Here is a 61,892-nt window from a genome sequence, read left to right on the forward strand (position 1 = left end):
GGTATAATTCTATCTGAAAAGTGGAAGTCTTCTTCCCTGTCTTTATTCTCAATTCCCTGATCTCAATCTCCTTAGAAAATTGTCTCATGTCTAAACCGACTTCCTAGAGAGACTTTCCTTTTTAAGGATTTTAAGGATGACTAGCTGCTCTCTAATTTCATCAAATTTTATTGTATTATTTGTGTTATTGTAATATTATTGTATTATTTCTTAGACTTTAAGTCTTTACTGTGTTGACTTTATTACTTGGTTCTTACACTGTGTAATTTCAATAGGACTGATGATCAAGGTATATTATAATCCAGGCCTAACTCACCCTAGTCTGGTAGTTTAGGGTCATAATTGGAACAAAATGAAACACAGAGAAATTTAACACTTAACACAAACTTTATTTAACAATAGTATAGAAAGAACAGATATTTAAGCAAAAAAAAAAAAAAGCACTGGTTTAAATATATGCAGATAAACTGCTCTCTATCTCAATGGATTTGAAAGAGGGGAGGGTTGTTGGTTCAGAAAAAAGATTTGATTCATGACATCCATCAAATCTAAGGGACATCACTTCTCAAGGGCTGACATTTTTATGCCCAAGTGACTGGAAACTGAATCAATAGCTCTAATTCTAAACCCCTGGCCAATCAAGTATCAGGGATAGCTTCCAAGTTTTAGGGAAAAACAAATCTAGTTTATGTGGCAAGGACCATAGTAAATATTGCCTTTTCTTCACCACACCACTTGATAGTAAGGTCCTACTTATCTTCTAGAGGATTTTCAAACATTAAAATGTTAGGACAATTTTTGAACACATCTGAGCTTGGAAATTCTGGGTTCCTGATATAAGTAATAATAGAAGAGAAGTTTGATACATATAAAAGAGAAACAAAAACAGAAAGACATGATAGGGAGGGGAGCATGAAATATGGTAATATCATGAAGGTACATTACTAAATATAGAGAGGAAAAAATAGAAGTACAAAGTTTCACTCTCTGCCTTTAGAAGGACTAGCTCTTCTATGTGATGAATTATATTTGGGGCAATTCACCATGGATTTTTTCATGTAAAATTATGACAAGCAAGACAATACCAGGAATATCAGGAACACAATACAAATAAGGGTATCTTGGCACAATCACTGATCTTCATGGATTATCTGTGGTCAAATAGCTAAGAGGTCTCTATTGTATATAATATGTCCCAAGTTTTAGTCCATACTAAGGTCCATTCCATACAGCTACCTACTCAGTTTTGGGGATGATACAAAAATCTCTTTTAGATTTACAGCCCTCTACAGAATGGTTTCTCCTTTCTTCGATAAAGGTTCTCCCTCTTCTTCACCCAAGAACTCAGGATTATCACTATGTTGGCTAAAAGGATATCTTTTCTTTATGATAAATTCATATTCACCATAGTTATGCAGAAAAGTTTCACTTCCTCTATGATGGTTTTTTTTTAAGCTTTTTATTTTTCACTGAGAAGAACCAAATCTTTCATAGTTGATCATTGCACATTCTTGCTGCTATTGTATATGATATATTCCTGGTTCTGCTTGTTTTGCTCAGCATTAGTTTGTGTAAATCTTTTCATGTCTTTCTAAAATCAGCTTGTTCATCATTTTTTTATAGAACAATAATATTCCATTAACTTCATATATCACAACTTGTTTAGCCATTACCCAAATGATGGGCATCTACTCATTTTCCAATTCTTTGGTACCACAAAAAGAGCTACTACAGACATTTTTGCACATGTGGGTCCTTTCCCCTTCTTTATGATTTCCTTGGGATACAGATCTAGTATGGCATCGTTGGATCAAAGGGCATGCACAGTTTTTCAATTCTCACCCTACTTTCAGCAAAAAGCTTTTCCCACCAATTAATTGTGTGTGGAGGATTCTGGGAAGGTGACAGAGTAGGTCAGAAAGTTCCAAACTCTCTAGATTTCCCCCACAAACAAAATTGCAATTCAGGGCTAGCATAGAACAGTGAAAAACAAGTAAGAACAAGAGTCCTATGGGGACAGCCAAAGGGTTTAACCAGTGTGAAGCATAAACAATTCCACGCAAGATCAATAGAAATATCAAATGGGGGAGCTCTGCAGCTAACTGGGTTCTGAGGTAGCCTTAGCCCAAATCACCAGAACTTCTACCTCCCCAAGGACTTGGTGTCTGAGTCTAGAAATATTGAAGAAACCTCTGTTAATAAGGAGTGCCAGGCTTACATATGCTGCTGAGATTCAGTCCTGAGCCAGAGAAAAGGTAGAGCATCTCTTTTGCAGGAATGCTGCTGGCTATAGGCACTTGTAGGAAGGTAGAGCTTTTAGTTTGGGGTTCCAAGTCAGAAGAGAGAGCCTCACCTTTCCACCCCATCACCCCCAGGATTAGGAGGTGCTTCCATTAGTAGATCCCATTTTTAAAAAAATGCAAAGAGGAAAGAACCCAACCATAGAAACTTACTATGAGAATAAGAAAGATCTTCAGAGGACCATGAAGAAAAAAAAAAAAAAGCCTTTTCTACCCACAAAGAATAATGTTAAATGGCTACCTGTAATGTTCTTACCAAAATGTAATCTTCTCTTGTTGGGGTTTTCTTGGGGTCTCTGGAGGCAGCCTTCGTTTCAGTTCAAGTAATCAATCACAAGATTACAGCCAGATGTTAAAGTCCAAATCCTTTATTGTCTCTTTCCAAGTCTTGTCTCCTTTCCTGCAGCCCAGTTAGCTTTGTTATAGTCCAGATCCTTTATCTCCTTCCTGGGGCTGGGCAGCTTTCTGGAGAGCCTTTCAGTCTGGCCTTGGTTCCGAGAGCTTGAGCTCCCACCTGACTTCTCTGGCTTCTGAATCTCCTTGACTTCCAAAGGTTTGTGCTTCAGCCTACAGCCACAACAAAGGTGGAAGATGGAATGAATCTGTCTTCGCCTCCAAGAGCTTCTAGTGAGCTTGTCCTTCCTGACCCTGAGAGCTTCTTGCTTATATGCTGTACACTGAGTACAAACCAATCATTATATCACAAGGAAACCATTATTTGTTGTAGGATTAAATGAACGTTAAACTAGATTTAACCAGTCTCCTCAATTCCACTTAGTAATTCCACTTAGTACCTTGTTTCAAGTTCTGGCCCATAATATCTCCTTGTAGGATTAAATCAATCATACTGAACCATGCTAAATTAGATAACTATTGTCTCTATCAATTCTACTTAGTACCTTGTAAGAATCCTTTGTTTCAAGTTCAGAGTTCTGGCCCATAACAGCTACCTGCCCAGAAAGAATTTAGAGAATTCAAAATAGACTTCAAAAATCATATGAGAGAGATTGAAGAAAAACCTTTATAAGAGCATCCAAGAAAAACAAGATTATAAAAAAAAGTTAACCAACTAGAAAAGGAGATATAGAATCTTAAAGAAGAAAATAATTCTTTGAAATTTAGAATTGGGCAAAGGGAAACCAGTCAGGATGCAAGAGACTAAGAAATAAAACAAAATATAAAGAATGAAAAAAATAGAACAGAATGTGAAACAAGAAAAACAACAGCTTTGGAGAACAAGATAAGAAGAGGAAAATTAAGAATAATTGGACTACCTGAAAGCTGTGACTAAAAAAAGAATCATGATCCAATAATGCAAGAAATAATCAAAGAAAACTGTTCTGGAATGATAGAACATGAGGGGAAAGGAGAAATAGAAAAAATCCACCAATCACCAAAGAGATCCCACAAGGAAAACACGTGGGAATATTATTGCTAAATTTTGAAGCCCAAGATCAGAGAGAAAATTCTATAAGAAACAAATACAACAACAACAATAACAAACAATTCAAATATGCTGGAACTATAATTAGAATTATACAGGATTTATTAGCAGTTACAATGAAAGATCACAGGACCTGGAATAATATATATTGATAATCAAAGTAACTATATCTGAAGCCAAAAAATCATATCCAGAAAAACTAATCATAATATTAAGTGGGAAAAAATGGACATCCAACAAACTTACAAATTTCAGGACTTTTTCTCAAACAAATTTGAACTCAATAGAAAATTTAGCATGTAAGAGTCAACATCAAAGATTAATTTGAAGGGACTCAACAAGGACAAATCATTTATGTTTTTAACATAGAAATGCAAATCACATGTCTAAAATTGACATCAGTAATTGGGTAGCTCAAAAGGAAGATTGGAGCCAAGCTGAGTATGATCTAATTCTAAAAAGCAAAACTGTCTAGGAAAAAACAAAATTAGTAAATATGCTATATGAATGAGGTGTGAAGGAAGAACGACATTGAAGCATTAGTGGGGAAAGGAAGGCTGGAAGTTTAAAAAACCTAATCACATCAGGAATGGATTAAATAGGGAGCAATACATATTTACACCATGGAAATAACGGGGGAGGGAGTAGGATAAGATGTATATAGAGAAGGATGTGTAAATTTATGGCACTTCGACAAGCTCTGAAGGTTAATGAAAATGGGATAAAGAGGAAAGGAAAAGATAAAGGGAGAAGATAAGAGAGAGACCCAAGGTAGGGAGAAATTAAATAATAGCAAGGCAAGTTAAGGAGTCAAATTAAAATAGAAGAGTTAGCAGGAATAGGAAATAAGAGATATACACAAGATCAGTAGTAGAATTTATTAGAAAAAAAGTAAGACTAGATATTGATCTCAGACAAAATCAAATTTAAAGATTCAATCAAGAGGGAAATCTACATTATTTGTCAGTCATATTAATATGTTTTAGATTAATATCTACATGTGTGTAAATGCATAAATATATGTTTATGTATGCATGTAGGTTTATATAGATATATGTATTATGTGGGTATGAATATATATGTGTATGTGTGTGTGTATATATACACACATACTCACACATATATATCTATCCTTAATTGTGGCAGGTTTGAGGGAGATGAAAGGGATGAAAGGGGGAAAAAATAAAATAAAAAGTACACAGCAAACAACAAAAGAATAACCTAAAGGAAGCAAAGAAAAGATGGACAGACATTAATATATACTATTACATATGCTTTCTTGAAATGGAAATTTGTTACATATTTTGAATTGTCCCCGATGTTCTGCTGGATATGTGATAATGTCTTTTTTTTTTCTATTTTGTTTTTTCTTATTTTGTATTGTTTTAAATAAATATTTTTTAAATTTGAAAAAAAAAACAAAACCCTTTCCCACTACTGCCTTTGCCTCTGAGATTTTCTCCAATTTATCTCATTTGAACACAATTGTTTTCATGTTGTTTCTCTCATAGATTGTGAGTTTTTTGAAAGTAGGAACTACTTTCACCTTTCTTTGTATTCTCAGAACTTAGAATAGTACTGTCACATAACAGGTGCCAAATAAATGTTTGTTGATATGACTCAACTTGACTTCAATAATCAATGAGTGTCTCATTTCATTCCAGTATTCAACTTCCAACTTGGTTGGAAGACTTGACCTTTGATCTACCAACTAATTTTAAATATTCTGGTAGCTCAGTCTAGTATTGGAATGAAATGAGAAGGTCGTAGGCCTTCTAATACTTAACAAAAAAGAAGCTTACTTAGCTATATATAGCATGGTTCAAGAAGATACAAATCCCCTTGACTCCATGTGGATCTGAAAAGTGTTGATTTCTATACTAATGGGACATCTGTCACATCTGATATCTATCAACTCTTCTTGAGTTAGTCTTTTTATGCTCTAGGTCAGGACTTCTTAATCTTTTCCACTTGCAATCCCTTTTCACCTAAGATATTTTTGCATGACTCCAGGTATGTAGGTATATAAAATAGGCATACAAATCAAACACTTACTGATAATAAATCATCATTTTGTTGATGTCGTTTGTTGATGTCATTTGTACTTCAAGGGCTCTTTTGATCAACTTTCTTCTAATATATATGTAGTACTTTTTTTTTTGTAATAATAGCTTTTTATTTTCAAAATACATACAAAGATAGTTTCAAAATTGACCCTTGCAAAACTGTGTGTTCCAAATTTTTCCCCTGCCTTTCCTCTCATCCCCTCCCCTAGAAAGCAAGTAATCTAATACAGGTTAAACATGTGAAATTTTTTTAAACGTATGTCCACATTTATCATTTTGCACAAGAAAAATCAGATCAAAAAGGAAAAAAATAAGAAAGAAAAAAGAAGTAAGCAAATAATAAAAAAGGTGAAAATACTATATTGTGATTCACATTCAATTCCCATAGTCCTTTTTCTGGATGCAGATGATTCTCCCCATCACAAGTCTATTGGAATTGGCCTGAATCACTTCATTGTTAAAAAGACCATCATAGTTGATCATCACATAATTTTGTTGCTGTGTACAGTGTTCTCTTGGTTCTGCTCATTTCATTTAGCATTAGTTCATGTAAGTCTCTCTAGGCCTCTCTGAAATCATCCTGCTGATCATTTCTTATAGAACAATAATATTCCATAACATTCATATACCATAACTTATTCAGCCACTCTCCAACTGATGGGCATCCACTCGGTTTCCAGTTCCCTGCCACTACAAAAAGGACTACTACAAATGTTTTTTGCATATGTGGGTCCTTCTCCCTTTTTTATGATCTCTTGGGCTATAGGCCCTGGAGAAACAATATGTAGTACTTTTAATAACTCCAAATTTTTCTCTGAGATAAAGGCCCAGTTTTGTTTTGTTTTGTTTTATTCTTCTTTTTCTTCCAGAAATGCTATATGGCTTTGAATCATGGAATACTATAATCTCTAAAGAATTAAAATTGAGGATCACTCAAAGGGCAATCAGAAAAAGAGGACTGTTCGTGTGGCTAGAACTAGGGATAATTGGTTGATAGTTCATGTGCTTTATTCATAACTCTATGATGTCAAGGGTGGACTCCCTTTGGAGGACTTAAGAGAGAACATGGGTGAGACTTTCACAGTCATGAATTCATTAGAAGGAATATTCACATCAGAGAGATCACAGATCATTGGAGAAAGTACTGAAGTCTTATTACTTCAGTCACTTGGGAGTTAATAGTGTCACTATCACTCCCATTTTACAGATGAAGAAATTCACATTCAGAATGGTTGTTATAGAAACGTAGACTTTTATTTCTAGAAATGATCTTTTGTGATCATTTGGTCCAACCCTTTCATTTTATAAATGAAAAAACAGGTGAAGTTCACCCAGAAGATGAGATGACTTGCCTAACATCATGAAGCCAGTAAACAGAAACAGGAAGTCTTCCAATCACAAATTTTGTTCTTTTGGCTACCTCATAAAGAGACTTGCTGAAGATTACTCATTTGGTAGTTGAGATGGATTTTTAAATTCTCAAATCTCTTAATTCAAATTCAATATTCTTTCCCACCATATTGGAAAGAATATTGAATTTGAATTAAGAGATTTGAGAATTTAAAAATATTGACCACCATATTGACAAGGTGCAAATGATGAGGTTAGTGGTCAAGAACTGGGGTGTGGAATCCCCTCTGGTTAGTGCAGATCCAGTGCAAAAGAATTCACAAACCCACAAATCTGTGTGGCAAAAAGGAAATTTTATTGTTCACTAAAAAGGAAGCTTTCTTAGTGGGCAAAACTCCTCATTAGGAATTTGGCAATGAGAAGTCAGCTTTGCTAGGAAGACAGACTTCTTAATGGCAAGGTCCCGTCAGGAAGGCAACAAAGGTTAATACTGAGAAGAGAATATCTTCACAGTTGGCAAAAGTCCTGGCAGACAGCCTTGCCAAGAAGAGAACTTCCTTGGCAAAGCAAATTCCCATTTTGGACTTCTGCAAAGATTCGGGGTTCAGAGTTGTCTTTTATTAGCAGTCTGAGGCTGGCTTCAATTCAAAATTGAATGAGATTCCTTCAGTGTTGTCAGTGCCCAGGGCTTACATCTCTAATAGAAAAGAAATCCTTTATTTTGGGAGTTGAGCTCCTGGGAGTGGTCCCAGACTAATCTTCAACTCAATTGAGGGTAAGGCAATATCTCTGGCCAGATCTCCAACTGAATGAGACCACTCAACTGAGCCTGAGATCCTAATCACCCTTCTTTTACAGATTAAAGGGGACACAGTTTCAATATTGAACTAGGGGATCAGATTAGTGTGTCTGGTAAGGGAAAAAAAGGATGAAGAATGGGGACTTTGTGGGGGCAGCTTTTTGCCTTCATGGCTTAATTGAAAGTATTTTGAAATATTTCAAGTCTGGAGAATATAGTAGCTAAATGTCAGGGACAAGGTAGGGTTAAAATCCTGGCAACCTCAGTAACACACACAGCTTAATGGGGTTTATTCAGAGTTCCTAGGGGAAACAAATACCTTTCCTACCACAATTCTAGTTAACACTGGCCAGGACCCCTAAACCAAATTGAATTATTCTACCTTTTCTTCTTTTCTCTAAGTTTTCCTCCTTTTTCTCTATTCACTCTTTCACTTGAAAGAAATGGCATTTCCTTTTTCCCATTGTTGGGTTGTAAGGGTTTTGGGTGTGTTTTTTGATGGGAACACCTAGGCAAAGTCAGATGAGGGAAGGAGGAGGAGAAAAGACAAAGACCCACCTTTTCTTTAGCATTTCAATCAACAACCTCATTTTCTTCTAGCAGCCACAGTGAACATCTCATGAATAATGGATGATGTCCTGATGAATATGCACAGAGCCTATTATGCCTGGAGGGATTTGGTAAATAATTTATGAGCATAAAATGTTCCTCACCTTGTTACAGAACAGAAACTGTATATATATATATGTGTGTGTGTGTGTGTGTGTGTGTGTGTGTGTGTTTATATGTATATATAAACATATATATTTATGCAAATCTACCAAAAATGTATTTACTTTCAAACTGACAGGATAATATGTTGAGACAAAATGACAGTGGAAGATTCAGTTTTACATTGTTAGAAAAATTAAAATAAATGATATAAAATATATGCATGCAAGAATGATAGAGGCCTCAGTTTTCCAAAAGAGAGACATTTCTAGAACAGCATTTCTGGTCACATACATGTTTTCTAGCCCTTTGGTTTCTGACTTCTATTCTGGGATTATTCCCATAAAGCATGAAATCTGGCTCTTTGGGGATAGCATTAACCTCTTGCGGAGGGAAATGTTCTTTACTTTACTAAAATAATACAAGTATTTTTAATTGCTGCCCATGCATTTCCTATCAGCTATAGTATCTAACAAAAGAGCTGGAAGCATATGATACAACAATTCTAGAATTTATCAGTTCCAGAGAGTTTGAAGCTCAGTACTGGGATAAGAAAAATATACTCTAGACAAATGCAGCTGTAGAAAGATAGCCCAGGGAGACAATTCCAAACAATCAATCAACAAACATATTAGTAAATGCTAAGTAAATGCCTATATCCTAGGCCTTAAAATATACAAACAAAAATGAAAGATTCCTGATCTTCAAGGAGCCTATAATCTAGCCAATTATTTTCATTTCTGTTGTTCAAGTTATTCCTTTCTTCCTCCTTCCCTCCCTCTCAACCTCTCACCCTCTCACCCTCCCTTCCTCCCTTCCTCTCTTCCTCCCTTCCTCTCTTCCTCCCTTTCTCCCTTTCTCTCTCTCTTTCTTTCTCCCTTTCTCTCTCTCTCTTTCTTTCTTTCTCTCTCTTTCTCTCTCTCTCTTCTTTCTTTCTTTCTCTCTCTCTCTCTCTCTCTTTCTTTCTTTCTTCTTTCTTTCTCTCTCTTTCTTTCTTTCTTTCTTTTTCTTTCTTTCTTTCTTTCTTTCTTTCTTTCTTTCTTTCTTTCTTTTTCTTTCTTTCTTTCTTTCTTTCTTTCTTTCTTTCCCCCCTCTCATTTCTTCCTTCCTTCTTTTTTTTTTAATTCATGTCTTCTTATACACAATGACAAATGTGGAAATGTTTTACATGATTGCACAAGTATAAGACAATATCCGATTGCTTGTCATCTCTGGGAAGGATAAAATTTGGAACTCAAAACTTTCTTTAATGCTAAACAAATTATTTTAACATGTAATTGTAGGTAATAAAATATTTAAATTTATTTTTCTTAAAAAAAGGTCCCAAGAGACTATGAATTTAGACTTAAAGTACCAGACTTATTAAGTATACATGTAAACAACATGTAAAAGCAAGGGATACTCCTGGCCCTAGGGCTATTTTTATCCCTTTAAGGAATCCCCAAATTTGGTTCAGAGGCTAATGTTAGTGCTAGATGAGTCACTCCCTTGCTCAACAGGTCTGGCTTCCACAATGTGGTACCTCAATTGATACCCAATATTGGACTGGTCAAGAAGATTACTTGATTGTTGTTAATACCAGTTTCAGAAAGATGATCTATTACTGACTCTAGTTGCTGAGATCAAAATCTTTCGAAATCTTAAAGATGATGACATAGTGAGAACCCTGACTGGAGAGAAGGGATGGAAGGGATGCTGTACACATAGAAGTGACAAGATTTGGTCAAATTTGTCTCCAGGTGCTCATTCCCAACTGATAACATCATTCATTCAAGATCAAGAAACAATATATACAAATGAGACAAAAGAAACAGAGGGATTGGGCATTCAAAGAAATGTAGCAGCAAGTTAGGGAGATAAGACAACTCTCATACCTCTCTTTCACCAGGAGCTCATGATAATATTCCTTACTAAAAAAGACACTGGGGAAGAGTGCAGAAAAGAGGATTGAGGGAGGGCATATGAGTCCTTTGGTATATGAGTTTAGTTCCAACTCCTCAACTAACCTTGAAAGTTCTTTTAGCACCATATAACACTAGCTCTATGATCATTCATGGCCAGAAATCACTTCACAAATCCTCTACCCATTGGGATGGAACCATGCTCCAAATAATTCACCAGGAATATTAAATCAGAACAAGATCTAAGGACCAGCCCTCATTCTCATGATAGATACAAGGTAATTTTGGAGAAAGACAGAGTTGAGGAAAAAACATAAAAGCAAGAGCTAGATGACGAATGTATGAAAGATAATTTGGGTTTTTTTAAAGATCAATTTGGCTGAACCATAGAGCACAAGGAAAGTAATATGTAGTAAAATTGGAGACTACCAACCAAAGGTTGGGACTAGAATGTGAAGAGCTTCCAGTATCAAACAGTGTCTACATTTGATCCAAGAAGTAATTAGAAACCAGGAGCTTAACTGAATGAAGGAGTAATAAGGTCAAGCCCTTAGGAAAATCACATTGCCAGTTGGGCATAGATTCAAAGGCCAGAGACTTTAGCCAAGGACACCAATTAGGTCATTGTAATAGTGCAGACTAGTGGTAGTAAGAGGCCAAAATAGGGTGGAGGCTGAGTGAGTAGAAAGTAATCACACTAAGGTGGATAATTTGGGTGATTGGAGTGACAGTTGTACCCTCACCAGAATTTCCAAAGGTCTTTCTGCAGCATGTGATCTTGCTTTTCTCAGAAGCATCATGCTATGAGGTAAGTTGGGTTTCGCTTCAGGAGTGGAATAGCTTGGTTTTGGTTTAAGGCATGGTACTTAAAGAAATCTAGCCAGTAAATCCCAAGATGTCTTGGAATGGTTCAGCAGTACAAGAGAGGGAAAAAAATACTTTTAAGAGTGTCTGTAGATAAGAGTATGATACCCTATGTGGATAGAGTGAGGAATGGAAGGAAGGAAGCAAGGAAAGAAGGAAGGAAGGAAGGAAGCAAGGAAGAAAGGAAGGAAGGAAGGAAGAAAGGGAAAGAGGAGGAAAGAAGGGAGGAGAAGAGGGAGAAAGAAAGGAAGGGAGAGAGGGAGAGAGGAAGGAAGGGAGAAAGGGAGAGAGAAAGAAAGGGAAGGAAGGGAGGAGTTTTTCAACTGACCAATTCCAGGTCAGGTTTACTCAGAGAGGTTGTTGTTTGTCCTTTGTTCTTGAAGAGGATCAAGACATCAGGGAAGTGATGCTATGACATGCAAGTGATTTGGATTGAAATGAGGGAAGGCTGTGCAAGATCATCTGCCTCATTTTTCCCTCCAGAGCCATCTGGTTCAGTGGCTGGATACAGATGAAGATGATTGGATGAAATGGGAGATTTTAAAAATTGGAGCCTTTTTAAGTTAAGGTCTTCAACAGGTCTCAGTGATTAAGGCTAGATAGCAATTGAAGCCAGTGCTCTATCTACTACATCATCTAGCCATTCCTGCCATGGCCCTTTGCATTCCACATAGTACAATTATACATATACAGTAAATGATTAATAAATGTATTATTTCATTAATACAGTCTCTAGCCTCAAGGATCTTGGAATCTTTTGAAGGAAATGTATAAATAAAATTAATACCAGGTATTTTCACCTAGTCCAAAAAACCCCCAAACCCAAACTGTTAGAATTCTTACAAAATGCTGTCAGTTACTTAATTTAGCATGGTACTTAACAGTTCTCTAATTCAGTACATGTACTTAGTACTTATTATAGTTCTACAAGATTCACACCTTTAAGAAAGCATATATAAGCTAGGAGCCTCAACCAGGATTCAGTCTGGAATATTCAGAAATCAGAAAGCACAAGCCCACTTTCAGAGGAGAAGACAGATTCATTCCATCTTCCATCTTTGTGCTGGCTGGAGACATTTGGAGGGAGCTAGAGGCAGAACCTGGTAGAGGCAAAGGATTAGCGGCAAGAGCTCTCAGAACCAAGACTACAGAAGGCCTCTTAGAAAGCTACCTGGGCCGCAGGAAAGGAGACAACATTTGGAAAGAGACAATAAAGGATTTGGACTTTAACTCCTGGCTGCATTTGAGGTGAATTCTCACTGAATTATTACATGAATCTGAAACTAAGGTTGCTCCCAGAAGCCCCCCAAGAAACCTGCTCCCAGAGAACATTATATTTTTAGAGAAGAACATTACAACCAATAACAACTGGAATAGAGTACTATGGGTGGATTTCAGGAGCTTTACTTTCCTTTTCTTTTTTTTTTTCTCTTTTGCTGAGGCAATTGGAGTTAAGTGACTTACCCAGGATCACACAGCTAGGAAGTGTTAAGTGTCTGAGGCCAGATATAAATTCAGGTTTTCCTGATTTCAGGGTTGGTGCTTTATCCACTGTACCACGTAGCTGTCCCAGGAGCTTTTCAATGAAGGGGAATTTGATTAATGAACCTACAATTTCTATTGAACAAAAATACTAATGGACCTATATTTGTATTGGAAATATTTATGTATTTTGTAACTAGCCAAATTCTTAAATTTTTAGCTATTTTTATGTTTACTTGTGTTTTCTCACCTAAAAAAATTATAAGGTCTTTGAAGTTAGGGACCATATCTTATCATCATAGAACTGTGATGTTGAAAATTACCTTAAAATTCCCCTTGGTTGATCCCCTAGTTTTACAGAAGAGGAAACTAAGGTCTAGAAAGATGAATTAAATTACCCATGGTGACACAATTACTTTGTGATAGATTTGAGTCTACCACATATCCTGACCCCCTTTCCCATGTTCTTTCCTCTATCCACTATGTCATAGCACTTTGGTGTTCTCTCTCTCTCTCTCTCTCTCTCTCTCTCTCTCTCTCTCTCTCTCTCTCTCTTTCTCTCTCTCTCTCTCTCTCTCTCTCTCTCTCTCTCTCTCTCTGTGTGTGTGTGTGTGTGTGTGTGTGCATGCGTGTATTTGTTTGTTTGTTGAGGCAATTGGGGTTAAATGACCTGCCCACTGTCACACAGCTTCACAACTAAAAAGTATTAAGTGTCTGAGGCTGGATTTGTTTGAACTCGGGTCCCTCTTGACTCCAAGGCCAGTGCTCTATCTACTGCATCATTTAGCCATTTCTGCCATGGCCCTTTGCATTCTACCCAGTACAATTATATATACTTTGCATATATAGCAGATGATTAATAAAGGTATTATTTCATAAATACAGTCTCCATTCTCAAAGATCTTGGAATCTTTGGAAGGACATGAATAAATAAAATTAATATCAGGTATTTTCAATATAGGAAGGTCACAGAAAAAACATAATTAGAAAATAAGAGAAGAAAATTATACCTAATCACTTTTGACTTATTGTACATTGTATTTTTTTTCAAGCATGATCAAGGTAATTTTTTTTTTTTGGAGTAACTATACTATCTGTTTAAAAAAAGAATTTTGGGGGAGTTTGGGGAATGTGAGAAGTGTCAAGAAAAGAGTACCAATAACATTTTTAAAAAATAAAATCTGGCAGGAAAAGAGAAATTAAATAGTAACCAGAATGGCACCATTTTGAAAGGAGCTATTAGAATGATACATGGATTGTATCCATTGCAAAATGGATTTTATTGTCTCACTAGGATGTTGAATTAGCTCTGTTCCTCTAAAGGCTTTTGCCCCCCCAAAATGTGATTGTCTCCTGAAAACTGTGTCTGAAAATAGTATTGTTTAGGGTATGTCTTCCTTTTGACCCTTGCCTCCAATTTTCTGTCTGTGAATTTGTAAAAAGAGGGTCTATACTAAAGCAGCACTGCTATTGTGTCTTACTGAACCAGGATAGACACATTGTAACTTCCCTATAGGAATAATTCATCTATTAAGGGGAACTCAACTTCAGAAGCCAGTTTCCACAGTTCCAGTGAATATAAAGGCTCTTGTTTCAAGAGCGCTTCCTGTGCATCTTTCCATCATCGAAGGAAGCTCAATGAACCACAGTTCATTTATACATATATACTTTTTTCCTTAAAGATGATTTTTCTGTTTCTTCCAGAAATGGATACAGATTAAGAAAGAGTAGAAACCAGGAAATTATGGGCAATAATGGCTTTCCTTTCTTCTGCTAACAAACTGGCTTTCTTATTCCACATAGTTCTTATTCCTAACGAACATTTTCCTTGCCTAGGACCACTGAGAAAACGGTGCCATTCTTCTTTTTCAAAAGGAACTTTGCCTCACGATTTGTTTTTATTTTTAAAGCTATTTATTTTCAAAACATATGCACGTTTAATTTTTCAACATTGACCCTTACATGGCTTTGTGTTTCAGATTTTTCCCTCCTTCCCCCCACTCCCTCCCCTAGATGTCAAGCAATACGATATATGTTATATATGTTAAATCCAATATGTATAAACATGTTTATACAATTCTCTTGCTGCACAAGAAAAATAAGATCAAAAAGAAAAAAATGAGAAAGAAAATAAAATGCAAGCAAACAACAACAAAAAGAGTGAAAATGCTATGTTGTAATCCACATTCAGTTATTACAGTCTCTCTGGGTGTAGATGGCTCTCTTCATCACAAGATCATTGGAACTAGCATCAATTATCTGTTGGAAAGAGTCACATAGATCAGAATTGATCATCCTATAATATTGATATTGCTGTGTTGTACTTATATCTTAATAATATCTACTATTAATAATACTATTATTTCAGAAATATCTACTTTAGAGTAATTTCTGGTTCTCAGACTTACCCTACCAGCCTAGACTGAAACCTTCTCTTACCTGTTTTCTGAAGGTCAAAAAGCCTCAAATCTGAAGTGTTTTCTCTCATTTCACTTGGAAGTTCACATCAGATTTAGAAGTGGGAGAGCCCAGAGAGCTGAGGTTTCTATAGTTCTTCAACATGTCATCTCTGCATAAATCCTTCTAAGCAGAGTTAAGTTGTAGTCAGTCATTCTGTGGGAAGTTCATAGCAACATCCTTGAATTGGGACCTTCTACTTTTTCTTCTTCTCCTTTTCTGCTTTTTCCTTTTTCTTTTTTCTTCTCTTTTACTTCTTTCTCCTCCTCTAGAAAGCATCTAAGAATTCAGAACTCTAGACTGAGACTGTTCGAGTATTCAACCCTCCAGGAACAACTATGCATATCTTTTTTTTAAATAAAGCTTTTTATTTTCAAAACACCATGCATAGATAGTTTTCACATTACCCTTCCAAAACCTTGTATTCCAATTTTTTTTCTTCTTTCCCTTCCAGGCCTTCCCCTAGATGACAAGTAATACAATACATATGTTAAACTTGTGCAATTCTTCTATTATTTCTACAATTATCATGTTTGTACATACCTTTTAGATTCTACTAACTTATTATGCTACTCCCCATTCTCAATACTCTATCTTCAGCCTCCTCAGTACCTGAGATGTATACCCTTTTCAAATTTGTTCATTAGAATCCTTAATTTCCTTCAACATTCAGGTCAGATGTGTTTGGCGTATGTCCGTAATAAATGTTTATTGATCCATTGAGATGCCTTTCCTAAAAGGCGATGCTCTTTTTGTCCTTATATCTTCCTAATAAAATAGTAGATTTAGAGCTGACTTTAGGGGACTGGAGTCTAATTCAACCCCCTAATTTAGCAGTTGAGAAAAATGAGGCTCAGGAAAATTATTATGATTTGCCTGAGGTCATAGAGTTAATAAGTATGGGATGCAGGATTTGATCACTGTTCCTCTGACACCAAGGTGAAAGATCTTTCTATCTGTTATTTAATTAACAATAATAACAAGCTTTTATTTAGTTTCTACTATGTGTCAGGCACTATGCTAAGCACTTTATAAATATTATTGCATTTGATCCTCACAACTTGATCCTTATCTGGGAGGTGGGTGGTATAATTATCCTTATTTAAGAGTTGAAGAAACTGAGGCAGATAGAAATTAAGTGATTTGGCCAGCCTGAAACATCTAGTAAGTGTCTGAGGCTGAATTTGAACTCAGGTCTTATTTACTCCTGGTCCAGAATCTGGTCCACTATGCCTCCTAACTCTCTAGGATAGTTTGTATCTCCTAGAAGACTGTAAACTCCTTGAAGGTAATTTTTTTCTTTATGTTTCCAGTACCTAGCACAGAGCCTTGCACTTAGTAAACTCTTAAAATATGCTTACTGAATTGAATTGGATAAGCAAAGAGATTCTCAGTATGAAAAGAGGAAATTATAGTCAGAGATATACTGATAAGGGCAGCTAGATGGCACCATAGTGCAGCTGTGCCAGGTCTGGAGTGCCAGAAGATTGATCTTGAGTTCAGATGTGACTTCAGATACTTAGTAACTGAGTGACCTTGGGCAAGTCACTTAACTGTTTGCCTCAGTTTCCTCATCTATGAAATAAGCTGGAGCAGGAAATGGCAAATCTCTCTGCCAGGAAACCCCCAAATAGGGTTACAATGAATCAGACGTGATGGAATAATAACAACAAATGTTATCTTGTTAACATTGTTATCTTCTTCATCCTGGAAACCAACCAATGAAAGTTATGTTCTAAGGCCCCTACTATGTTTCCCCATTCTGAAGGAATTAAGGTATTGATGTCTCTGGTGAATGAAAATTTCTGGAAAACCCTTGATCCTAGTGATCAGAGAAGGAATTGAATAGTTTTAAGATACTGAGTTGTTTTCCTCTTTCAAGATTCCTATAAATGTTATTTCAAAATTATTTTGAGGTAGAGAACTGCATGAGGCATGAGGGGATCATGTCAGTTTGGACATTTTGTTCTAAACAGAATATAACTTGAATTTATAGAAATGCTAAATTAATAAAAAATTGTTTTGGGGATATGAATCTAAGAGTACCGTATTAACATTTTGTCAATTGCTAATTTTTTCATTTCTGTATCCACAGCATTTCTTGCATCTCTCCTTTTCTTTCTAATTACAGGCTCATTCCCCCACATAGGATCCTCATCCCCTTTAGCCTACAATGTTCTAATAACTTCTTGATTGATCTCTTCCCTCTCTATTCCATTCTCTACTCACTTGCTAAAGTGATTTTCCTAAAATATAGGTCTTAGCACTTTACCCAACACTATTCAACAAACTGCTGTGGTTCTTATTGAACCTAAAATCAACTATGAACCCCTTTGCTTGGCAATGAAAAATTTTTATGAGCAGGTTCCAATCTATCTTTCCATCTTTATTCTCCTTCTGCTCTGTGATCCAACTTAATTCTTGTTCCTTATTATACTGATAGAAAAATACAACTAAAATGTGCAAACATAAATGGGATATTAAGATATTAAGGAAATTAGGTTGAAACACAAGAAAAGGAAAATATTTCTATTGAAAACATCCTGTGGCTTTTAACCAAAATATTTGTTTTCGGAGCAGTGAGGTGATACAGTGGATAGAGTACCAGCCCTGAAGTCAGGAAGACCTGAGTTCAAATGTGGTCTCAGACACTTAACACTTCCTAGCTGTGTGATCCTGGGCAAGTCACTTAACCCCAATTGCCTCAGCAAAAAAAAAAAAAAAGAAAAGAAAAAGAAGAAGAAGAAGAAGAAGAAGAAGAAGAAGAAGAAGAGAAGAAGAAGAAGAAGAAGAAGAAGAAGAAGAAGAAGAAGAAGAAGAAAAAGAAGAAGAAGAAGAAGAAGAAAAGAAGAAGAAGAAGAAGAAGAAGAAAAGAAGAAGAAGAAGAAGAAAAAGAAGAAGATAATTGTTTTCACTTATTTTTTGCTCTGTATATAGTAAATAATTACACACAGAGAAATATCATTCCTGACTAAAAGCTGTTATGTTCATTTTTACCATTATGACCTTTTTTATTATTGTATTACTTTTTCAATGAAAATATCTTTTAAAAGATACTTGACCAGGTAAAGCAAGTGAAATTTGATCAAATTAAACAATTATTATTCATGTTTGTTCTACCCTTCAGAAAATTCACAAAGAAGCTTATTTTAATCATTAAACATTTTAAGCATATTTTAGATTTCATTACTTTCTAAAATTATTAATAAACCATTATTAGTATTTAATTATATCAAAAGATTTTAATATCATTAAAATATTTTAAAATGTCAATTATTTCATTTTTAGTTCATCATTTTAGGATTTGTGTATGTGTATGTTTTGTAATATACATATTAGCACAGTAATACAGGTATAGAAGGGGTCCCAAAAATCATAGTGAAGTTTTAAGTTGAGAACTCCTCTATACTTTAAAGATAAATAAATATTTAATTAATTGATATGGAAATGGAATGCTCCAAAATGTTTTACTGTTAATGACAGAAATGACAAAATTTAACAATTAACAAAAAGTTAATACTCTATTTTAGGGACATCTCCCCAAAACAATTTTTATTAATTTAACAGTCTTAACCCTCAACATTCATGACACATATAGTTTGTCTATGAGCTACTGGAAAGCAGGGATTCTTTTATCTTTTTTATATCCTTAGAGCTTAAGTGTACTGTCTGAAACACAGATATTTAATAAATACTTACTGATTTTTAAAATTCTATATATTAACTTAAAATGGTATGCCAAATCCTCTGTATGTGTCTCTTTCTGAAATTTTCTCTGACCTCATCCTGAGATAGTGTTACTGACCTTCTCTCTCTCTCTCTCTCTTTTTCTCTCTCTCTCCCTCTACCATCCCCCCATATATATAGAGAGAAAGAGAATATATATATATATATATTCAGAATTTATATCTATAATATAACTACATTACGTATAGTATGTCATCAGTATTTATTGAAGAACCTTCTACATAGGAAACCTTGTGATAGGCCAGTAGGGGAAGGAACCTAGATATCGATTTTTATATCCTCACCTCCTATCTAGTTCTGAGCTTATGCAGCAATGAGATGACTTGAGGTCCAGGTGTAGACACTGGAAGTGGAAAGGTTATGGAATTTTACTTGCACAAAAGCAATGAGACCTGAGCCCTAAGTTAGTTAGTTTATAAGGAGCCCTGGGAATCCATGCTCAAGCAGAGTCATTGTAAGCTAATAGAAGAAAAAGGAGTGGAGTGACAATTGAGATAGTCTTTATGAATGATGTCTATAATTATATTGGGGACAAACTCAAGACTAGCCCTTTTGAGGAGAGTGGGATGCAATCACCCTTTCCACTCCACCTATTATTTGATAAATATAACAATTGGAATTATGTCATGGCCCCTATTTTGGAGATGACTGGATCAGATGACCTTTAATATTCTTTGAAATTCCATAGAGTACCTAGATGTTATCAAAATACTGAACTATGATGAACAGACTAAAGATTGCCAGTGCATTGATGCTATATCTCAAACTACCCCCTTTCCTCTTCCCCAGAATAATAGAATTTAAGAATTGAAACTTCAGAGGCAAGCTAATCCAACTCATACATGAGAGGAATTCCTACTGTTGTACCTTAGAAAGTGGTTTCTCACTATAAAGCCTATTATACTAACTTCAACTTCACTTATTCACTAACTTCAACATCACTCAATCACTAGGCTTATAGAACTCTATCTCCTACCAGTCTCTCCATTCTCCTTCTTCATCTATCCTTTTCTCCTCTGGTTTGTTAATTTATTTCCCTTGGTCACCTATCTGTCTCTTTTTTCTTTTTTTCCCCCTTAAAATGCCATAAGGATGATATAAATCAACAAAGGTGGTAAACAACACACACACAAAAAAAGAAAAAGAAAAAGAAAGCAGAATGAATACCGCTCTATCTCAAAAGCAAAAGCCTTTTCCCTGCCCCCATTTTAACATAAAGTTGTGTGTGTATATTTGTTTACTTTTTCCAAGAATGTTTGGTTCCATACATACATAGCTATGATGGCGCTAATGCAGTTCAGCCACTTCAGAATTGTTTTTGAACTAGGACAAAGTGAAGGAAAGTAAGATTTAGAAGAGCGTGTCCGAGTAAAAAGCAAGCTTCAATTCAGAATTTATCCCTGTACACCTTAGGCAACGATCAAAAATGTCAGTGCGGTCCAAGCTCTCCCTCTTCTCGCAGCTGCATCAATGCATCGGATCCTTCACTTTAATTCTGGGGATTTGACAGCACAAAATAAATATCTGCGAGCTATAGAAAGCATAATTGGCGGGGTTTCTTTTTGTCTTAAAATGTGTGCACTTATAAAGTGCAATGTTAAAAAGTGTGCAAGTCCTCTCATTTCTCTTTGTTGTCACCCATCTCTCTTCCATCCGGACTGCTGCCTGCTTTGCCCAGGGCGGCTCTGTCCCGGACTATCAGCGGCATTATAGTAGAGACTGCAAGGTTGAAGGTCCACAAAATATCCTGTTGAGTCAAATATGCTATGGGCATTTCCCCAGGGTCCCTGGCAAGACCCTTGACTGGAGAGGGTAAGGAAAAGGTGACCTTGAATCTCATTAGGCAGGGAAGTTGGCCAATATTTTCAGGACACAGGGGTATATAAAGGAGCAGGGTTGCAGTCTTTATTCTCTCTCTTCTCTCCACCTCCCCACTCCCCCACCCCCCACCCCCCGCCCCTTCCCAACCCAATAATAGTGTTCCTTCCTTGGAGTTGTATGACCGAGACTAAATAGAAAGCGGCATCTAGTTCTGGGTCTAGAAGCTATCCAGATTCGCATCCTTAAAGCAAATGAAGCAACCCTACCTAGAACTCCACAGCTAGGGACGGGGGGAGGGGGGAAGGGGAGGAGATTAATTTGGAAGAGAGATGTTCTCACTTTGCCTTGAGGTCAGAGCCTAGGCTTTTCCTCCCTCCCATACCCTACACTCCCCACTAAGCAGACCTTCTCCCCCTCCTAAGATCCAATCCATCCCACCGCCCCCTGGCGTCCAGCTGGAGCGGTACAGCATGCGGCAAAGCTCTTTGCATAAATTATGTTCATGACGCAGCAGCAAAAAAAATTCCCAAGTAGCAGGAGGGAAAAAAGACGAGGGGAAAAACGGGGGGAAGGGGGAGAGAGAAAGGTTTTTAAAAAAAAGAAAAGAAAAATTTTTATCCGACTGTCCCCCTTCTTTCCCTCGCTGCTCCCCAGCCGCGCCCCTCTTGCCCCCCCCCCGCCCTTGACAGCCCTCGGAGTTCCCCCACTTTCACTTGCCCTCCCACTCCCACCCAGCGCTGGCCGGGGGTCTCGGGACGCGCGGACTGACTGCGGGTCCGGGCCGGCTCCGCGGCCGAGCCTAGCCCAGGAGAGCCCGATCGCGCTGGCTCCTTTGTCTGCAGGCAGCCCCGGCCCCCGGGCCCCCGGGCCCCGAGGCCCGGACTGTGAGATGAATCCCTAATAGGGGGGCGCCGAGCATCGGGGGCGAGGCAGCGGCGGCTCCGGCTCCGGTGAGTAGCGGGGTCCGAGGCGGGGAGGGGTTTGCAAAGGGGGGGAGGGGGGCTGGGCAGGGGAGGTTTCGGGTTTGGTTAATATGCAATGCCCGTAATTAGCATAATTTATATATTTATGATAAAGAGAGAGAGGGAAAAAAAGGCGAGGGCCGAGGCGATGAGTAGCTCAGGGACCAGGCGACTGAGGGAGCTGGGACAGCGCATCGCTCCCTGCCGACTTGGGGGGCCTTGAGCCCCGGGGGGCCGCGTCCGCTCCAGCCCGCCGGCCACCCCGGATGAGAATGGCAAAGCGCCCAGAGAAGAGATCTGGGCTGGGTCCTCCACATTCTGCCCCTCCCCCATCACAGCTGGGGTAGAAACAGCAGTGGAAGTCTTGCGCCCCCACCTTGCGGGGACTGCTAGAGAGCCCATGGAAAAACCTGAATGCCTGGGTTCTTAGAGCTTTAGGGACAATCTGATCCCCTTACAGTGGTCGAGTCTCAGTTTCCTTCTTGATCCCTCCTTCTCCTGACTGAGCGGGTAGAAATCTCGAGGCAAGGGGGGCGGGGGGGGGGGGAGGGAGAGGGGGGTGATGGTGGTGATGGTCGGGACCTTGGGAGTAACTGAAAGGGTGGGGAGTAGGAGGGTCACTGGAACTGAATAGGACATGGGTGTTTCATAAATATTTAATCACGATAATAGATTATTAATAAATAATCATAATAATCGGGCTGATGTGCCCCATCACTACCACAGAGAATGGAGCCCTGAGGGAGGCGTCTCCTTCGGCCCCCTCCCCACTTTGGATCATCAGCAAACAGGATTTAACACAAAGTGGCAGCTCAGCTGCAGCGACAGCACTCTGAGTCTGGACAGGTTCAAGGGTCTTACCTGGGCAGCAGAAAACAAAGGCACTTTAATAGAATTAATTTAATAGAATTAGCCCTAGCCACTTTTCCTAACTCCGTTTTCCAAAAATATATTGCCACTCCCCTTCTCCCAATGTCACCAGTGTCAAAAAAAAAAAGGGGGGGGAGAGAGAGAGAGAGAGAGAGAGAGAGAGAGAGAGAGAGAGACTCTGCCTTTCTTAAATTAGTCTGTCTTAGTGAAGCTTTGTTCATGTAAACTTAAGAGGTCAGGGGATCAACAATGTCGGAAATTCTACTTTAAAGGAAATCTGACCCAAAGCTTGATTTCTTTCAGACTCTAGGGGCTATAGTCTTATTCCTGCTTTAATATTAAATTAATTTCCTGCTCTAACCCAGCGTAAGTGACCGATACAGTGAAATGACTGAGGAATACTTGTATTTATTATTGTTTGGCACCTACTGCTAAAACTTTACTTGACAAGCCCCTGTGAAGCCTAAAATGCTGACCATATGCTTAAGGGTTGCAAATGGAAAGATGAAGGGGATATTGAAACAGCAATGGTACCTAAGGTAGGCACATAATGAAGAGTTGTATGCAACTTGGAAACATGCCAAGGAGAATTGAGAGGTAACCATGAATGATTTTATGGGATTTGAGTTACCCTGTCTCTTGGGACAGTACAATTAGTGTGAACACTGACTACAACCATAGATGGAATATCTAAGGAACTAGGTAAATGAGTGGGGAGCTTGAGGTTTTATGAGCATGGGCAGGTTTGGGTTTTTTGTTGTTGTTTGTTTGCTTTTTTTTTTTTTTTTTTTTTTTTTTTTAGCTTACCACTTATTTCCTTGAAAACATTTTCAAGTGACCCCAACCCTGAAGAGAAGAGCTGAATACCAAATATAGAAAAGCTAAGTGTTGAAGATAGCTTCAAGGAATATAATCTTGCATAGGCTCAAAGCATCTTGAAATCTAGTAAGGGGACTGATGCTTTTGTCTTCTTTTCTCTTCTCCTGACATGACTCAGGGTGGAACAGGGCAGTAATGAGAAGAGACAACAAATGTATATAATCTTTTATTAGCTCAGTCAATATTGTTTGCCTGGCATTGTTTTGGATGGTGAATGTCAGGCTGTGAAAATATCCCTCACTTAATTCACTTGCCCTAATTGGGACTGCAATTCCTTCTATTGTGGCCAGTTCTTCCTAGTAAGCTGTGCAATGTCACTTCCTATTTTTAATCTTCATTTTGCATTCAGGGAACCTGAGGTCAGAGGCAGATATAATCTGGAGTCCAAGGTAAACTTGAGACTCTTTGAAATAACTTAAACTTGAAGCCTTTTGATCTGTTTTGGTCCTTAGGTCCCAAAATCATTAGTCAGCCTCATTCTTGATTTTTCTGCAGATGGAATCCTGAACCTGGGATGAGACTAAGGATGTACCACATTGGTCTTTGCCATGAACCATTGAACTGGAGTATTTTTTAAACTGTAGAGCAGAAGCCTCTTTCACTCTAAAGAAAGACTTTTTTAAAAGTCTCAAGCTGTAGAGATGAGGAACTTATTACCAAGGTATAAGTATTTCTAAACCTAGTCCTAGAGATTTAATTGACAGTAGAGCTATTGATATTTGCAACTCTGACCACTTTCTCATGTTTAAACCTATATATTCTACTGCCTATAGGATATCTTTTCTTGAATATATTCCACCACTACCTCAAGTCCAACATGTTCAAAACAGAACTTAATTTCTTTTCTTCAAAATCTGCTCTTCTATCCATGATATTGTTTTTGATCTTTCTCTTGCCTTTATTCCCCCCTCCCCCCAATTTGACCATTTAATACTGTTGCTGTTATCTCCAAAACATCTCTCATGTTTGTTTTCTTCTCTATATTCTCACTTCCACCATTATAGTATGAGGTCATTACTCTCCACCTATGCTATTAGAATAACCTAAATAGTGTCTTTGTCTCCAACTTTTCCTGACCTACAATCCATCCTTCAATATAATTGTCAAATGCTGTAGGATAGTCATTAGTCATCCTTGTATACAGGTGTGTTTATGTTGTTCTTCCTTATGGAAGACTTCTTTGGCCACCTATTACCAGAATTATGAAATTCTAAGTCCTTTTAGCCAAACAATAAAGATAACCCTGCAATTTTCTAGCATCATATCATTTACTTTTTAGTTGCAAATATACTTTACAATTTATGTTTTCTTTGGTCTAATATTAAAAATAGATTAATTTGCTTGAGCACATATATGCTGCTGTTAGGACCAACCCCCCTCCCCCCCCAAATAATGATGAGTGGAAGATACAATGCCAAACTAGGAATAAAAATTACGGTAATGTCACAACCAACAAAACCGATTTATAAATCTTCATTTGGTACAGTGAGTTATTCACAGAACTGAATTAAGCTATGTGAATGGTCAACAAAATTTAAAGAATGCCATCCACATTGACATGAACTGAATAATGTCAAAACACACAGTGAGAATGTGATACTATCAGTTACTCAGCTTTTCTTCTCCTGGTAGTAGTAATCTAGGCAAGCTATGCCCCAGCCTATCCCATTTCCCAACATCTTCTACCTAATCACTAACCTCCTCAGCATCAGCTTGGAAGTGTTGTAGGGTCTCTTTTCACAATGGAATCTTGTTTCTTTCCACAATCTCTTCCAATTGAACTTGTCCCAAATAATTGATTTGAGGGTACATCTCATACTTCTTATCCCCATCCATGAATATAGCTTGCTTTTATGCTATCTGATATGAGATTTTGCTGCTTGAAGTCAATACTTAGCAAATACTTGATTCCTTTTTAAATGTTTTCCCTTAGTGTTGGTCAACTCTGACCCAAAGGAACTGTCATGGCTTCAGACCCAGTTTCCCAGGAGGGAAACACACATTGTCTGAAAATAATAATTGAGCATTTTGGAGAAGATTTCGACAGTATTAAAGACAGAGACTTTCCTGCTTGATTGTGTGTGTGTATGTGAAAGAGAGAGAGAGAGAGAAAGAGAGAGAGAGAGAAAGAGAGAGAGAGAGAAAGAGAGAGAGAAAGAAACTTCTTTGTGTTTCATGTTTTAAATTTATAGTCAACTCATTCTCTGTCCCAATGAAGTGGAGTCATGTCATAAATTTAAAAATGAAAAATCCAGCAGATTCTATAATATATATTTCTCTTTGGCTTTAGATATATGTTTTATCCACATGTATGAATATGGATGTATTTTATGATCTGAAAATTTGCAAAAAAATTTTTCTCAATAATAGAATCTACACTGAAAAGATTTGATCCATGAGGACTGGAAAACTGTTCAGTTTCTCTCTTCCTAGCACTGGTACCTCCAATTTTCTGTAGAAACCTTCACCTTCATGTATACTGAAGGAATCCCAGATTTTCTCCCATCCTCCTTCAGTCCATTGGTCCAGTTTCCCATGCATTTGTCCTTTTCCATTTTATGGACTGTGTCTCAAAGGACTATATGGCTGCAATACATCATCCTTTGCTCTTTCCTTTGCTCTTTTCTTGCAGGATGTTCTGCTTAGTGAGCTTGCCCCACCACCATACCCACTCCAAGTGACCATGGATCCTGGAGCAGGGACTGACACATCTCTGACTGTCAATGAACAGGTAATAAAAATAGCTCCCAATTCTGTAGCATTCTAATTTTCCTAAAAAAGGAAAGGCTTCAAAAAATTCTGATGAAATAGGTAGCAAGTATTTTTTTTTTCATTTTCTCAATGATTAAACAAAGGCTTGGCATTTAAGGATTTCAGATTACAGGTCAATTCTTTCCACTACCCCAAGCTCCTTCTTTTTCAGATATTGAAAGGGAAAGAGGGAGGTACACAGAAACAAATATACAATAATAATTCACTCATTTCTATAATTTATAAAACTTTTCTGTGCAACAGTCCTATATAAGTATTATTATATGCATTTTAAAGAGGAAACTGGGACTGAAAAAGATTTACCTTTGGCCAACAAATGGAAATACAGAATGTCTCAAAAATCTTAGTCCAGTTTTAAGTGTTAGTAGTTTTAATAGCTTAAACTTCACTAAGAATTGTGGGACAACCTTGTGATTGCATTAGACTGCAGATATAAGGAGGATTTGAAAGAAAATTTGGAGTTGTTATCCCCATCCAGAGTCCAATTCTGACATAGGTTTACCTCCAGCTCCTGAAACTTTAATGGATAGCATTGGTCTCTTTTCCTCACTCTTTGTTTCTAGCCTAATTGGAGCACCTGACTATTCTAATTCCAATTATTCTATTTCCAATTATGGAAACTTTAACCCTTGGTGCTGATATCCTTCAGGAGAGGATGAGGTTTGGTGATTTAAAACATGGTCTTAGAAATGTTAAAAGAAGATCGAGTATAGGTCTAGGATCAACTTTTTGAGCTGGTAATCATTCCTCTTAAATCCCCATTCTTCTGGGACCCTGTGTCTTCTGTCATCAACACATATAGCTAGAACTAGTTTTCAAGTCCAGACCATAGAGATAAGATTGTGACTAAACGTTTGCTTAGTGTGGTCCCAGATAAGACTAATATGCAGAGCAAGAGTGGCTGATCAAAACTCTCAAAGTGTTCAAGTGTTTATTCTAGGTCTTCATTGACTCAGTTTGATTACTTTTTCAACTGTGCCTAGATTTGGAGCAAAAGCTCTCAGGCACATGCCAAATGCTAGGATAGAAAAACTGAAGTCTACAACAGCCTCTAAGAAGTTTGTGACCATTCCAAGAGTGTGAGATTCCTTGAAACCTGAGAGTTCCCTTAGGCAATTATATTGCAAGAAGATATAGATTTGCAGGCTTCAACCACTCAGTCAATTAATCAATAGGTATTTAATAAGTGCCTACTATATGCCAGTCATTGTGTTAAACACTGGGGGTAAAAAAAAAAAACCACACACACAAACAACAAAAGACAGTCCCTGCCCTCAACAAGCTCATGATCTAATGGGGGAGATCACTCAAAGACTGCTTTGTACAAACAAGCTGTAAAACAGAATAAATAGGAAATAGTTAATGGAGGGATAGCACTAGAATTAAGAGAGGTTAGGGAAGATTTTTTTAAAAATAGAAGATGGCATTTTAGTTGGGTTGTAAAGGAAGTCAGGGAAATCAGGAAGTGTATTTGAGGAAGGAGAGAATTCAAAAAATGGTCAATAACCAGAGAAAATGCTTTGAACTAAGAGACGGAGTGTCTGCTCATAGAACAACAAGAAGGCCCATGTCACTGAGTTGAAGAGTTTGTGGCAGGGAATAAGGTATAAGAATACTGGAAAGATAGAAAAGAGCTAGGTTATGAAGGGTTTTGAATGCCAAACAGAACATTTTTGTATTTAATTCTCGAAATGGTAGGGAGCCATTGGAGTTAATTGAGTAGCTCAGACCTGTGTTTCAGGAAAATCTCTTTGGTGGATTAATGGAGGATGGATTGGCATGGGGAAAAACTTGAAGTAAGAAAACCTCACAGCAGGCTATTGTGGTATTCTAGTCATGAGATATGATGACTTACACTAGAGTGGGGGTAATGTCAGAAGAGAGAATTTATTCCAGTGATGTTTCAAAAGTAAAATCTACAGGTCTTGGTTATGCATTAGATGGGGATGTGGGGAGAAGGGTAATAAATGGTGAGGCACTAAGGATGCCTCCTAAATTGTGAGCTTGAGGGATTTGGAGCATGTTGTTGCACTCTACAGTAATAGGGATGGGAGGAGGAAAGTAAGGGTGAGTTTAGGGGGAAAGATAAAGGGTACTGTACTGACATCTTTCCTTTAAGATATCTATTGGACATCTAATTTAAGTTGTCTGAAAGCAGTTTAAGATTTGAGATTGCATGTCAGCAGAGAGCACTGGTTTCGACAACTAAGAGCTCAATGGTAATTTTACAGAGAGCAGTTTCAATGAAATGATTATATCAGAAGTTGGATTATAGGGGTTAAGAAGAGAGTAGGAAGTATCTGTTGCAGATGCCTTTTCAAGAAGTTTAACTGCCAAAAAATCCAGAAGAGATATAGGATGATTGTTAGTGGAGATGAAAGGATCAAGTAAGAATTTTTTTTCAGGATGGTTGAAGACACAGGAACATTTGTAGACAGTAGGAAATGAGCTAATAGAGAGAGAGAGAGCAGGATAGAGTAGAGATGACAGAAGGGACAATCTATTGGAAGAGATGGAATGGAATGGGATCACTTGAGCAGGTAGAGGAGTTACCCTGAGTTACTTAAATAGTAAAGCCACTTCACCATCTGAGACAAGGGTGAAATAAGAGAGTGGCAGAAAGCACCTGAGTGATAAGAGATGAGGAAAAGGAGAAAAGGCTATTACAAGGAATAGCCTTAATTTTTTTCTGTAAAATATAAATCAGGTTTTCATATAAGAGATTAGGAGGTTTGAGGAGAAATGAAAAGATTTGGAAGAGCCACTGTGGAAAATGAGATGGTGAGTTGATAAGGCAGTCATAGAAGTATTGTTTAGCAACAGTAGGGGCCTGGTTGAGATTGTGTACAATAAATCTATAGTGAATCCAGTAAGAATGGTTGGGTGATTTGTGAACTGCCCACCAATATGAGGCCACTATGTAATATAATAGCCAAAAAAAATCTATCTTGGGCTCCATTTAGGAGACACCTTGTTTCCAGAAATAAGGAAATTAAAGTTCCATGAGTCTCTTGTCAGATCTATCAGAGTATTCTGTTGAGTTTGGGGTGCATAACTTAAGAATAATGATAAGCTGGAGAAAAACCAGGATGTAGAAAGGCCCCAGTCCCATAGCATCTGAACATTGTTTAAAGAAACTGAAATTTAGCCTAGGGAAGACATAAGAGGTTAATGATAGTAGCCTTCAAATAGTTGAAAAGCTATGTATCCTTTGGAAGAATGATTAGATTTGTGCAGTTTGGCTCCAGAGGACAATGTCAGGAAAAAGTTATAAAAGGATGAAAATTTAGGCTTATTGTCAGGAAAAAAAAAATCCTAACAGCTGTCCCAAAGTCACTTGAGTTGCCTTGAGAGGTAGCAGATTTACATTCCATAAAGATAAACCTTATTGGGTATTACTTATTGGGAATGAATTTCTTTCAGGTATAACTTGGACTAGATTGCTTTAAGGTCCTTTTCAGCTTTAAAATTCTGAGATTCTGTGAAATGATGGGGATACTATCTAAGTTATGTTTACAGACTAGAGTACTTCATGAGCAGCTTTGTAACCATATTTCAGGAATATAAATTGCAAGGAAACTCTGACACTATTCTTTCATACCAGAATGTGTTAGGGAGAAAAAAGAGCTTTGTAGATTCTTGAACTCCCAAATCCCAGCTACAGGTTGGACATGGCCATTAATACTGCTTAGATGGTAACTATAATCCTTTCAGGAAGATTGAGGATCTCCATGTCTTTCCAACTCACAACCTCCAAGTATTGCTATCTGACCTACCCTCACTTTCTAAGGATCTCTGAGATTTATCATGGTCTCTATTGCTGCACTCTAAGAACTACCAGGCCTTGCCATCTGCTCTTCAGTTGAACCTTCTTATACATGTTGTTTCTCTCAATTAAAATGCAGGCTCTTTGTGAGCAGGTAGGAGTCTTGTTTTTTTCTAGATGCATCCCAAATGTTTACTGTGTACTTGGCACATAGATCATGAAGCTTATTTTAGAGGTCATGGAAACACCACAAACTCTGTCCCTTCTCCCCAAATATGCAATGGCACATAATAAGGACTTGAATGCTTTTTTCTTCATTCATTCATTCCTTAGTGAAACAACGCTTTATCCTTAGGAAAATTTCTGATTGGGAACTAAGGGAATTCCCTGACCCAGCTTATGCAGTAATTCACTGTGCTAGGGGCCTTCACAGATCTGCCATATCTCTAGAGATATTCATACAGTGTTAGAAATAGGACATTGTGCTTGAGTAGTACTCTGAATTTTTTGTACTTTTTAAATCCAACAGAGGGAGCAAGTGAACATTAGAATTGTAGAAGTGCTCTCAGAGTTGAAAAAGACCTAAGGATCTCATAGATTAGTGAGTACAAAATCTACCTGAGTACAAGTCATTCTTAATAAAATTCCAATATGTGATCATTCATCTTTCTCTTGAAGACATCCAGTGGCCTGGCAATTTAATATCTTCCAAAGCAGCTCATTGTACTGTACCAGCAAATATTTAAACCTAACAGCAAGGCAATACAAGGATTTACTTGATCTGCTTGCTAAAGGTTATCTTGCATGTAACAGTATATAGGAGCAACATCTTCTTTGGAATTATATCTTGGGGAAGTTGCAGCTGGGATTTCTGCCCACAGAAATCACTTGGGCGTAAGGCTTTCATTCTTAAATCCTGAGTTCTCTTGCTCTTTCTTGCCCCCACTGAGGATGGAGCTTTAGACCCCAAGAGCTACAGCTCCCTCTATCTCTCCTGTCAACTGTCCCCACCCTTTTCTTGCAGGTCATCGTGATGTCTGGTCATGAGACAATCCGAGTACTGGAAGTTGGAGTGGATGCCCAGCTCCCAACTGAAGAAGAAGGCAAAGTCCTGGAGAGTCTGGCGGCTGACACCTCCCAGAGTGGTGTCCCCACCGAGGCAGACAAGTCCACCCAAGAAACAGGGCCAGAAAATCCAAATCCTTCTGCAGAGGCAACTGGTACAAAGCCATTCTTCATATCCCATTGCTCCTTGACTTCCTCCCTATCGCCTATGCCACATTGCCCCAAGGATAAATATTAGCTTCCGAGCCCCAGTTTACATCAGAATCTTGTTGACCACTTATGTATTACTATTTTCTGACCACAGTTCAACCTTCTTGCTGACAAGAAGGAAAACTTCTTGTTCACAGGAAATCCTTTGCATTTCCATCCAGTCCACAACTAGGCTAGTTTGAATTATGATAAGGTAAGAGTAGAGCGAGTTTTATATATTGTGTCTGAATAAATTCAATGGGAATTAAAGGACTAGATTATCAAGCTCATCTTAAAGGAAATAGAAACACTACAAAATCTGCCCTTCCAAAATATGTAATCTTATTTGTAATATAGAAGAGCTAGTGGACAAAATAGGGAGGAGAAACTCCAGCTTTACTATCTTGAGTTAGTCTGGTGATATTTCTCAGGTTAGATAACTTGTTGGAGTACATAATTGTTCTTCCCTTTTCTTCCTCACACTGGGGCCTGAATTTGTGATGATATAGCCAACTCCCTCATCTAGATATTTTTGTGACTAATGGTATACATTGTGAGAATGTAAATGCTTAATGGTGCATAGAACAAGGTTAGGGAGATCACAGAACAGAAAAACAAAAAGGTAACTGACTCATGTGGGGTTCAGATTTATAATCTTGGCCGTCCAAATACAATATGCTTAATAGCTCCTTCCAGAAGAACCTAGGATCCTTTTTAGGTTCCACAAGAAATTGCCTCCCAGTCCATGCAAGATACCCCCAGAACAATGGTGCATATACTCTCCCCTATGTCTGTTAAAAAAACATTCATCAGATCAAAAACTTCACTACTACTGCTACTACCATCACCACTACACTGTGTCTAGTGAAGAACATCTGCAAATGGGCAAGGGAACATGAGAAAAGGCAAGAAAAGACACATCTCCAAGAAGGAACAGCAACATTTTAACCAAATATTTGCCTGGATACAAAACTGTATGCAAACATATATTGAAACATTGAATATCGAAACATATTTGTGGTTCTCCCTTCTTTTGTTTCTCCCCATGTCAATTGTCGTTCTCTTTTCCCTCTTGCTGAATTTGGAAATTAAAATGAACGAATGATATCTTTTCCATTACTATCCCATGAATCAGAGTGAAACCCCATACATTAGTCCTGCCTGAGGAAGATAAGACCATTGCACCCAATAATCCCTTTTCTTCTTAATACAGTTGGTGAAGCCTAGCTTCTGGACTAAATCCTCAGCAAAACTGTGAAATGTGTATTCAACACCTCCCAATTTCCCCATTCTGTGCTCATTTGCTTTTTTTTTTTTTTTTTTTTTTTTTTTTTTTTTTTGTGGCTCCCAGTCTTGAGGTATTCAGTGCCTTTTTATCTGCCATCCAAACCTGCTCCAAGGAAGTGAGCAAAATACTTCATTTTAAACATCGTATGACTTTTATTCAATCTGTTATCTTTCCCAAGAGCATTTTCCTTTTTATTCATCATTATAGGCTTTGTCCCCAGCTAACGGAATTCTGTTATCATTGAGATAGTGAGGGAAAAAATTGTATGAATCAGCTCTCACAGGCAGCTTCTTCCTCATATATATTCTTGCGGATCTGTTGTGCAAATAGGTTTTTCAGCAGATGATTCTCAAACTCCTGGATAGACTAGGGAAGTTGGTGAAAACTTATCTAAGTCCTTTAGAACATCCTTTAGAAAACCACAGAGGCTAATTGTTCAATGGCCTTGGTAGCAAGGAGAGTTCATGATATGGCTGACAGTGACTCAGTGGAAGCAACCCAATCAAAACACACACACACACACACACACACACACACACACACACGCACGCACACACACAAATTGGTGGAAAGAGAAGAGTGATATTTGGCATCCTTTTGAAGTCTAGTTTGTCAGCCCACAATAGAGGAAAACCAATGTCACCTTTCAGACAGTGTCAAATGGTCGATCTTTTTTTTCTTCCCTTCTCCCCAAATTGTGCCAATTGCCCTTGGTGCACCCTAGTGAACAAAGTCTCTGGTTAAAATGAGCAGATTTTATTCTCTAGATCCCTGTCTCAAAGCTAAACAGTGATCCTGTTATCTGGTTTCCAGGGTACTTTAAGAAAGCTCTCCCTTTCCCCTTGTTAAGTCCTTGTCTCTCTTTCCATTCTCTCTCTTTAAAGCAGTAGTTTTCAGAATATGATCTGGGGATCCTTAAGAATTTCCCCTCTCAAGAGGTCCTCAAAGTCAAATCTATTTTCAAAATAATATTAAATTTAACTTCTTATATGGTAAATATAGATAACTAATAGCCCATAAAACAAAATCTCTTTGAAGTCTTTGATAATTTTTAATAGTGTACAGGGGTCCTGAGATCAAAAAAATTGAGAACCACTGCTTTAAAGAATCCAAGACCTTATTTTTTTTTTTTTACCTGCTGGCTATATTCTTTCATTTGTTCTCTTTCACTTTAAAAACATGAAGCCTGGGCATTTGAAGGGACCGTGCAAATCCTTGTAAATATATTTGCAAAATTATAGGTAATAATAACAGCCTACAACCAGTTTTCTTATAGTTCATCAGAAGATGGAGTATAACATTCAAATTGTTGTATCCTGTAAATGCAGGAATAGTATCAATCTGTGTTCCAAATTTCTGGGATACTAGGATCCTAAGCTATGGATGCCAATGTAGACAGAGAGAGAGAGAGAGAGAGAGAGGACCCTGTTCCTTCCTTCCCCAAAATCTGTACTTTATTTAGTTTAAGAAATGGTGACTTTAACTTACTGTATTTACCATAGGCAAATGGGCTCTCCAGCAATTTCTATTTTGTTTTCCAGGAATAGTTGGAGACTCTCTTATCCACCTACATTCCATTGTTTATCTAGGGAAACATGACAAAACAGTGGTCAACAATTAATTCCAAGATCCTATAGTCAGTCACTGAGGGGAGAAAGGAGCTGCACTTTTAGCTAATGAGTTTCTATTGACTACCTTTTTCTGATTCACTACCATTCCTTTTTCTCTCTTGTTCCTATGTAAAGTGAAATCACTGACTGGGATCACACCTAGCCCTGTGCCCACTGCTGCCACCTTTAACCAAGTACCTAGTCAGCCTCCAGCACCACAGACCCTGACACCATTAGCTGTACAAGCCACTTCCCAGGTAAGAACCACCTAAGGATCTGAATATTGGGCAGAGAAGGGGAAGCTAGCATAAAGGGGAAGAAATAGTTATTGGAATGAAGTTGTTTTGCTAGCTTGGCCTTGGAATGAGTTATGGGTTTGGGGAGGGAGTAGTCCCTGAGAAAAACAATTTTTCCCACTCCCACCCCACCTCCCCTACTCCAACATAAACATATACACACTTTTTGCTGGTCTATGACCTGCCCTTATAGAGCACCTAAAACCTTTGTCTCTCTGCCATAGACATAGGCAAGGGAGACTGGGCCTGAATTTGCCATTGAAAATTACACATTGGACTAAATATTACCCCATTCCACTCTGCTCATGAGTCAATCCCTGGAAAAATCAAAGTTTTTTGAAAGTTGCAGTATTATTATTATCATTTAGGGCACTAGGGTGTTAGTCCATTAACTGAGAATCTTTCTAAATTATTCATTGAGTAGGATCCTATTAGGACTCTACTGGGACCCCAAACAGTTAACAAAATAACCAAACCAATCTTACCTGGATCCTGGGAGTCACTTAGATTTATCCAGAACCTGACTCTTCGGGGCCTTTGATCAGTTACAAAGACATAATAGATCTGGGGTCTTAAAATAGTAAGTCCTGCACCTCTTCAGTAGTTTGATGAAGCCCATGAACCCTTTCTCAAAAGGATGTTTTTAAATGTGTAAAATAAAGATTTTACATTACAAAGAAAACATCTATATGGCAATAGTTATTTTTTTTTATTTAAATTCATAGATCCCAGGCTAAGAACCTAACCTCAGAGCCCAATTTACTGAATATAGGTATTCTCCTTAATCCTAGAGCTCCTCTAAGGCTTTATGTGGCCTTGGCCACATTGCACCTTTTAAACCCTGCTCTATTGGTATATTTTGAAGAGCCTCCAAACCAGATATGTTTAAGAAGTCTAGGAGATCTGTGATCCCTGTAGGAAAGAGGAGCTTATGGTCCAGGCTTATAATCTTAAGCAGGCCTTACTAGAGCCATGCCTTTTTTTGCTACATCTTAAAGCTATTGCCTTAGAGACCTGGCCAGGAAAGGAGATTGGGGCACTGTTCCTTTGTGACCCTTCTCTGTCATTCTTTTCAGATGGGAGTGGGGAGGGGGAAGTCTCTGGTCTGTCAAAGCCCTACTCCCCTCAGCTAAATCTAGGGTGCCATTGGCCTTGAAAGCCTTAGTTCTTCCCTTAACCCCTCTGACCCTTTCCTCTTGCCCCTGTCCCCCAAATGCATTGTTTATGTTTCCCCTTCCTCTTTCCCCCATCCCCCCAAATGCATTGTTTATGCTTCCCCAGGTCTGGCAGGCCTGGTGCTTTTGGCTGTCAACGTTGATTTTTTTCTCTTTTCTTTTTGAAATCTCGTTTGCTTTTGCAGGTCTTGACTCAGGAAAACTTAGCAACAGTTCTGACAGGAGTAATGGTTCCAGCAGGAGCTGTTACTCAACCTCTTCTTATCCCCATCAGTATTGCAGGTCAAGTGGCTGGTCAGCAGGGGCTGGCCGTGTGGACAATTCCTACAGCAACCGTGGCTGCCCTCCCAGGACTGACCGCTGCTTCTCCCACGGGGGGGATTTTCAAACCACCTTTAGCTGGTTTGCAAGGTAATGGCACCACCCCCAGGACAGCACCAAGGCCACTCTTTCTCTGCCCCACTTCGTCTTCCCTTTCTGTGCATCCTCCATGCCAAGCTCAGAACCAGAAGCCAAACCTTGGGAAGATAATCCTAGAAACTGGAGCATACAACCCAGAAAACTCAGCCATGGAGGCCTCTGCACATCACAAGATTCGGGCTACCGCATCACATGGGGGCCAAAGAGGCCTCTGGGCCACAACCACAATTGTCTGTGACTGTTCCCTTATCATTTCTCAGACTCTTAAGAGGTCACCAGGTGACCAGCACCCTCAGAAGGACTTGAAGAAGAGTCAAGATCTGTCTTTAAAACCTACTAGTGTCTCAACCTGATGGGAGGGGGTGGTTCTGGCAGATGGGTGAGAGATATTGGCATGTGACCCCTTGCCTCCAAGGAGAGAAAGGCAGGGCAGCCGCCCTTCATGCCTCCATCTCTCTACTGGGCTTTGTTTCCCATTCCCCTCTGGTCCCCTTTCCTGCTGCCTGCCTGATGCCCTGTCTATACCAGTGCCTATGGGAATGGAACCAGTCCGGAGTGCAGCAAGACATTTCAGCGCCCCTGTCTCTGCCTTGCTCCTTAGCGGCTGCTGTCCTGAACACCGCTCTACCAGCTCCTGTGCAGTCTGCACCACCCCTGCAGGTTTCCCCGCCTGTCCAGTCCCGGCCTTCTGCTGCCCAGTCCCAGGCGCTGTTCCAGCCCCAGACACTGCTGCAGACCCCACCTGCCATCCTGCCACAGCCTGCTGCCACCCCTACCCCCAAGCCAGCAGACACTCCTACGCAGATCACAGTCCAGCCTGCAGGCTTCACATTTAACCCAGGAATCGTAAGCTACCTCCCTTATCCTCTGTTAACTGGGTCTGCCAGTCTTGAGCTTAGGGAAAAGATTGTCCCTAAAGGGAAAAGGAAATCCCTTCCTACTTCCCTCAATTCAGGAACTTTGAGCCATGTTGTTCCAAAGCATATCCAGCATCATCAGAAACTGGCCCTCTTAAAAAGTGCTACTAACTCATCCCAAAGATCACTGAATTCTGCCCAGAAAACAAGGTGAATTTTCCAGATGCCAAATGGTTTGGGTGATTAGAGTGGGACTTTTGAGGACTGAAGATATCTAGTGAGATGTTTCTAGGATAGGATACAGATAGGATTCAGATTAAGATCAATGCCTAGAAGTCTTATGCCTGGATAATGAAATCAATTAGGTCTAACAATCAGGCCAAGAGGATATTACTTGCTACCCCTCTTGTCCTTTTCATCCTGCTTCCTTGCCAACCAGCTGAGTCTAAACACTCAGCCCCAAGTCTATAGTCAGATTAATAAAGACTACATCTTCTACATAGCTCCTCTAACTTTTTCTCTTTTCCCTCTTCCTTCAAGTTTTTGTTTTCCTATCCTATCATTTGGCTTCTTATTCTTAGCCATTTCCTTCCCCTACAGATCAGTGCTGCCTCCCTTGGGGGACAGACCCAGATTTTGGGCTCATTGACCACCACCCCCGTGATCGCCAATGCCATTCCCAGTGTGCCTGGGATCACGAGTCAGATCTTGACCAACGCACAAGGGCAGGCAAGTGGATGAGTCCAGAGACACAGATTGAGTCATGGAAGGGGCATGGGAGGTGGCATTCTAGTTGAGTGTCAGAAGCAAAGGGGATTCAGAAAGATTCTCTGGATAGAATGGAGATGTAAGGGAATATCACTGAACATCAGAGTTGGAAGGGAATTTAGAAATTTTCCTCCGTCATTTTACAGTGGAAGCCCTCATAAGACATAACCCATTGTCTGTCCCCATGCAAATGTGGAGTTGCAGGGAATAATGATAAGATTCAAATGTCTGTCTTTAATCACAGGCCTACTTTTCTTTTCGCCTTTCAGGTCATTGGAACTCTTCCATGGGTGGTAAACTCAGCCAGCATAGCAGCCCCAGCTCCAGCACAGAATCTGCAGGTCCAAGCTGTGACCCCTCAGCTACTACTGAATGCCCAGGGCCAAGTGATTGCTACACTGGCCAGTAGCTCTCTTCCCTCTGCAGCTGTCCGGAAACCCAGTACCCCAGAGTCACCTGCCAAGAGTGAGGTAAGAAAACTGGAGTGTTCCTTGGGAATTAGCCTGGGCCCGCAGGGTAAGGAAGAGTTCTTGGCAGTTAGTCAATAAGCATTTATTAAGTGCCTCCCACACATCAGGCTCTGTACTAAGCAATAAGGATACAAAGAAAGACAACAGATAGCTCCTGCCCTCAAGGATCTCTCTGTTTAATGGGGGAAACTACATAAAAACAACTATGTGCAAACAAGATGAGATAAACTGAATGTAGTTAACAGACTGAGCTATGACTGAACCGCACACAATCTCTATTAGGATGATACTTTATAAACCATCAAATCTTGGACTCATGATGCTGGAACTGTCCTTGAAGTATAGGAGAGTAGTGTCCAAACAAGCTTAATGGGAAGTGCCTTTCAGACTGGATGGTGATACTTAGAGTCAAGATGGAGAGACCAACAAATTGTGGTGGTTATTGTCATTGATGACCACGATGGTGAGAATAATAATGATGATAACAAGAGCTTACTTTGTATAACACTTTGATACAGAACACATTCCCTGGAAGAATCTTGAAAGGTAGATAGATTAATATGACAACAGAAGAAGCAGTATGATTCTAGGTCATTCAGGGTCTAAAAAGCATTGAATTCTTGAGCTTTTAGCATCGTGTTTAATTTATTTCAGAGGTAATCAGGGAGAACTAATCTGGAATTTAGGACTCTTCTTGGGGAGATCTGACCTCTCTAGGAAGCCCTTAAAATAGGTTTCAGTCAATTTGCATTTATTTATTGCCTACTGTATGCAAGGTTTTGTACTATACACTAAGGTTTGGCATTTTAATGGTGAATGTCAAAACAAAAATGTCATTTTTTACTGGTTATCATATGCATTCATGTTATAAGAAATTGAAACATTAACTCCTAGTCAAATTCATGTTGATTTATAGAATTCTTTTTATAAAATATGCATTACCTCTACAAGTGAAAGTATGAAAATCTCCACAACTCTGTATTTCTTTTACTCATTGACAAATTATAATAAAAACAAAGAATTCTAACTTATTAAACGAAGAATAAGAAGCATGTTTGATCTTCCCCTCTGGTAGCCTCTTACTCCATGTGTGTGCTATACTGGACTCTCACAGTATGGCATTGTTTCACTGTTAATACAAAGAAAGGGGCCTCTGGAAACATGAGATGAGGTAAGCATCCCCCTGAGGTTGGACCTTTTGGCAGCAGAAAGTGGGTTTGCTATCTCCTTAGGTGCAACCCATCCAGCCCACACCAGCCATGTCCCAGCCAGCTGTGGTCATCACCAGCTCAGCCCCAGTGACCAAACCTTCTGCTTCTGCTCCTATCCCTATTACCTGTTCAGAGACTCCTACTGTCAGTCAGCTGGTGTCTAGTAAGTATACTTGGCTGCAGGTGGGGCTGGGGAAGAAATCGAGAGTAAAGGACTTCTGTCAGGAACTCCTTTTTCTCCGTTGGAGAATGGCTAGTCTCCTTAAGTTTCTGAAGATAATATCCATGGAGTAGATGGTGGGAGAGAGTGGGTAGGGTAGAAGGCAAATTCCTAGGACTGGCTTCCCTTTCTCCCATTCCTGTTAGTCTAGATTTTGGGCATAATGGTGAAGACTAGTTGCCTTGTCCTTCCCCACTGAACTTTCGCCCAGTATTTGAGGAATGTAGCATTTGGGATGAACTGCTTAGAGAAGGGGAAATATAGACCTATCCATAAAGAGAATGGGGGAGGGTCCATGGTCAGAGGCAGAAGCATGTGAAACAGCCTTTCTAGTTTGCCTGACTATGAATACCCCTCCCCCTCCTCCCAGCCTGAGCTTAAAGTTGGGATCATTGGTGTCTGAAGGATGCATGAGTCTTTTGCCAAACACGATGGTCTCTTACTGCTACTCTCTGTGATAGTCTCATTTTACACATCCCACCTGTGGTTCCTTCCTCTGGCCTAGAGCCCCAAGCCCCAAGTCTGGATGAAGATGGGATAAACTTAGAAGAGATCCGGGAGTTTGCTAAGAACTTTAAGATCCGGCGGCTCTCCCTGGGCCTCACCCAGACTCAGGTGGGCCAGGCTTTGACTGCCACAGAAGGACCTGCCTATAGCCAATCAGCAATATGCCGGTGAGTTATAGGTAGGGTCTTCAATAGAGTAGGGGGAGCGGGTAAGAGTCCCTGCCTGTATCAGAATTCATAGGCATCTATATATCCTGTCTTTTCCCCTATACTCCTCACACCTGGCTTTTTCAAGATGAGGGAAGGTGTTATAAGGGTAGGATTTGAATTTCTAGAGAACTCTGTACTGTTAAGGATTCCTTTTAAATCATTTCATGAAGTCTGAATTCTCTTAGGGATAGAGAGCCAGGCTCCTTGAACAATAACAACAACAACAAAAAGGCACTCTAGGTACTTCAATACTTAGCCACAAAGTTGAGAGCTCTGGTCTAGGTTCCTCCCTTGATTATGGCTCTGCACAATGAACTTAATCCACTTTTGCTTTCATCTCTTCCTCAATTCAACTCAACAACCAGTTATTAGGTACCTGCTGTGTTTAAGGCACTAGATGCTGGGAGACAAAAATGAAAGCAAGTTACTCTGCTTGAGGAGAGGAGGACTAGGGTGGAGCATAGTGGCATAGAGCATCCCTGTGCAAAGTGTGATGAGCAAGCAGTGGGACTGATTTTTTTTTTTTTATCTCTTCCATAAGTAAGCTTCCCAGAGTTCTATGAAAGGAGTTCTAAAAATGTTGTGAGTGAATCTCTTTGTAGTCTGCCAAAGTGACTATTTTTGAAGGAGACTCTGTATAAGTACTGATACATTTGTTTAAAAGTCATTCTCAATCATTTTAGTCATGTTTTGTGTGTGTGTGGAGGAGGGGAATGTGATCATTGCTCTGATCTTAGAATCTAGGAGAGTCTGAAGATTCTGGAAGTTCATTTTCAGGAAAGAATAAGGGCGAGGTATGAGGTAGTAAATCCTATCCTATCCTAGGTGAGGGGAACACCTGAGTTGAAGGAAGTCAGCATGGTGAAATGGAAAGCATACTGGACTAGCTGTCAAAGAACCTGGGATTTGAACTCTATCACATACTAATTGTGTAACTTTAGGAGGTAATTTTAACCTCTATGGGTCTCAGTTTAGTTAATTTTAAAACGAGGGGGTGGGAGTTGATGGCTTCTAGAGTTCTTTCCGGCTCTAAGTCCGAAGTGTTATGCCTTCCAAAATGAAGAGTTATAATCGGCAAGGAGGGGGGTGGAGGGATTTGGATGGGTCCAGACTACCTCAGCCTTCCATCTCTGCTTCCCTGGGGCTGGGTCACCTACAGGTTTGAGAAGTTAGACATCACTCCTAAGAGTGCCCAAAAGCTGAAACCTGTGCTGGAGAAGTGGCTGAACGAGGCAGAGCTTCGAAATCAGGAGGGCCAGCAGAACCTGATGGAGTTTGTAGGTGGAGAGCCCTCCAAGAAACGGAAACGACGCACGTCTTTCACCCCGCAGGCCATTGAGGCCCTTAATTCTTACTTCGAAAAAAATCCCCTACCCACCGGTCAGGAAATCACGGAGATTGCTAAGGAGCTCAACTATGACCGAGAAGTTGTGAGGGTCTGGTTCTGCAATCGTCGCCAGACACTTAAGAACACCAGCAAGCTGAATGTCTTTCAGATTCCCTAGGGGCTCCGTGGAGAGGACCAACCCCCTCCCCCAATGGCCTGCGTTTTAGCACTTTGTATTCCTCCTCTGTCACCCAGCTGGCAACTGCCACTCCCCTACTGCAGTCAGCCCTTCATTTGGTATAACTGCATTAATCTTGGGTCATGTTACCCATCAGGGGTCTGCTTGCATGTCCCATGCCCAGCTCCTCCCTCCACCTGTGCCCCACGGCAGGGAGAGGGAAGAGAGGCAGTTCTGAGAGCCTCAGGTTCTTGGTGGAGGAGCCAAGCCAGAGGAGCTAATGATCTCTGGAGAAAAGCACTTTGCAAAAGTGGTTTTATGGGGGGAATCCTAATTGGGAACCTAAATGCCTACTCCTATAAGGGGTTAGCAAGTCCGAAGGGACACTAACCATTACATTCTTGTTTTCTATAACATTCTCTGTCCAACTCCCACTTCTCTGTGGTTGTGTACAGAGGAGGCACAGCCTCATTCATTTTCCTGACCTTGTCAGGTACCCTGTCCCTTTTCAAGGACCCACAAGGGCAGAAATAAATGAAGTTTGGGGTGCTATTCAGAATACATGCCCCTGAATGCTGAGCTCCTTTGTCACATGTCTGCTACCACTCCTTTATCCTTTCCATTCCTGTCCTTGTTCCTTTGGAAACAAATTGCACTAATGCAGATTCCTTCATTCCATGGTTCTAATGGGAGGAAAAAATCGTGATTGCTAGACCCCTAGCCATCAATGCCTTCAGTGGAAGAGAGATCCTAGGTCATTCTAGGGACCAGCCAACCTCCCAGACTTGTATATAATGTCAGCTTTCCCTTATTCCTTCCAGCCCCAACATCTAAGAAGAGAATTATGCTTAGGAGGGGTGTATTCCAAAAAACCCCACTGCCCAAGCAGTAAACTTTGGAGAAAAATGAGAAAAAGAATGTTGTCTGTCTTCCCCCCTGTTAAGCACAGCACTGGGACCTCCCCAAAAGAGCAAATTAAATTAAAAAGAAAAAAAAAAAAAAAAAACAGACAACCAGGCCTGCCTCAGGAAAAGGAACAAAACTCAGCAAGAGCTGATACTTCTCCTGACATTATTCCCTCTTTCTGTCCCTTCCCACCAAAAGATTGAACTTTTAACTTTCTCAGTTAACTTCTTGGCTTAGACCCTAGAGATGAGATTCACTTTGTTCAGAGGCTCAGCCCAAGTCTGTACATGTAAGTTCACCTTGTTATACTCCTGAATCATTTCATATATGCTTAAGAAACAAAACACTGGCCTGTTTCCTTCTCCAAAATATTACTCAGTTGTTTTTTTTTTTTTTTTTTTTAACTATTATAGCATAGATTCAGCTGTGTGATTTCAAAAGGTCAGACAGGACTTGTTTCCTTAGATAAACCTGATTTTGTTTACACAACTTGCCACTCTGTCCATCTCCTGATCTCACTGAGTTAGATCCCTAACAATGAAAGAGTAACACTGTAGCGTTAGCCCACTCCCAAGTCACTACAAGCTCTTCCCATGGTTAGAACAGACTCCTATCTCTCAAAAGGAGATTGTCCATTGCCCAGCTTACCCAAAACTTGGCATACATGGAGAGCCAGTTTGGCAAACACGTCATGCCTTGATCTTGTTGCTTTCGTTGCAGTTATAAAATCCTCTTCGTGCCCCAGATTCCACTGGCACGCTCTACATTTTCTCCCTTATTTCTAACTCCCAGAACTGAGCTCCTCCCAACTAAGACCTCCCAACCCCATGCACTGTCAACAGTTTTTAATAGCTCTGTATCCCTGCCAGTGATCAAAGAATAGGCATGTTCAGGGTTATTCTTCCTCATTCAGACCAAATCATTGGAAAAATCACATTGAAAAAGAAAAGCGTGATGGTGGTGAGGAGAGACGAGGATTCCCCTTCACATTACTTAAAGAAAAATATGAATATAAGGGATGGAGAGAGGGGTCATAGAGAATTATGAATCAACATCAAAGAGAACATAGGAAGGCATCTAGGGATTCACCTAGATGAGATTTCAATTTATGTTTCATTTTAGTCTACATAAGCACTTTCAGAATTAGGTTAGATCCTAAACACTCTCACTGGTGACCAGGACTCATATAAATGATGCTTAATATCTGTGAATTGCCTTGAACCCCAGCGACCTAGGTGAGACATAGTCTGACTAGCTTTCATGATTGGGAAATGTGATGTCACTAATAGTGGAATAAATCTTATCTTCTATTACTCCCCTGGAAAAATAAACAGACAACCCCACAGACCAATGGGAAAATAATTGCTAACATTCATATAGCACTTTAATATTTGCAAAGTGCTCATTATCTGTTATCATCAAATGATCATTTGATCATTACAAAATGCCTCACTGCTCTTTGAGGTAACTCTGTTAGTGGGAGTTACAGGTCTCCTTGAATTGTCTGATTGATTGATTGTCTCCTTGAGATCTTTTTCACTGTCAGACACTGAGAGCAATTGGATTGAATTTTGGGAGCCTTTCTCTCCACTTGGAGAGTGACTTCTAAGTGCATCATGGGGGAGGGAAGAGGAAGAGAAATGACTGACTTTCTCTTTTTTCTCTCTTCTTTAAGAAGAAAGCCTAACTAGCTTTAAGGAGCTGATCTTTGGCAGCCCTATGCTGGGCACAAGAATGTGATATTCCATTTCAGAAAAGAACAGAATATTGATTCTCAAAATAGTTGCTTAACAGTGATTTCTTGGTCATAAGCTTGAGTGACATGCAAAACAAATAGGATCTAGATAGACAAGACAACACAACCAGGACTAAGTGTAGAAGGCTGTATCATTCCTTTAGATCATCTTTGCCAAATTCATTTCTTTCTCTCCTTATCTGTCTGTTATGGGGCAAGGTCAGACCCTATGGAGTCAAGTGGCCATTTTTTTTTCTTTTTGTGGGATGGGAAGAGAAACATTTGATGTAGTTGTGTGAAATAAACAGTATTTTTTCTTTTTGTATCAATCTAGTTGCTTTTTATTCACTTAGTGGAATAAATTTCTAGGGAAATCAGTATCTGAGTCCAAACTTCTTCAGAACAGTAGTAGTAAATAAGATCTTTACTTGCCTTTGGGATTTTCCTTAGTAGAAAAAATGGAGAGCTGAGACTTAATGGATAAACAGAACCTCATTTCTTGATTGTATATCTGTTAGGAATTTGAAATCTTTATGTTACTTTTCTGGTAACATCTACTTAGCCTTTGCTGGTATGAAGTGAGCTTCACCATTCCCTTTTCTCCCCCCCAACCATAGCCTCCCCAAAATGATCAGATAACTCTGAGAAAAAGCCCTTAAATTCCTTTCAAGGTCTTGAGATCAAAAGAATCCTAGAAATTTTGCTCATTACAAATTATTGATATATTATTTTTACATCACCTAGATTTCCCAATATTTTCAAGAGAGAAAAGCAATTTAACAAAACTAATCAACTTATCAAAATAAGCAGTGCCGCCCTCTCAAAGTCCCTAATCACTGCAAAGAATCAGAGGAGGTACATTCTGATATCTCTTCTTTGGGAGCAAATTTGGATATAATAATTTCACAGCATTCAATTTTGATTGTTTTGTTATTATTTCCATTTATTGTAGTGATTGAGAATATTGTTTTCCTGGTTCTACTAACTTTCCTTTGCATCAGTTCATGTAAGTCTTCCCATATGTCTCTGTATTCAGCCTATTCATGTTTTATTATATTCATGTACCACAGCTTGTCTAGCCATTCCCTAATCAGTGAGCATCTATTTCATTTCTAGTTTAAGATAGGAAGATGATACAGTGGATAAAGTGCTAGACCTGGAATAAGGAAGATTTAAATTCTACCTGAGTTATCTCATTTACAAAATAGGGATAATAATAATAATACCTGTCTCCCATATGTTATGAAAATAAAATGAGATAATATATATAATGCACTTTGTAACCCTCAAAATACTATATGAATGCTTACTATTATTATTCTTTGCTACTACAAAAAGAGCTGCTACAAATATTTTGGTATATATGGGGAGAATCATTTAGTCTTAAAATTGGAAGCAACTTAATAAATCATCATTTCCAATTTTCTCTCCAGCATCCTGACAGGAGCTGTACATTGACCTGATATTGTGTGGGTAAATGTCTAGTGGGATGATAAGGCATTTATATAATGAATGCCACATAGGGGCCAAAACAATTTCCTCACCCTTTTAGTTATCTTCATTTGGAAGGTGAAGAAACTGAGGCTTAGAGGCAGAGAAAGACTTGTTCACATAACTATTTCATGATGGCATTTTGACTGATATTCTGTCTACTATACCACAATGCCTTCATACTAGATCATCTATAGCATAGGTCAGTTCACCCCACCAAAATCAGAGCTTCTTCCAGTCTGTATGATTCTTACTTCCACCAAACCCTCTTGACCCCTATCTCTCTATCAACTGAATAACAAAAGATGGGCTCTTAACTTCATGCTACTGAGAGAATAAGTGTAGAAGACCCCCACTTAGTTGTGCACTGATACAATGGAGTAATAAAATATGCAGAAAAGTAATCTAAGTTCTAAATGACCCAGAGAAGAAAGACATAGATGAGCAGCTCCTATAAGTGAAGAGGGACAAAGCTACTTTTTCTAGCCGATTAGCCTTATGTAATTCTCAGCCAATATAAGAAATTACCCTTAATAATATCAAGCTATAAAGGAAGGGGCAATGTTACATCCTAAAATGCTAGAAATCCTTTCTAGTTATATATAGGGAGGGAAAGTAGCTTTTAACACTTCAGAGGAATTGCTTCTTGATTGAAACAGAAGATTAAAAAAGAACAAATTGGAAAAGAGAGAGAAGCTGAAGCCTTTTGAAGTTGTCAAGTCTTCCAGATCACTGAAACTTCTCTTGGTGTTCTCTTTTATCAGCTCTGAACTAAAAAAGTTCTGCAAAGTACCTCAGTAGATACATGGTCATTTCTCTTGAACTTCTGAAATGGATGCTGATTTAAACTTCAAAAAGGGTCTTTATTTGTACATAGAGAAAATGATGGATAAATTTGAACATAAAAATGTTTATGAAACTGGAAAAAGGTAAGGAGAAAGCAAAGAGTAGCTAGGGCTATTTAAGCCTTTAGACTCCAAAGAATTCTATTCTTCCCACTGTGACTCTTTCCTCCACCTCTATCCTATCACCCTATTCATTTTCAAAAAGAAATTGTCTGTCTTTTTGTCTTTTTAAAAGTTTTTTTTTTAAAGATTGCAAACCTGAGCGTCAATGCCACTTGACTGTTCCACATTTTGAAGATCCGGAGGAGGGGAGTGGAAATTAAATGTCTTGTTGATACTTTTTGTCTTTATTTCACAGTTCTGCCTTCAAATTGAACTTACCCTTTGTAACAAATAAAAAATACTCAAACAAAAAAAAATCTGCTACAGACAATGTATCCAATATTCTATCTTATTTGTCCACATCCCTCTACTGTGAGAAAAGAGGTATGTTTTGTTATCTCTTTTCTGGGACCTTCACTGATTTTTCTATTACACACAATTGAACTTCCTATAGTGACATTTTTATTTGCATTGTTGTAATCATTGTGTATACTGTTCTTCTGATTTTTTGGGTTTTTTATCAGTTCAAACAAGTCTTCTTATGTTTTTCCAAATTCTCCATATGCATCATTTTTCAATTATCAGTTTTGTTCAGTCATCTCCCAATGTGTAGGGATTTATTGTTTCTAGTTTTTTGCTACCATGAAAACTGGTATTTCATATTTAGGTATATGACAGATTTTTTTCCTTATCCTTGCCTCACTTTGGCTCTCTGTCCAGTATTGGAATAGCTGGGCCAAAGATTGGGAATAGTTTAGTCACTTTTCTTACATAATTCTAAACTTAAATCTAGAATGGTTGGACCATTTGACAGCTTTACCAAGTTGTTCATGAGTATGCTATTCTACCTGTAGTATCTCTAACATTGTTCCCAACTTGAAACCAACATTTAATGTAAATTGGGAATGATAAATTTGATGAGTTCCATAATCAACCTGAAGAGTTTACAATGCTTTTATTAACCAACTGGCATTTATTAAGTGCCCCTTAAGTGCTAAGTACTATGGTTGGCACTGGAGATACAGATTTTTAAAAAGAAATAATTCCTGTTCTAAAGGAGCTTATATTATATCTATGCTATAATGTGCTAGGGTTGAAGAAATGTATATGTATATGTATAATATGTAATATGTGTTACATATATATGTATGTATATAGAGAATATATATGTAAGTATATAGAGAATAATTATAAGGTAATCAGTTCAAAGTAGATAGGAAAGGTTCCTAAAGAATTTGAGAAACATGGGAAAATCTGTAATGAATTGATATAGAATTAAATAAAAAGAATCATCAACATTTGAAGAGATCAGCAAAGGCTTTTGTATAAAAGATGGTGCTTGAGCTTGGTCTTAAAAAATAAAAAGGATTCTATGAAAAAGAAGTGAGGAGAGAGAATGCTTGAGTCATCGGAGATGGCCAGTAGAAAGACACAGAAATGGGATACAGTGTCATGTGTAGAACAGAGAGAAATCAGTACAATGTAGGAAAGAGAGCAATATATGATGAAGTTGGAAAGATAGGTCAGGCTTAAAGGATCTCAAAAGCCAAAGAGAGAATTTTATATTTTATCCTAGATATATTGGGATTTACTAAGTGGAGCAGGAGGGGAAGACAGAAGGAAGGTGACATACTCATATTCATATGTAAGGAAAATAATTTTGGTGGTTATAGGGGCTGGATTTTATTGGAGAGAGGTGAATCAGAAAGTCCTAGGAAGAATGTGAGGAGGCCTTGAACTAAACTGGTGGCTTTGTGAGTAAAGGAAAGGATTCAACATGTGGCATATTGAAGAGGTAGAAATGACAAATCTCGACAATTAATTGGATATGTGGGGTGAGAGAAGATGAAGAATTGAGGATAACATTAAGATTACGAACCTGGGAAATTAGAAGAGTGATAGTGCCTTTGAAGGAAATAGGGAAATTTAATAGATTTCTAATTCTAGTTTAGACATGTTTTAAAATATGTCTGGATCATCCAGTTTGAAACATCTCTAGATCATCCAGTTTGAAACATCTGATAATTAATTGATGAAAAGATTGTTTAGAGTCATCTGAAGAGCATAGCCCATGAAATGAGCATTTCTGATGCTTACTTGCTGAGAAGACACATGAAACTATTCTGACTTACCTGAAAGTTGGGGAAGACAGACTCTTTTTTTAAAAAAATATTTTTAATAGTTTTTTTAAATTTTTCTAAATACATGCAAAGATAATTTTCAGCATCCACCTTTGCAAAATCTGGTATTTCAAATTTTTCTCCCTGTGTTCCCTCTTCCTCTCTCTCCTAGACAAGAAGCAATCTGATATAGGTTAACCATGTGCAATTGTTCTAAACATGTTTCCATATTCATCATGCTGTGCAAGAAAAATTAAATCAAAAAGTGGGAAAAATGAGAAATAAACAAAAAACCAAGCAAACAACAACAACAAAGGTAAAAATATCATGCTTTGATCCACATTCAGTCTCCATAGTTGTCCTCCTGAATGTGGATGGCTCTTTTCATCACAAATATGTTGATATTGCCTTGAATCACCTCGTTGTTGAAAAGAACCAAGGAGAGACAGACTCTGTCAGAAGTGCCCTTTTTCTGAGATCCATGAAATTAAGCTATGAAATAGTTTAGACATTTTCTTCTCCTGAGTTTTCTCTCCATTGGATTAACAAAGGAGAAGAATTAAAGGAAGAAATTTCTTCCTTTCCTCCTTTCCCCTAGGAATGAAAAATGGTGATTTGACATGACAAGCAACTTGTCTTTATTTAGGAGAAAATAAGAAGATAGTTTCTGGGTATTTTCTGCTTTTCTATTTTCTTTACTGAGCACAGGTCAGAGATCAGAAGCTGTATTCATATGTACTGATCCTTAAACCTGACTTAAAGGGATCGTTATATCTTTTTTGAATCTTTGTTCTCATTCTAGAGTTTTACTCTGGGGAAATGTAAATAAAGGTTAGGTATATAGCTTATGTCAAGTGGATAACAGACAGGATGGATTATATAGGGAATAGAGCATTAAATTTAGAGGAAGGAAGACCTGTGATCATTTGTAAAATGACGGGGTTGGACTAGATCATCTCTAAGGCCCTATAAGGTTTAAATTTGTTATCAATTCCCAATGAAAATCTAGTAGAGGACAACCTGTGCTTTACCCATCATATAAAATACATAGAACACAAAATCTTATAGGAGCCCATGAAGAAAGAAAAATAAAGCATTTGAATGGTTTGTTGGCTTGACCTCAAATGGTAAAGATAGTTTGAGGAACACATAAAGGAATACTTTCCATTCATCTCAATACCTAAGCAACTTAGAGCAATAGCATAATTAGCAAGAACATGATAAATTTATTCAGCCATTCCACAGTTAATGGGGCAACTTTGTTTCCAAATGTGTACTGCAACAAAAAGTGGAACTTTAAATATTTTTGTACATATGAATCCTTTCTTTCTATCTTTGATCTTTCTGAGCTATATTCCTAGTAATGGTATCAAGGTTGATGAGTATCTAAAAATCAGTGTTGAAGAATATAAATAAGACCCTCAAAAAGTTATCAATGCTCTCAATTACCAAATCTAATGCTCTTTAATTTGATATGGTCAAATATCTTCTTTTCTAGATTCTCTCTCCACAGGGTTTTTCATTTGACTTTTCTAAATCATGTCCCCTTGCTTTGAGTGTTCCCCAAGGCTCTCTCCTAAGCTCTCCTATCTTCTCTTTTTTTGTCTATCTGCCCCTCTATTCATAGGTCTGGCTCTCTGTTTCTGTATCTTTTCTCTCTGACTTCATCAATTTCCACTAGTTATTTCTTTGCCAATTACTAACAGATCTAAAACATCTAGCCCTAATCTTTCCTTGAGCTTTAGTTCTGCATTATTAACTAAACTACCTAATGGGTATTTCAGGGCCTGCAAATTCCTAATGGTCAACATGTACAAAACAGAACTCATTAGTCCAAAGTAGTTTTGCTGCTGTAGGACTGTGATCTCCTGATTAGTGAGAGTTTGCCATATTTAGCTGATTCCAGGCCCTACCACAGCCATGACTACCCTCATCTGTCTTCCTTATATATACTTTTAAGACAGATAGTAAATGGCCTTTCCCCTTTCTATCCCCTCATAAACTTTTACTTCTTGCTCAGGAACAGTAAACAAATCAACACTAGTGTTCTTGCGCAATGGTTTTCAATTGCTTGCCTTTTAACTTTGCTTCCCATCCCAGTAACTTTCCAGAATGAAACATCTTCTCCAGCTACCACTCTCCTATATGTGATTTTTGAGGATAGAGCTATCTTGCTTTTTGTATTTGTTTCCTAGAATTTACTAGAATAAATTTCCCTAGAATTTAGCACAGGGACTGGCACATGATAAACACTAAATAATAATTTTTCTATTCATCTATTCATTCATACTGCTTTATAATTTTGCCTGCAATATCTTGGTAAAGCTAAAGTTCTTTTATTTGTACTTTTTTTCATTATTTCCCCTGAGATTCTAGGTCTTTTATTCTTTCAAGTGAATTTTGCTAAGATTTTGTTTAATTCAAAGAAGCATCTTTTTGTTTTTTGATTAATATAGGACTAAACCTATAAATTAATTTAAGCACTAATGTCATTTTTATTATAATGGCATGATCCAATTATTAACAATGATTATTGTTATTTTATACTTCTCTAATTATTTTTCTCTTTTTATTTCTGTAAAGAGTATTTTGTACTATGTTTATGTAAATTAACCAGGAACTCCTGAGTACCATAAGTCTTATTAGGGAACTCTTATTTTCTGTTTTTAAGGTGCTATTTTTTTCAGTATTTTTGGGTATCTCCTTTACCAAGATATTGTCTTGTTTTTCATTGCTCTTGTTTCTCTTCCCAATTTTTCTTCTACCTCTCTTAATTTTTGAAATCCTTTTTGAACTTTCCCTTGGCCTAAGACCAATTCATATTTTTCTTAGAGGTTTTAGATGTAAGAGCTTTGACTTTATGGTTTTTCTGAATATGTTTTGTTCTTATAATAAATTTCTTTTTTCTTTTCTTTTCTTTTTTTTTTTTTTTTGCAGAGGCAGTTGAGGTTAAGTGATCTGCCCAGGGTCACACAGCTAGGAAGTATTAAATGTCTGAGACTAGATTTGAACTCGGGTCTTCCTGACTTCAGGGCTGGTGCTCTATCCACTGTGCCATCTAGCTGTCCCTATCATAATAATTTTCTATGGTCAGAATTTTTTTCTCTTCTTTGCTCATTTTCCCAGCCCATTACTTGACTTTCAACTCCTTATTAAAGTAGGACTCTGCTTTCTGAGTGGAAGGTGCCCTGTCCCAAGTTTCAGGGAGATTGTTAGCTGTTTTTAGAGATATTTTTAAGGGCCTGTAAGTTTTCAGTTCTTCCAAGCTGCTATGATCTAAGGAGAGGTGTGTTTACTACTTTTCTAGTCTATGCTCTGATTTGTAAGTGAACACAAGTATTCTTTTCTGTCCTGGAATTGTGAGGAGTTTCATTCCATTCCACTCTATCCCATTTCACTGTGGCTACAAACTGTGATGTGCCAGTGCTCCTCCTCATTCTGGGACTGCCATCCAGAACTGGGATCCAAATCAGAGTTTGAGCAAAGCAATAGAGTCCTGCTTCAGTTCTAGCAAAGAGAACCCTGTACTGTTCTTCTGACTAATTAATAACCATTACCATCGATGGGCTGAGAGCTCTTGAAGCACCTGCTGCCACTGTTGATTTGGTGGTTACTAAGACTTGTACCTGGGGCCAGAGATATGCTAGTGCTGCTTTTGCTGGACTGTGACCCACTCTGACCTAGCTATGACAGTTCTTTCCTACTGATTTTCTATGTTGTCTTTGGTGTCTGCAGTCTGTGAGGTCTGGGGACCACTTATACTGCCAGTGATTCAGTTGCCTCACTCCTCACTCCCAGTTTGCATTGGTATGGCCTGTCCTGGAGTGTGCTCCACTCTCACCCTGTTGCAACAGATCTTTCCTACCAATCCTCTGAGGTGACTTATGTTGAAAAATTGTTTCACTCCATCTTTTTTTTTTTTTTTTTGCCCTTAACAAGTTTATATTCCTTTTTTTTTAATTATAGCTTTTTACTGACAGAATATATGCATGAGTAATTTTACAACATTATCCCTTGCACTCACTTCTGTTCTGACTTTTCCCTTTCCTCCCTCCATCCCCTCCCCTGGATGGCAGGCAGTCTTATACATGTTAAATATGTTATAATATATCCTAGATACAATATATGTGTGCAGAATGTAACAGTTCTCTTGTTGCACAAGAAAAATCGGATTCAGAAGGTAAAAATAACCTGGGAAGATTAACAAAAATGCAAGTAGTCCACATTCATTTTCCAGTGTTCTTTCTCTGGGTATGGCTGATTCTGTCCATCATTGATCAATTGGAACTGAAATGGAATTTCTCATTGTTGAAGATATGCACTTCCATCAGAATATATCCTCATATAGTATTGTTGTTGAAGTGTATAATGATCTCTTGGTTCTGCTTATTTTACTTAGCATCAGTTCATGTAAGTCTCTTCAGGCCTCTCTGTATTCATCCTGCTGGTCATTTCTTACAGAACAATAACATTCCATAACATTCATATACCATAATTTATCCAAACATTTTCCAATTGATGGACATCCATTCAATTTCAAGTTTCTAGCCACTATAAAAAGGGCTGCCACAAACATTTTGGCACATATAGGTCTCTTTCCCTTCCTTAATATCTCTTTGGGATATAAACCCAGTAGTAATACTGCTGGATCAAAGGGTATGCACAATTTGATAACTTTTTGAGTATAGTTCCAAATTGCTCTCCAGAATGATTGGATCCATTCACAATTCCACCAACAATGCATCAGTGTCCCAGTTTTCCCTACATCTCCTCCAGCATTCAGGAGGAGTTATTATCTTTTCCTGTCATCTTAGCCAATCTGACAGGTATGTAGTAGTATCTCAGAGTTGTCTTAATGTGCATTTCTCTAATCAAAAGTGGAACATCCTTTCATATGAGTAGAAATAGTTTCAGTTTCATCATCTGAAAATTGTCTGTTCATATCCTTTGACCATTTATCAATTGGAGAATGGCTTGATTTCTTATAAATTAGAGTCAATTCTCTATATATTTTGTGACTTCTGGCCAAGATGATGGAGAGGACACACACATCTACTTAAGCTCTGTCTTTTCTCTCAGAATAATTTATTTCATGGCCAATGTTGGAATTAGTGCTTGACTAAAAAAAAAAAAAACAAACAAAAAAAAAAAAACCACAAATGATTACCAAGAGAAGATATCCTCTAAATTCACCAGAAAAGGTCTGTTTTTGCTCGTGGATGGGGGTAGTTAGACTGAGCACTCACTGAAGGCCGGCAGCGGCAGCACAGTACACAGAGTAAGGTAGGCAGCTCACAGCTGAGTAGACCAAAGAGGAGTGTGGTGTGATATCAGCCGTTTCTGCAGGGAGAGCTTTACTACAGTGTTGGCTACTTTACCCTGGTAGCAAGTCAATAGACCAGCAGAGAAGCTGTAAACACAGGAAGTAAAGACTATAACCATAACAAGCTAGGGTCTCTTGGGACCTAGCCACACCCACCCCAAGTGTCTCAGTGTGCTCTCAGAGTGCAGATGCATTGCAGCCATTGCTGTCCTGCTAGTGCCTCACTGCTGCCCCCTGCAGTCTGTAGGAAGCTCAGTAATACCATCCAAACCACTCCCTCTCCCCCCCCCAAAAAAAAGCAGACTGCATTTGTTTTTCTTGTTAGTTTGTTTTCTTTGATTCTTTGACAAAATGAGTAAAAAAATTAAAACAGGCTCTAACTATTGATAGATTCTATATGGATAAAGAACAGACTTTAAACCCAGAGGAGACTAAAAACAGATTGTCTCCAGATGAATCCCTAAAGGAGATATGATCTGGTTCTCAACACACAACACTCTCATAGAAGAAATTTAAAAAGCTCTCACAAGAGAGCTAGAAGAAAATGGGAAAAGGAAAGGAAAGCTTAGAAAAAGAGTCTGGATAAGTCATCCCACTGATTTAAAGATAGAGTAGATAAAAAAATCAAATCCTTGAAAAACACAATTAGTGAGCTGGAAAAAGAAAATAGCTCTTTAAAAAATAAAATTGATGAAATGGAAAAAAATTCCATGGAGAAAACAACTCACTTAAAAATGCAGTTGAACAATTAGAAAAAGATATTTAAAAAGTGAGTGAAGAAAATAACTCATTAAAAGTCAGAATTGAACAAATGGAAATGAATGACTTGAGGAGACACCAAGAATCAGTCAAACAAAACCAAAAAATGAAACAATAGGAAAAAAAGTCAAATACCTTCTTGGGAAAACAACAGATCTGGAAAATAGATCTAGAAAAGACAATCTGAGAATTATTGGACTCCCTGAAAAATATGATGGAAAAAAAAAGAGCCTGGACACTAGTTTCCAAGAAATTATCAAAGAGAACTGCCCAGATGTTATAGAAACAGAGGGTAAAATAGACATTGAAATACTTCATCGATCACCTACTTAAAGGGACCCTAAAATAAAAACTCTAAGAAATATAGTGGCCAAATTCCAGAAATATTAAAGGAAAAAATACTGCAAGCTGCTAGAAAAAAAATCAATTCAAATATAGAGGAGCCACAATAAGGATTACTCAGGATCTAGCAGCGTCCACATTAAAGGATTGAAGGGCATTTGTTGGAATATGGAATATGATATTCCCAAAAGCTAAGGAACTTGGTATACAGCCAAAAATAACTTACCCAGTCAAAATGAGCATCTTTTTCTAGGGAAGAAGATGGACATTCAACGAAATAAGTGAATTTCAGCTATTTTTGATGAAAAAACTGGAACTAAACAAAAAGTTTGCTCTACAAATATAGAACTCAAGAGAAACCTAAAAAGATAAAAAGAAATCTTGGGAACTATATTTCTGCTATAAAGATATATAAAGAACACATGTATACTTTGTTGTAGAAACTAGAGGTGGAAAGGAAATTGTACCCAGAAAAGGATAAAGTGGGGGTACTACATCTCCCGAAGAGGCAAAGAAAATCTATTATATCTGAGAGAAAAATGGAGGGGGATGAACATAGTGTGTATCTTACTGCCATCAGAATTGGCTTAAAGAGAAAAATATTAGACATATTTGATTTATGGTGAAACTCCTCCCACCTCATTAAAAAGTGGGAGGGGAAAAGTGAAAAGGGAAGGAGTAAGCTAAGTGGAAGGGAATACAGAAATTGTGAGGAAAAAGGGTAAGATGGGGGAGGAACTTTAAGGTAGGGGGAGGGATACTAAAAAGGGAGAGCTGTGAGAAGCAAGTGGTGCTCACAAGTTTAATACTGGGGAGGAGGGTAAGGGGAAGAAAAGGAGAAAAGCATAAGCAGGGGTTAACAAGATGGCAAGTAATACAGAATTGGTAATTTTAACCACAAATGTGAATGGGGTAAACTCTCCCATAAAAAGGAAGCAGTTAGCAGACTGGATTAAAAGCCAGAATTCTACAATATGTTGTTTACAGGAAACACACTTGAAGCAGGGCGATAGATACAGAGTAAAAGTAAAAGGTTGGAGCAGAACCTACTATGTTTCAGGTGAAGTCAGAAAAGCAGGGGTAGCCATTCTGGTTTCAAATCAAGCAAAAGCAAAAATTGATCTAATTAAAAGAGACAAGGAAGGAAACTATATCTTGCTAAAGGTAGAATAGATAATGAAGCAATATCAATATTAAACACATATGCACCAAGTGATGTAGCATCTAAATTCTTAAAAGAGAAATTAAGATAGCTGCAAGAAGAAATAGACAGCAAAACTATAATAGTGGGAGATCTCAACCTTGCACTCTCAGAATTAGATAAATCAAACCACAAAATAAATAAAAAAGAAGTCAAAGAGGTAAATAGAATACTAGAAAAGTTAGCTATGATAGATCTTTGGAGAAAATTAAATGGAGACAGAAAGGAGTACACTTTCTTCTCAGCAGTTCATGAAACCTATACAAAAATTGACCATATATTAGGACATAAAAACCTCAAACTCAAATGCAGTAAGGCAGAAATAGTAAATGCATCCTTTTCAGATCACAATGCAAGGAAAATTACATTCAATAAAAAGCCAGGGGAAAATAGACAATAAAATAATTGGAAACTAAATAATCTCATACTCAAGAATGATGGGGTGAAACAGCAAATCATAGACATAATCAATAACTTCACCCAAGAAAATGACAATAATGAGACATTATGCCAAAATATGTGGGATACAGCCAAAGCGGTATATTGTGGAAATTTTATACCTCTACAGGTCTATTTGCATAAAATAGAGAAAGAGAAGGCCAATGAATTGGGCTTGCAACAAAAATGCTAGAAAAGGAACAAATTAAAACCCCCCAGTCAAATACTAAATTTGAAATTCTAAAAATAAAAGGAAAGATTAATAAAATTGACAGTAAAAAAAAAAAAACTATTGAATTAATTAATAAAACTAAGAATTGGTACTATGAAAAAACCAACAAAATAGATAAACCCTTAGTAAACCTCATTAAAAAAAGAAAAGAGAAAATCAAATTGTTAGTCTTAAAAATGAAAAGGAAGAACTCGCCACTAATGAAGAGGAAATTAGAGCAATAATTAGGAATTACTTTGCCCAGCTTTATGCCAATAAATTCAACAACTTAAATGAAATGGAAGAATACCTTCAAAATTATAGTTTGTCCAGATTCACAGAGGAAGAAGTAAATTGGTTAAACAGTCCCATCTTAGAAAAAGAAATAGAACAAGCTATTAATCAACTCCCGAAGAAAAAATCCCCAGGACCAGATGGATTTACATGTGAATTCTACCAAACATTTAAAGAACAATCAACTCCAATGCTATATAAACTATTTGAAAAAAAATAGGGATTGAAGGAGTCCTATCAAATTCCTTTTATGACACAGACATGGTACTGATACCTAAACCAGGTAGGTTGAAAACAGAGAAAGAAAATTATAGACCAATCTACCTAATGAATATTGATGCTAAAATCTTAAATAAAATATTAGCAAAAAGATTATAGAAAATCATCCCCAGGATAATACACTATGACCAAGTAGGATTTATACCAGGATTTCAGGGCTGGTTCAACATTAGGAAAACTATTAGCATACTTGACTATATCAATAATCAAATTAGCAAAAACTATATGATCATCTCAATTGATGCAGAAAAAGCATTTGATAAAATCCAACATCCATTCCTAATAAAAACACTTTAGGGTACAGAAATAAATGGACTTTTCCTTAAAATTGTCAGGAGCATATATTTAAAACTGTCAGTAAGCATCATATGTAATGGGGATAAACTGGAACCATTCCCAGTAAGATCAGGAATGAAACAAGGTTGCCCACTATCACTATTATTATTCAATATTGTATTAGACACGCTAGCCTTGGCAATAAGAGTTGAGAAAGAGATTAAAGAAATTAGAGTAGGTAATGAGGAAACCAAATTATCACTCTTTGCAGATGATATGATGGTATACTTAGAGAATCCCAGAGATTCTACTAAAAAGCTATTAGAAATAATTCACAATTTTAGTAAAGTTTCAGGATACAAAATAAATCCACATAAATTCTCAGCATTTTTATACATCACCAACAAAATCCAATAGCAAGAGATACAAAGAGAAATTCCATTCAAAATAACTGGCGATAGTATAAAATATTTGGGAATCTATCTACCAAAGGAAAGTCAGGAATTATATGAGCAAAATTACAAACATTTTCTACACAAATAAAGTCAGATTTAAATAATTGGAAAAATATTAAATTCTCTTGGACAGGCCGAATCAATATAATAAAGATGACAATACTCCCTAAACTAATCTTATTTAGTGCTCCAATCAGACTCCCAAGAAACTATTTTAATGACCTTGAAAGAACAACAACAAAATTCATATGGAAGAACAAAAGGTCGAGAATTTCAAGGGAATTAATGAAAAAAATAAATCAAATGAAGGTGGCCTAGCTGTATCTGATTTAAAACTATATTATAAAGCAACAGCCACCAAAACCATTTGGTATTGGCTAAGAAATAGATTAGTTAATCAGTGGAATAGGTTGGGTTCATAAGACAAAATAGTCAATGACTATAGCAATCTAGTGTTTGACAAATCCAAAAGATCCCAACTTTTGGGATAAGAATTCATTATTTGACAAAAAACTACTGGGAAAACTGGAAATTAGTATGGCAGAAATTAGGCATGGACCCACACTTAACACTATATACCAAGATAAGATCAATATGGATCCATGATTTAGGCATAAAGAATGAGATTATAAATAAATTAGAGGAAGACAGGATAGTTTACCTCTCAGACTTGTGGAGGATGAAGAAATTTGTGACCAAAGAAGAACTAGAGATCATTATTGATCACAAAATAGAAAATTTTGATTATATCAATTTAAAAAGCCTTTGTACAAACAAAACTAATGCAAACAAGATTAGAAGGGAAGCAACAAACTGGGAAAACATCTTCACAGTTAAAGGTTCTGATAAAGGCCTCATTTCAAAAATATATAGAGAATTGACTCTAATTTTTAAGAAATCAAGCCATTCTCCAGTTGATAAATGGTCAAAGGAGATGAACAGACAATTTTCAGATGATGAAATTGAAACTATTTCCACTCATATGCAGGAGTGTTCCAAATCACTATTGATGAGAGAAATGCAAATTAAGACAACTCTGAGTTACCACTACATACCTGTCAAATTGGCTAAGATGACAGGAAAATATAATGCTGAATGCTGGAGGAGATGTGGGAAAACTGGGATAGTGAAGCATTGTTGGTGGAGTTGTGAATGGATCCAACCATTCTGGAGAGCAATCTGGAATTATGCCCCAAAAGTTATCAATCTATGCATACCCTTTGATCCAGCAGTGTTACTACTGGGTTTATATCCCAAAGAAATACTAAAAAAGGGAAAGGGACCTGTATGTGCCAAAATGTTTGTGGCAGCCCTTTTTGTAGGGGCTAGAAACTGGAAAATGAATGGATGCCCATCAATTGGAGAATGGTTGGGTAAATTGTGGTATATGAATATTATGGAATATTATTGCTTTATAAGAAATGACCAGCAGGATGAATACAGAGAGGATTGGTGAGACTTACATGTGAAATGAGCAGAATGAGGAGATCATCATATATTTCAGCAACAATACTGTATGAGGATGTATTCTGATGGAAGTGGATATTTTCAACAAAGAGAAGATCTAATCAGTTCCAATTGATCAATGATGGACAGAATCAACTCCACCCAGAGAAGGAACACTGGGGAATGAGTGTGAACTATTTGCATTTTTGTTTTTCTTCTCAGGTTATTTTTACCTTCTGAATCCAATTCTTCCTGTGCAACAAGAGAACTGTTAAATTCTGCACACATATATTGTATCTAGGATATACTATAACATATTTAACATGTATAAGACTGCCTGCCATCTAGGGGAGGGGATGGAAGGAGGGAAGGGAAAAGTCGGAACAGAAGTGAATGCAAGGGATTATGTTGTAAAAAATTACCCATGCATATTTACTGTCAATAAAAAGTTATTTTTAAAATTCTCTATATATTTTGGAAATGAGGTCTTTATCAGAACCTTTCACTGTAAAAATGTTTTCCCAGTTTATTGCTTCCCTTCTAATCTTGTTTGCATTAGTTTTGTTTGTACAAAAGCTTTTTAACTTGATATAATCAAAATTTTCTGTTTTGTGATCAATAATGATCTCTAGTTCTTCTTTGGTCACAAATTCCTTCCTTCTCCACAAGTCTGAGAGGTAAACTATCCTATGTTCCTTTAATTTATTTATAATCTCATTCTTTATGTCTAAACATGAACCCATTTTGATCTTATTTTGGTGTACAGTGTTAAGTGTGGGTCCATTCCTTCACTCCATCGTTTTATGGATTTTGCCACTCTAGAATTTTTTTAGAATCATTATTTAAAGGTATTTGGAGAGGTTTGTGGGAGAGCTCAGGCAAGTCTCTGCCTTTACTATCTTGGGAAGCTCTTATTTTCAATGGGGCATATTAGTGACCCCAATTGACGGGGAGGAAGTGTTTTTTTGTTATACTTCTTTGCTCTATCACATCAAATTTAGTTTCATCAGATAATTTAGAAAACTAAGCCTCTCACAGATCAGTATTCATCCTTTCATTCCCAAATTTTGGAAATGTCTTAAGCTTCTTGACTTAACTAATACTTGAAATCAGAGCTTGTTAAGGGAAGTGACATACATTGTTAAGACATGGATTTGTTTTGTTTGACAATATTTATTTCTATAAGGTTGTTTTTTGTTTTGTTTTGTTTTGTTTTTGGTGGAGGGGAAGATACTTAGATGAAAAAGAAGGAATAGTAATATTAAAAAAAGGAAGAAGAAAGGAGAAAAATCATAAAAAAAATTTTTTCTACATAGGAGAGAACAAAAGGAAATTTAAAGGAAGTGTAGAGAAACCAAAGAGCTTAGAAAGTAATATGTTGTGTATATAACCTATGTCAAATTGCTTTCCTTCTCAATGATGGGAGAGGGGCAGGGGAGAGGGAAAGGAAGGGAGGAGAGAAAACTTGGAACTTAAAATGTGAAAAAAAGAATGCTAAAATTGTTTTTACATGTAACTGGGGAAAATATTTTTAAGGAAACAAAGAAAATAATGGTTGAAAGAGAATGACTCTTCATTCTCTTGCTTGCCTATAAACTCAAATGGAATTTCTAGAAAAGATGAAGATTTCAAAAAGTTACTATCAATTAAATGAGAGTGCTGAAGGGAAGTATGGATAAGAAATGGGA

At 37.8% G+C, this 61,892-nt stretch overlaps 1 protein-coding gene across 3 annotated transcripts; it reads left to right on the plus strand.

Annotated features, from left to right (window-relative positions):
* The first annotated feature begins 21,178 nt into the window (after window positions 1–21,178).
* POU6F1 (POU class 6 homeobox 1) lies at window positions 21,179–47,377 on the plus strand. 3 transcript variants are annotated; one of them, XM_052000216.1, is made up of 12 exons: window positions 21,183–21,892; window positions 24,149–24,314; window positions 26,286–26,384; window positions 31,216–31,411; window positions 34,479–34,600; window positions 36,000–36,225; window positions 36,836–37,080; window positions 37,692–37,820; window positions 38,129–38,329; window positions 39,562–39,703; window positions 40,266–40,434; window positions 41,636–47,377. In XM_052000216.1, the coding sequence occupies exons 3-12, from the start codon at window positions 26,337–26,339 to the stop codon at window positions 41,979–41,981; spliced, it is 1,824 nt and encodes a 607-aa protein (XP_051856176.1). In that variant the 5' UTR covers window positions 21,183–21,892; window positions 24,149–24,314; window positions 26,286–26,336; the 3' UTR covers window positions 41,982–47,377. The 3 variants fall into 3 exon arrangements, with proteins under 3 accessions (XP_051856179.1, XP_051856176.1, XP_051856177.1); XM_052000219.1 differs by lacking the exon at window positions 37,692–37,820 and having other exon boundaries at window positions 21,179–21,892; XM_052000217.1 differs by lacking the exon at window positions 24,149–24,314.
* The last annotated feature ends 14,515 nt before the right edge of the window (window positions 47,378–61,892 follow it).

Source organism: Antechinus flavipes, chromosome 5, assembly GCF_016432865.1.
Source record: "Antechinus flavipes isolate AdamAnt ecotype Samford, QLD, Australia chromosome 5, AdamAnt_v2, whole genome shotgun sequence".
Classification (NCBI taxonomy): domain Eukaryota; kingdom Metazoa; phylum Chordata; class Mammalia; order Dasyuromorphia; family Dasyuridae; genus Antechinus; species Antechinus flavipes.

Excerpts from the sequence above, each read along its gene's own strand:
- POU6F1 (XM_052000216.1), top strand. The coding sequence starts at position 26,337 with ATGGATCCTGGAGCAGGGACTGACACATCTCTGACTGTCAATGAACAG. Across the intron at positions 31,412-34,478 it reads TCCTTCTGCAGAGGCAACTG|TGAAATCACTGACTGGGATC; the intron begins GTACAAAGCCAT and ends TCCTATGTAAAG. Across the intron at positions 37,821-38,128 it reads TGACCAACGCACAAGGGCAG|GTCATTGGAACTCTTCCATG; the intron begins GCAAGTGGATGA and ends TTCGCCTTTCAG.